Below are 59,041 nucleotides of genomic sequence, written 5' to 3' on the forward strand. Positions count from 1 at the left end.
CAGCTGATGGGAATCCAATTGCTCTAAATAATGAAATAATGAGCAAACTGGTGATTTTTCAGTGAGAGCTGCTACTTCGTGTTGAGGAAAATAACCTTTTTACATTGTAACATTCATATAGTGTGTGTTGTAAGGTGAGGTGCAGGATAGAATGATGGAAGATAAAACGTCATGCTGGCAGGGAGTTGTGCAGAAAAAATAGGCAGACTTTTATTTGTAGTCAAAAAAAAACATGATACAAAGAAAAATATTCTTCACACAGCTCAAGACAGATCAGGTGCTGCTCTTCAAAAAACCACCTGCCCATTCTCTCCCCTTCTACTCACATATATAGCAGGAGAGTCCGCCTTTCCAGTTCAAACTGGCCTATCAGGGCAGATCTCTATAATGGAGGGTTGACAAGGTTAATAACAATGTCCACCTTTCAGTGTCAGTGGGGGTCATGGGCCTCATTAATGAGGCAAGTTGCATATGGGAAGAAACTGTTCTTATGGTGAGAGGTTCTGGTCCTGATGGACCGCAGCCTCCTGCCAGAGGGGAGAGTCTCAAAAAGTTTGTGTCCAGGATGGGAGGGGTTGGCAGCAATTTTACCTGCACATCTCAGGGTCCTTGAGGCGTGCAGGTCCTGGAGGGATGGCAGATTGCAGCCGATCACCTTCTCAGCAGAGCGAATGATACACTGCAGTCTGCCCTTGACCTTGGCATTGGCAGCAGCGTACCAGATGGTGATGGAGGAAGTGCACCATCATCGTCTTTGGCAGGCTGAATTTCTTCAATTGAGCTCCAAATGCTAAACCCTTCAGTTGTCATTATCTGTCGCTTGGAGTTGGATTTCCATGTTTTGCTGTGAAGCTGGAATATGTTGTTATTTGAGAATACACAGTCAGATTTGCCCAAAACTTCATACGGCTGATGAGAGTCCCGAACAGACGACATGTGATAGGATTTTTTGGATTGGGTGTGTCAATATGCACCCTACAAAATTTAAATGAAGTAGCCCTCGTGCTATATGTGTCTTAAATCAAGACCTCCAAAAAAGCCTCCTGGTGTCATGACCTGAATCCAAAAGGAAGTCGGCCATTTTGGATTTAGTGTTATCTTTTTGCTTATGTACAGGTGCTGTATTTTCGACTTCAAATTGGGTCAGTGAAATCTAGATATCCTTGTGATGCTAAACTGCAAAAGACCTTGTTTAACGACAAGTACACAGTACTTGTACATTTCACCTAGATTTTCAAAAACTGGAAGGCACGTGTATCACTTCTAGATCTTAAAAAAGCCTCTTGGGGCGATAAGCTAAACAAAACAGTAAGTCTCAAGTACAGCACCTGCAAATGACAATACATTAACACTCAATTCAAAATGACAAACTCCTCCAAGAGAGTAAACAAGATCAACTTCAAAATGAGTTTGTGCAATAGAAAGACCTTTGCAATGCTAAATTGAGAAACTTTTGGGGTTGTCTTTAACTGTCAGTGGCGATGCGGCAGATTTCAGTGTTTCACCATGAAACAGAGTCGTTGTGATTTGGGTGGACACCGTCCAATCTGCCCCAATTTTCACATGTTTAACAAGGATCCTGGCCTGAACACATCTACATGCTATTGTCATGGAATAACTTTTAAGAAGAAGAGGAGTCTTCTTGTCCTTAATTCTTTTAATAAACAAACAATGAGCACCACAGTCTGTAGAGTATGGAACAAGAGAACAGAACAAAATGCAGTATAATTTATGTATTTAATTTTTTTGGCTTATCCTTCCACAGTGTTTTCCACCAATGGGGTCTTTTCTCCTGCTTTAGACATCTGTCAATTTACATCAGACAAATCATAACTGACCAATAACTTGAGTAACCCTATCTCTGACATTTGGCATTAAAAAGGCATTTTATTAATACTTTAGTTCAATGACTCTGTGTATGTAATTAACTAGCGGACACATAAAACATCTGCTAGGGTCACTCTGCCCTGTGACTCGAGGACAGACTGACTGTTGTCAGGCCTTGGTCAATGTCCGAGGCCGTGTAAGGACATACAATAAGAGTGTTGTGTGTGTGAAATTCAATTGTGTGTGTGGCTTCATCAGTAACAAACATTATAGGAATATGCATGTAATATAATGTGATCTGTGATCAATAAGACTTTAACATAGAAAGAGAAATTATACACTCCACTAATATACAGTCAGGTGCGAGGGCCTGTTCAATACTGCTTGCAGCGTTAATATTATTTCTGTGTATTTATATGTTGAGATCCCCTTTAGCTCTGCCAGAAAGCACAGTGACTCTTCATCTGGCCCACACTAATTTAATGACATTAATTGTGGCAGTGTCAGTCCTCTACAGTGTGCATGTGTCAATGTCAATGTGCTGTGCGATCCAACAGGGGCATGCAGAGGATGTAAGAGGGGCAGAGGCAATTCCCAAAAGACGACTAAATGTCTGCTATTGATAACTCATTAAACGTCAACATTTTAAAAGTAACCTATACTCTGAGTAGCACTTGAGAAGAATACTTTGTACTTTTACTTAAGTATTATTTTGATACCAGTAGTTTTGCTTGTAATTGAGTATTATTTCAGTAATGTAACCATACTTGTACTTGGTTTTCAGTACTCTTTCTACCACTGAAAATAACAAATATAATATAATTTTACCTTTAAATTCTCCTCACATTTCGCAGCTCAACTCTTTCCGGTGTCTCTGACTGACCTCTCACTTGCAGAAGCTTAATACTGCTGACAAAGACACACTTCCTCTAGTTATATGGCTGCCTCTCTTGCCTCCTTATTTATCTCTTACCACCTCTACATAGGAGGCATAACTGCCTCAGTATGTTGGGGGAGATTCTCAGTCACGCAGGTCATGGTATATCTAAATGCTGAAATAAACTGCCTCAGTAATAATGGGCTATATGAAGATGCTGATATTGTCTGTGCCAACAAATTGTTTTAATATAATTCATATATTACATCATGAGGCAGAGACTTGGAAGTGCATCATGCATTTTAGCCACAATTCTAAAAAGCAAGACATAAGGATACAACACATATATAAGGATAAATTAGACACTGGTTTATGTTTTTAATTGGTTTAAGATAAAGATTTCAACAATTAACATTCCTTTATCTCTTCCTCCCTCCATGCAAAAAAAATACCCCAAAAAATAAATTTAAAAAAAACTGAAAAAAGTGCTTAAAATTGAAAATGATTTGACAGTCTTGTTAATGACCTCTTGTGTTACTGTTTTCCTCCCCTTTAACTAGCTTGTCACTTTGTTTACATAACTTTCCTAGTTAAGTAAAGTTGGAAAGATATTCACAGATTCGAACTTCCGGGATCAATAAATCTAAAGCGAAACGTTTTCCAAACACAAATGATGCCTCTATACCACCGTAATAGCATAAACTACGAGCTACAAGGACCAAACCCTCGATTTTTACAAAAAATAAGCTGTCCTCCGAGCTGGACGGAGAACATTGATCTCTATGCGCAGCCCGCAGCCGGGCGAGTGCGCAGGGACCGTCTGCAAATTGCAATACAAGAGCAAGACGCTGCAAACAAAAATCAATAACTCCACTGTTATACAGTACAGAGACTCCAAAATCACTACACACATCAAGGGTCTCCTCATGGTCATACTACAACAGCTGTTTTGGATAAATGTGCCTTTTATTAAAAATATAATTTTGGTGATTTTTTATTGGTATTAATCATTAATATCTACCAATATTAATCAATAGCTTCACTGTTATATAGTATTGAGACTCCAAAATCACCACACACATCAAGGGTCTCCTCAAGGTCATACTACAACAGCTGATTTGTGCAATGCAGACTGAAAGATCATAGGAACAAACCCAAAAGCTTAATAATATAGGAATAATAATAATATAGAATAATAGAATAATATAGGAAGTTCTTAATGGTTAATACCAATAAAAAATCACCAAAATTATATTTTTAATAAAAGGCACATTCATCCAAAACAGCTGTTGTAGTATGACCATGAGGAGACCCTTGATGTGTGTAGTGATTTTGGAGTCTCTGTACTGTATAACAGTGGAGTTATTAATTTTTGTTTGCAGCGTCTTGCTCTTGTATTGCAATTTGCAGACGGTCCCTGCGCACTCGCCCGGCTGCCGGCTGCGCATAGAGATCAATGTTCTCCGTCCAGCTCGGAGGACAGCTTATTTTTTTGTAAAAATCGAGGGTTTGGTCCTTGTAGCTCGTAGTCTATGCTATTACGGTGGTATAGAGGCATCATTTGTGTCTGGAAAACGTTTCGCTTCAGATTTATTGATCCCAGAAGTTTGAATCTGTGAATATCTTTCCAACTTTACTTAACTACATTAGTTAAACATGACGCGCAGCAATATAAAAACTGGGTGGACGGTAGCCTTTTTTAAAATAGTTTGTTTGGCCACATAGGCTACCTGATCTGATCTGCCTCTGCCCATTCCCTGACCGACTCCAGTATGCATGCGTGTATGCGCTTTCCAGTGCTCCTATTTGAAACTCGATATCATTTTTAAAAGGCCTATCAACGGTTTTAAGAAATGTTCCACTCGAAGAAGTTATCAGATTCAAAATAATATGTTAGCGTATGTCTCTTTTATGTACAGAAGACTTCCATGTTTCTAGATAAGTCGACTGAATGGCGTTATCACATGTTTTAGGCTTACTCCTCTCAGAAAGCTCTAATAATAGATGTCGAGGCTTGAGGTCTTAACCGAGTAGGAGGACGAAGAAAGTTTGGCCACTAGGTGTCATGATGAGTTCAAGTGGATGGTGACGCAACGCTCGGTAAAGCAGAGGAAGAGACGGCAGCTACCGCACCTTCGACCAAGGTAAGCGAACAAAGACCAACTATAAAAATACAGAATGAAAGACCTAGAAGGAAATATACTGAACATTTTCTTTAGGTAATTGTCCTACTAAGTGAATCGTGAGCATCCTCTGCCTTACGATGTTCTATTTCAAAACAGGCGACTTAACCAATTTAGCAGATAAGTAGCTAACGTTTACTAGCTAACTTTCCCTTAGCTATTCGCTTTGGGTAACTTCGAGTTGTTAAGTGCTGGGAAAGGAAGTGGGTATTTTCCGGTGAAAACCTTCAGAATAAAATTCAGAATGACGAACAGGGTATGAAACTGTGATTGTATAAACGCGACAGCTTTATTTTAAAGGACGTATGCAATGTCGCGCATGCTTTCGCTGGCTGACTTGACGAAGGCAGGAACTTTAATGGCTATCTTGCTAGCTAACTAATGTTAGCAGGTTAAAGCATTTGTTTATGAGGCTATTGGCTAACTTACCACGCCATCGCAATTTACACCAAGGTTACATTAAATTACACTGATTCAAATTACTCTGTTTTAATCCTTTACTCATTACTTTAGGTAGTTTGTGGCACGTATGGTGCGTTGTAGCCGAAACTAACAACTTTGGTAGCTAAGCTACGTGTTGTTGATTCAGGCTGGGTCAGTCTGTTTATTCCAGGAGTGAACTAAACTGGGTTAGCTAAATTTCACCATTCACGTTTTATGAATCGCCAACGTTACTGTATAAAATGTTACTTTTTAATGGAAGGCGTCAGATGAGCTCTCGTTTAAATTCTGTAACAGCTACAAATGTAGCGTAGGCATGCGAGTGTTATACAAAGGTTATTTTTTTTAAATGTGTATCTTATGTTTAAATGTACACTGAGAAAGATGAAAAGCTCTTAAACTCTTAATAGGACATAATTTACAATACACTGCCCACAATAATGACAGTATGACAATACAGCCATTCTGTGATAACTGATACATTGCAAGACAATCATCTAAAGATGCATCAGGATATCTGTCAAACTGAAGTACAAAATTCCCCCTGAAAAGGCAAAGTCTAGAAATGATTTATTTGTGGCATTGTGTTGCCATTTTCACAGATTCTGGCATGAACTGAGATGAAACAATATATAAAAAGTGCATAGTGGCTTAGTAGTGTAGAGGTTGACTGATTAATTGGTTTGGCCGATTGATCGGCGGCAATAGGACCTTTTTTATCGGCTGAACTTGGCTCCGATCATTGCAGATGGCTGCGCAGTTTCCACCAACCACCTGGGGGAGTACTTCACCATTTTACATGGAGGTTACGTTACGTCAGAGATATTTTTTTCATAAAGTATTTCTCCACTCCATGACATACCTTCCACACATTACTCTGGCGATAGCGTAAGAAAATATGGACTAATGTTTAATCTTTGTGGTCCTGTCGTAACGTTGGAACAGCTGATTTTATCGGAGACTGACAAGTGTGGCATTCAAGTCATATTTAGTCTCCCATAGCCAGACCTCTCATCTGACCTGTTTTCAGTTTATCTAGTCTCGATTATATAATGCAGCACCATCACCTTGTCCACGGTAGGGACAGGACACTGAAGGCAGCCAGGCAGGCAGGAACAGAAACCATTCTGCTAATGTTATGTTACTTCATACTGTTCTTACCAATGTGGCGTTCTCTCTTCCAAATAATCCAGCCACGTAACTATCCATCCATTCATGAATTTAACTTGCACACTTTAGGATCCTCCTTGCCCCAGGAATATGCACTAACATCAATGGTTGTAATACTGCTTTTCCACCAAAATTAGTGCGTCTTCATGGGTTTTTAAACGCGGGTCAACCCGCTAAAAATCGCCTATTGACCCCATTCCCACTTCCCGCAGGCAAGGCAGCCCATCTGTGATTTTTATCTGAAGTATTATGTTGTACGTCACGTTTCATGTCACAAATGCGCCAGAAACAGCTGTAACAAAAGAGAAAACAACAATAAACCCAGTGTGAAAGAAGCATCTGTAAAACGGTGGATACATTATTTTGAGTGTCACAACCCCTGCAAAATGACTTGTTTGACTGTCAAAATCTGAGTCTTTTGGTCCAGTAACACCTTGAAAGTCTAGAAGACCCACACGATCAAATTATTTTATCTGACTGCATCCCAAACCCCTTCCTTATTTACGCGCTACCACCCGATGTTGATAACGCATCATCACTTTGCGCAGGGGAATTTAGCGTGTTCACCCAGGTCTTACATTTAGATCAAAGCTGAGCCGAGGTGATTTAAAAACCTGTGTCTACTGCAGAGTCAATTGACCCGGGTGTAAATGTAGAGTTTACACATTCCCATTGCACACAAAAGCCTGATCTTAGCGGGTTTAAGTGGGATTTTTGACCAGTAAAAAGGGGTATTAAAGAGAGATGTCACTGAAAACTTTGTTTCTTTTGGCAGTTACAACAACCAAATATGTGATTGTAATCCTCGCACTTTTGATCAGTCTTGTGTGCCTTCAAAGGCAGGTGGCTCTGGGGCAACACTGTAACCAAAAAATCTCCCTATTCCCCAACGATGTTAATCAGGCTGTAGGACTTGAGGTATACCATCCTCCCCTATTTGGATCCGAGCTGGAGGAGAGGGCCACAGAGCTGGAAGAACAAGGGCACTGTCTAAGCCACTGGGTTGTTGAGGCAATCAAACAGGCTTATGAGAGGGCATGTCATTTGCCATTCTATCAGGGGTGTGGTCACATCCTGGGCACACTGGCATCAGCCACTCTGCCATTAGCTTCTACAAGTGACCAGTAGGTGGGTGTCGGTTGCTCAAGACACTGCTGGTATGAGTTATCCACGGGCAGTTGGGAAGGAATGAAACAGAAGTTACGAAGGTAACTATGGTTCTGTGAATTCCTGGATGACTGCCAATCATGCTGGTCACACGGAACCTTTCAGGGTGAGAAGATTCTGAGAGGCCGGATGTAGGTTACCACATGGTATTTTTATAGTAGGGATGGAGCACAAGACATATCCTCTTATGCTGCGTTCAGACCAAACACGAAGAAAACATTCACGTCGCGTTATTAACACAAGTTTGATCACAAGGTTATTAATTTTTAATTGCATCGACTCATTTAGAATAACGCGAACATGCAGCACATTGGTATGAACCCAAAACAAAGAGATTTCTCTGTGACCTGACTGCAATAAATGGATCAGAAGGACACTGAAATAAAAACATCATAATGCCATCTTTTAAAAAGCCTGAATTCATGCTTCGTCAGGTCTGTCAGCCAGATGACAAGCAAACAACTTCTAAAATGCTTGTTCCCTGAATGGAGTTCGGCTCGATCAGAGCTATGCTGTGCTGACATATTTCCAAGACTAACCAGTTAGTCTGTCTATCTTACTCATTTCCCTCCATGGCAGCTCCTTATTTGTCCTGTCCCGGTACGAGTAGATGTATTATCGTACAGCTCTGGGTGTCCATAAATGGCCATGATTAGTGATTCAAGATGGCCAAGGTATCCTCTCCTCCATTGTTGTTCATGTTCAATGTCCGGACATCATCAGTGTGAACGTCAACGGCGATAGGCTTTCACGACACAGCGTCATGTTAAAATTTCTCTTGAGTTCAATATTTTCAAGCGCGATTGTTGCTTGGAGCGATTAGACGTGATATCGCATCTTATCATTGATTTGTATGTAATGTAGTCGTGCAAATAATTTGCGTTGCGTTCGGTTTGAACACAGCATTAGTTTATCCAGGAATTCACAGAGCCATACTTGCCATCATAACTTCTGTTACCTCTCTTCACAGCCCTGTGTTCGAATTGTTCTGCGGTACCAGTACATGTATCCCCACTGTCAGACGGCTTGCTTGGTAGGACATTGCAAATATGTCGCGCTTTTTAAACCAAGTAGGCATTTAAATTCCGTATAGATGTTGACAGGCGGGGAGCTAGGTAGCTGTTAGCAGCCAGTGAACAACAGATGTCCTTTCAGTGTGGCCTTTCAGCAGCGCTGTTTCATGTTTATCTGATCGGCTCTTCTAATCTGGCTTTATACTATGTATATCAGCTAATAACAGTCGGTGCCTGATCAGTCAGAGCAACCTCACATATTAAACAGGCTATGTCGCAATCTTTGAAAACATAAACAATTAAAAATGACGGGTAATACCTTACTTTTTACGACACTGTCTGTCAAAATGACAATGAGAAAATCTAAGGCAACAGATACATTTCATGTTTAATCTTTATTTCAGTAAATGATTCAGAACAAGGATACAGTGTGTCATGGATACAAGCAACAAACATTCTTGCATATTGAAAATGTTAACTCCTGTTTCCAGTCAGTACTGTGCATTTGCAACTGTCAACAGAGATGACAGGGAAGTGAGATGGCTCACTCCTTGGGCACTGCCATCATCACCTCAAGAAAAACAGTGGCATTAATAAAATGATTCTTTTTTACCACTTACCTGATAGGAAAATGAGGTGCTAGATTTACTAGCTGGCTGTAGATCGGGCAATATATCAATATTATGATATGAGACTATATATCGTCTTAGATTTTAGATGTTGTTATGGTGATATGACATAAGTGTTGTCTCTTCCTGGTTTTAAAGGCTGCATTAAAGGAATAGTTCACTCTAGAACGAAATTCAGTCATCGACTCACCCTCATGCTGATGAGAAGTCCGGTGTAGTTTCTTATTCCTCAAAGTGCAGCTGGAGACCTGTGGGGGTACCCTCCGGCAAGTATAATCAATATAACGAGCGTCAATTGTGCCAGAGAGGAAAAGGTCCATAAAACTACACAAAAACTTTGTTATATTCCTCCATACTGCTCGTCCGCTGCAATCCAAGTGTCCTGAAGTGGCGACATCCAGAGTTTACTCAAAACGACGTCATTTAGTACATTTTTGTAGCCTAAACAGTCACTATATTATATTTGCCTGGAGGCACGCTCCCGCGAGTCTCCCTCACAGCATTTGCATTACGGAAGCTGCGCCAGACAAGATCAACGAGACTCGCAATAGATACACACCGGTATTTACATCCAGCTGTGAGTGTCAAAGTTTCAAATCACTTGTGCAGGCAGATCCCTCTTGTGTTTGTGTGTCGCTCGGTCGCTCATAGCAGGAAGTAAATACCGGTGTGTATCTATCACGAGTCTCGTTCATCTTGTCTGGCGCGGCTTCCGTAGTGCAATTGGCTGTGAGGGAGACTCGCGTGAACGCAGGAGCGTGCCTCCAGGCAGATATAGCAGGCCCTTTTTCTACTTCTTCTTCTCTATGTTTATCACAAACCGACTTTCAAGGAACTAACAGCCACCTACTGTATCAGAGTTCGTAAATTAAAGCAATTTAGCCTCGTATTATTGGCCCGATTTATCAGCTAGAATTATACGACAAATACCTAATAAATTTCCCAATATCAGATGATAATTTAGCGGTCTGATGTTGTGCAACCCTATTTGATTCTGTCGCCCAGTACCAGCATTTTGAGGAGATTTCCACTAGCCCAATGCCTGACTTGCCTGAGACAACTGGGACATTGCAACTGTTGAGCACTGGTACTAATTGATAAAGTGAGACAATCCATTTGTCTGAAGGACTTTGTGTCATGACTATGTTGTTTCACTACCCTTAAGTAAGCATTAAATCTAGAAACTTGGAATTCAAACCCATCCATCTCAAATGGATTTGTGCTTGCACAAATGAGATTTCTTCATCATTTCTTCATAACTTCACTTACACAATGTTATCAACATTGCTCTGAAGACAGCAGGGCTTGCAGCTTTCCTTCCTCCTTTTCTAGGCCAACAGTCATCTTCGTTCATAGTTTCAATTTTTAAGAGCTCATCTCAGTGTTCTTACATCGAACCTTATCATAACAACAAGGTATGCTCTGTTATGTGACTGTGTCTTTCCAGGTAAAGCATGGCAATGACTGGCCAGAGCTCGTGCTCCTCCATGAGTAACCACACCAAGGAGCGGGTCACCATGGCTAAAGTGACCCTGGAAAACTTTTATAGTAATCTCATTGCCCAGCATGAGGAAAGAGAGATGAGGTAACATCCAAATGTTTGAGTAGCTGCACACTGATTTTTGATGACCACCATGTTTTCATTCCAGACTATTTAATTCTTAGTAAAACTTAAAATTGATTAGTGCTTCTGCTTGTAACTTGATACACACATTTAAACATTATGAACATTTTACTTTTTTCATTGTGTGGCTTATGTCAAAATTAAGCTGAGGCAAGGACACTTCCTGTTGTGACAAATTACATCAGTGTACTCCTGTTTGGTTTAGTATGGAGGATAGGAGATTGGCTTTCTTTCTTTCTTTTTTTCTTTCTACAAAAAATGGTTCAGCACATGTGTTGGTCACAGTAAGGAAAACATAAAAGGTAACATTACTGTTTATTTTATTTTGAAAAACATTAACTGCTTGTGTATATCTTCAACTCTTAACCCCCAGCTTGCAACACTGACTTTCTCTTTTTAATGTGCAGTCACTAAGCCAAAGTATAGGCTAAGTCTAGTAATTCAAGTATTTGATTTGATCCTTTTGCTTGATATGTAGCTGATATCTGAGTTTGATGCATGCCATCAACATTGTAAATAATTTGATGGATACATGTTTATTTAACTGATGGTAGGGCTGTCCTGGATGAAGACGTAATATAAAGTGTACAAGTGCCTTTTTCTTGATCATGTTTTTCCCTTCTTGCCAACATAATTGTCATGGTGGAATGTGCATCCACTACTTTGTTACTATAAGACAGTGGTAACAGCCATATTGTCTTTTCAGGCAGCAGAAGCTGGAGAAAGTGATGGATCAGGAAGGCTTGGCTGATGAAGAGGTGAGTGACAAACACAAACCTACAGTGTTTTCCCAGGATGCTTTGTGATAGTAAGGGAGAATTCACTCAGTGGGTTCAATAGTCACATCCTATGTCCTTTCCTAACCACATTTCCTTGACCTCAAAACAATGAGAGAGACAGAGAAGTGTGGACAAACGACAGAGAGGGAGTGTGAATGTGAACAGAAGGTGCAAACAAACATGCCTAAAAATACTTAAAAGACATTATAATAGTATATAAACACAGTGTGACCGATTTTAAAGTAGGTGAAGAATGTCCAGATTTATCCAGTAGTGCAAAAACTTTGACCTGGATTGTGCAAGGTTGCAGTAGATACGGATATTGCAATGTGCAAAATAAGAGCGTCTGGTGACTAAAACTTATATTAATGTAATGTAAGTGAACGGAGAGGTCACTTATCAGTGTCAGTGGGGGTCATGGGCCTCATTAATGAGGCAAGTTGCATATGGGAAGAAACTGTTCTTATGGTAAGAGGTTCTGGTCCTGATGGACCGCAGCCTCCTGCCAGAGGGGAGAGTCTCAAAAAGTTTGTGTCCAGGATGGGAGGGGGTTGGCAGCAATTTTACCTGCACATCTCAGGGTCCTTGAGGCGTGCAGGTCCTGGAGGGATGGCAGATTGCAGCCGATCACCTTCTCAGCAGAGCGAATGATACACTGGGCAAAAAGGTAAAATGTAGGGGGTCCAACAGTGGGTGGTGATGGTTTTGAGGTGGGACAGAACAAGGCGATCAAAGGACTTCATCACCACAGAGGTCAGGGTCTGTAGTCATTAAGTCATTAAGTCCTGTGGTCCTTGGTTTTTTGGGGACGGGGATGATGGTAGAGGACTTGACTTGACTTGGCTGGCATGCGGCATGTCTTCAGTGAGGTCCTGGGCTGGGGCTCATGAAGGGTGTCACGGGGGATAGTGTCAGGTCTGCTCCATTGTCTTTCAAATTGGCAGTAGAACTCATTCAATTCGTTGGCCAGTTGCAGGTCATTTATGGAGTGGGGGGCTGTAGGTTTATAGTTTGTAATCTTCCTGAGCCCACTCCAGACAGTAGTAGCAGAGTCATTGGCTGAGAACTGATGTTGGAGTTTGTACTTTGAGTCTTTAAAACTGTCCCTGTTCCCTGCTTCCTCCTTCTTCAACCTTAGCTGTCTGAGTTTGGCTGTGAGCCAAGGCCTGTCATTGTTCTGACTCACCCTGGTGCGTAATGGTACACAAAATTGACAGAAGCTGATGTATGACATCACAGCCTCTGTGTACTCATCCAGACTGTTTATGCAGACCTGAAAGCATCCAAGTCAGTACAGTCCAAGCATGCCTGAAGATCCTTCACGACCTCGCTGGTCCACTTCTTAGATGTCCTCACAATGGCTCTGCAGAGCTTTAATTTCTGCCTGTATGCAGGAATCAGATGGACCATGACGTGGTCAGAGTGGCCCAGTGCAGCGTGGGGGATGGCATGATATGCACCACTGACTGTGGTGTAACAGTGATCCAAAACATTCCTCTCTCTGGTCAGACATTTAATAAACTGTTTGTATTTGGGAAGTTTGTGGTTGAGGTGTCCTTTTGTTAAAGTTACTGAGGACAATAACAAAAGAGTCCAGGTATGTCCACTCCAGTATCTGGTCGGCGAGCACGCGCTATGTGTCCTGCACGTTGGCTTGCAGTGGAATGTAAACACGACCAGAATGAACGAAGCGAACTCGCGGGGGAAGAAGAAGGGTTCGCAGTGGATGAAAAATGATTCCAGAACAGGAGAACAGTGCTGTACGATCACTGTCACATCATTGCACAAGCCACTGTTGATATAAAAAGAGATTCCCCAAACTTTTGCTTTGTCCAGTTTATTGCACTGAGAGCATACGTTGGATATAATTATTCCAGGCAGTGAAATCCGGTGTCCGAGCTTGCGTAGACGTACAAGCACTCCAGCAAGTCTTCCTCTCCTACGGTGTTTAACTGCATGAACAAAGGTGAGCGCATCTTTGACCAGAATGTCCAATAATTCCACTGTTGAACAGAAAAAATTGGGAAACAAGTCTGCTGAAGTTGTTCCCCTGATGTTCATGAGCTCCTCTCTGGTGAAAGAGCTCCAGATATCACAGCAGAAGACAGAGTTTGTAAACATTTGTAATCATGAAGCCTAATGTTACTTTACAATTCTATGGTTTATCAGTGAAGTGAATGAATGTACTGAAGACTGGAGTTAACAGTGACAGATCATCATGATTGTTTGACCATAATTGTTACATTTATGCAAGATAGGCATAATTTGTAAGACTGGAACCTACGGCTGCACATCATGTTGAAGTAAAAATGTGGATAAAAACTTTTATTATTGTTTTTTCTTTTTGATAATGATCTGATAGTAAGGCTATGCATATAATAGATCAAGAAACCCCCAACAACTAAACACCTTGAAGAATGTGACATCTCAATTATTTGTTTTTGTGAATGGTGTGCAGCTTTACAGAGACCGGTGTATCCTATGCTAAAAGAGATACAAAGCGAATCATTGACGCACCTTTTCCTTAGCATTCACAATATTTGAACAGCTCTTATCATGGCTGCCGCTAAGATACTTTCTGGTAATTTCACTCAGTCAAGAACTTTCTTAAGGAAAAAAAGACTATACGACGTCTTTAGATCTGCTGGAAAAGTGCTGTAAAGAACTTAATGTTAATTTGCTTTGAGTGAACAGTAAGCATTTTTAATGATTGTCTTCACAGGTGTTTGATCCAATGTCACTGACACATGGGACAGAACTCTTATTGCTCTGCTGTCACATGATCATAAAATCTTGAAGGGAACTATATAGTTGTGGCTTAGAGTTATTTATTTAGAAATACACAGTTATGAATTATTAGTGGCAGATGTGAATCACACAGAATGGAAAAGAAATGAAAAAGTCATCTCCTTGTCTGTGCTCTGCAGAAACGTATGCGCCGTTCTCAGCATGCAAGGAAAGAGACAGAGTTTCTGCGCCTGAAGCGCACTCGACTGGGCCTGGAGGACTTTGAGTCCCTGAAGGTGATTGGCAGAGGAGCTTTTGGAGAGGTAAAAACCTTACAAATAAATATTTGGAACGTGATTCCTACATGCTTTTTTGTTATAGAATTTATATGACTGTTTTTCAGTAGTATTTAAAAAGTTGTTTGTCCCCATTGATCGAGACTCTGTCAGGTTGGTATGAGCGTTGCTGTGTTTGCCTTTAGGTTCGTCTGGTTCAGAAGAAAGACACCGGTCATGTCTATGCTATGAAGATCCTCCGCAAAGCTGACATGCTGGAGAAAGAACAGGTTAGACAGCAAAACATACACACACTGAAATGTTGCCGTTGCATCTGTTGGACATCTTTCAAACTATTTGTGTTGGCTGGTGTGTCTGCCTGCCTGTCTGCCTGCCTGCCTGCCTGCCTTTTAGGTTGGTCATATCCGTGCTGAGCGGGACATTCTGGTAGAGGCAGATAGCCTGTGGGTGGTCAAAATGTTCTACAGCTTCCAGGACAAGATGAACCTCTACCTCATCATGGAGTTCCTGCCTGGAGGTATGACCCTCTAACCCTACAACACAATACTGAGGGGAAAGTTGAAGCAGCTAGGGCTTCTGTGTTTGACCAGTCAGTGATGGTCAGCCCTGCAAAACTTCCCCTAAACTTCCTGAGCTATCAGGCAGATTTTACCCCAGAGCAGGGGTTTTTTTCTACAACGTATTGAGTGCCAGTGTGACTGTGGTTTCTGCTCTTGTGGCACAGGAGATATGATGACTCTGCTGATGAAGAAGGACACTCTGACAGAAGAGGCTACTCAGTTCTACATAGCAGAGACAGTGCTGGCCATTGACTCCATCCACCAGCTGGGCTTCATTCACAGAGACATCAAACCAGACAACCTGCTGCTGGACTCCAGGGTGAGTCATGGTTAACGACCTTATCCATCGTGATTGTGTCTTTTATCATTGAACTTAGTATAGAGCAGTTTCTCACCCTTGGAATTGTGACCCCAGATGGGGAGTGGACTTCTGAGAGCGCTAGGAGGGTACCATCCCTACTAAGTGAGGTCCCTGTCAGGTAGTCCTTGTTCAAACCTGGTATTACCATCGGAAGTGAGCAGCTCTAAGTAGAGGTGTGAATGCACCCTGACACATTGAGGATGCATTTGACCACATTCAAAGGTGGTCTGGGCCACTTATGAACACAATCTTTTAGCAGAGTGTTCATGAATATTACCTCATTTCCATGTGGCTCACTGAAATGTAAATTACATAGATGACCCCCAGTAGGACAATGTGTCCTGCTACACCACAAAAACTGATCAGGAATGTGACAAAGTGCCCAATATGTTGATCTGTCCCCAAATTCCCCAGATCCTAATCTTACAAGCATCTGTGGGGATGTGCAGGAACAAGTCAGATCCATGGACAATTGGACAACCCCAGAGGTCTTTTGTCTCTGCCTCAATGTGTCTGTGAGCTGTTTTGGCGACATTAGGGGAACCTGCACAATATAAAGCAGGTGGTTTTAATGTTGTGGCTGATCGGCGTATACGCTACACAGGAGCTTGGCACACAATGTCCTTTAACCCTCCCATACATGCTACATACTTTATGATGTCCATAATGTGCCCACCTGAAGACTGATGTCATGGGAAACTTGGCTTCCAGCACTTGAATTGTTAATTTGACTATAAGATAATATTTTTTAAAATTGTCACTGTGTGCAGTGGTTATAATAGTATGTTTGATGTTTCCAGGGTCATGTGAAGCTGTCTGACTTTGGTCTGTGCACGGGGCTGAAGAGGGCGCACCGTACTGAGTTTTACAAGAACCTGAACCACAGCCTGCCCAGTGACCTCAGTAAGCAAAGTCAGGCAACCCTTTAATTTATTTACACTGTAGCTTGCATGTTACCTCGGTTACCTGAATGTTCATGTTTTATCACGTGTTTCATTAAAACACCACTCTCACCATATTAAATCTCTGTAAAGAAAGCAATGATGATTTCAAATGATTTTATACTGGTTAAGATGTTAGCCATTATAAAACGTTTAGGTGTTTAATGCATCAGTAAAGTCACAGCTTGCTCTTTATACTGAGCTGTCATTTCTCCACAGCCTTCCAGAACATGAACTCCAAGAGGAAAGCAGAGACCTGGAAAAGAAACAGGAGACAGCTGGTAGGTCTGAACACAGATGTGATGACCCTCTGACATTTCACACAAGCTGGCTCATTCATGATTATGGAGATTATGTATCCAACATATGAATGCATACAGCTCAATTAAAAAGAAAAACTGTGTATTACAGACGCCTAAGTACTTTTCTAGTGTGAACTGAAATGGTTCTGTAGAAAAACAAAAACAACATCTGGTCTGATTTCATAGTGTTGTTTACCTGTTATTTGCTTAGATTGTTCCTCACATGAAATTCCTAATTTTGCAAGTGTTGAAGGTACTTTATTAAGGCAAAGTATTTGTACTGCTAATTTTGTTTAGACAGCCTTTAGCATTGGGAAAGTTTGGCTTCTTTTGTTCAGTGAAAAAAGAGTCATGCTTGTTTCTCAAAGTAAGGCTTTATAAAAGTATAGTTTTGGTGTTAGTGCCAAGGCTTATCATATTGACAGCGATATTGAACATATTGAACCCCATAAAAAGTAAGATCAGAAATGAATCATGGTCTAAAAATATCATCGAACAACCTCTAAACTACAAGCCCCCATGAACAGCACGAGCTGTGCAATTTTGGCATATTTGCTAAACAGGGTACTGCAATTTTCGTGTTCATCACGTGACAATCGACTGATGACAAGTTAGCCTCTGTGGGCAAAGGCCAATGTTCCAGGGATTCCACTGTAGCCAGTGGATATCTAGATAACAGATATCTGGGCCGAGACATCCTCTTCCGCGCATCGGCCATTGTTTATAGTTTGATTAGCAACTTGAGAAAGTGGATGTGAGACAACATTTCAGCTAATCTCTTTTAACAGATATCTGCAAATGAATGAAGATGCACTTTTAGGAGAACTAATAAAAAGCTTAATTGTTGTCAAACAATAGCCAGTTTCAAGATTGCATTTCAGCCAACATGACCCACCTCTTTTGCTCTTCACAAAGCCCGCTCAAACTTGATTGGTCAATAATACTCAAACAGCAAAACAATCAGTTTGGCTCAGATGGAAAAGATCTCTAGGCTCTGGGCCAGAAAGTGCAACTTTCATATGAATGAAATCTAAGCATCATCTTTGAACGTGGTATCCAGTTCTCCTTTATACATCCTGTAGCTGTCTTCAAATTATGACTCAGATGTAGCCAAAGCCTGTTGGTGCACAGAAATACATGACATTATCTTTTCCCAACTGAGTCCCACCAATATTAAACCAGTGAACAATAACACAATCCAGAAATCTCATGTTTTAAATTGGTGTGCTTATATAAAACCTCACTGCTCATAGTTGGAAGCGTATTGACAAAATTGGTTTGGGGCTCTTTTTCACTTGTGTTTTATTGTCACCTCAAAGCAAACAGCCTCCAACTTGCTTTCTGTTGTTCCCCACTCTTCTTCCTCCACATCTCGTCCCTGTCAGGCTTTCTCCACAGTGGGAACCCCGGACTACATCGCTCCAGAGGTCTTCATGCAAAATGGGTATAACAAGCTCTGCGACTGGTGGAGCCTGGGTGTCATCATGTATGAGATGCTGATAGGTAAAGACGCAGACCTGATGGAACATCTTATTTACCTTCAGCGGTTTTAGGCCAGGCCAGGCCAGATGTGGTCTAAATGATGGTTTGCCTTTTGCTGTCCACACTGTCTGCAGGTTACCCTCCGTTCTGCTCAGAGACGCCTCAGGAGACATACAGGAAAGTGATGAACTGGCGAGAGACATTGATCTTTCCTCCAGAAGTGCCTATATCAGAGAAGGCCAAAGACCTCATCCTCAGGTATGAACCACCTTTGTTCATCTAAAATCCCTCTCACTTGTACCATAATACTGACACAACAGTTACAGTATCAGTTGTTCTTGTTTTGTGTATTGATCATGGATGCACTGTTTTGTTCTTAACATGTCAAAGTTATCTAATAGCACACCTAACGTCCAAATGATCTGCACTGAGTGGTTGAATGTGTATAGTATTAAGTAAACACACTTTTGTGAGCAGGTTCTGCTGTGAGGAGGAGCACAGGATTGGTGCTGCAGGTGTAGAAGAGATCAAGTCCAATGCTTTCTTTGAGGGGGTGGACTATGACCATATCAGGTGGGGACTGTCTCGTGGTCATGTTAAAGGATGGTTATTACAGCAAGACATTTGAAATCTTGTCTGGATAAAGATTGTTGTTGTTTTAAAACCCTGTATCCAAAAATACCTGTGTACATGTAGACTAGACCTTAGAGACATTCTTACTGTCATCAGTGGTGAATTGATCACAAAGAAATTAAGAACCAGATACAGAAAGCTGATAACTGATTATACTACAGAGCATTAGCTGTGCACCACTTCCAGTGTGGCTGCCCATCCAAATGACTTGTCCTTTCTCCAGAGAGAGACCGGCTGCCATTCCCATAGAGATCAAGAGCATCGATGACACCTCAAACTTTGATGAATTCCCTGATTCAGATATCCTCACTCCAACAGGCAAGCTACCTGTTACTCTTAAGCACATTTCAAATGTTGTGCCTGTGTTGTCATGTCTTGAAATGATTCAAACCCCTCTTCTTCTTTTCCTTCTCCTCGTCCTCTTCCTTGTACAGCCACCCCTGTGTCTAACCAGACCGAGGCAGACCTGAAGAACAAGGACTGGGTCTTCATCAACTACACCTACAAACGCTTCGAAGGTCTGACTGCTCGAGGAGCTATACCGTCCTACATGAAGTCAGGAAAGAGATGAAAACCTTCAGACACCGCCATGAAACCTGAATGAGTCGTCCAAACCCCTGCTGTCTGAGGAACTTCAGCCTGAAAAGGAGAACTCTGTCTGTTCTCTGTTACCTAAGTGTTGAGGATTCTCGTCACACAGGACTCTACAAATAATAAAGGGGATCAATTTCGTCCGTTGCTTTCCACCATAGGAACTGCTGCCTTCATTTCTGCAGGTCTTTACTGTCTCTGACGCTTCCAAAGTGGGATTACAGTGATTGTGTCTTCCATTTGCCTTTTCCACCAGTGGATGCAGTGGGATGTCTTTACTCCTGACACCAGCATCATTTACATTCCCTCTCTATAAACCAGCATCAGTCTGTTGGACCTACCAAGGGCTTTTCTCTTTCCAAACCAGGACATCCACTCCATTTACCCTGTTATGTTGACTTATCAACTGAAACATTGCATTAAGTGGCAACTTGAAGTGAATCAAGTGCTCTTCAGGGATTCTGTCCTAATGTTTCGTCATTTCCGGCAAGAGCTCACTATGAGGCTGCTGGCTTATTAAGATGACCCAACCAAAGACTGAGCTGAATGATGTTTCTGCTTGATCTATCTGTCATGTCACTTCTTGTAAACTTAGAATTGTAGTTTTATAGATTGATATTTGCAAGATTTGCTTGTTGAAATTTGGAATATATGAGAATGGTGCATTTTGTTGCGTCTTGTTACATTTTCACAATGACCCACTTGTGTTCAAATAGCTTTTTTGCACCTTATATGATGCTTGATCCAACTTCAGTGCTGTCAGGCCTACAGATCATTAGTTTGTGTGTTTGGGAATTTTTATTTGATTGGAAAAGTACACATCTGGCCACACTGTGCTTGACAAGACGGTATCTCAAAACTGTAGTCACCATTTTCCCACAAATGTCTCCATTTTACTGTTTTCATGCCATGAACATGTGGCAAACTCAGACTTTTAGTGTGTGTGAGAAAGCCACAGTGGGAGTTACAGTGGGGTCCACTAGTCAACATTATTTTAATTCACATTCATTTTGGATCGAATAATATTTTCTTAATTATAAGTGAAGTGTAATACAAGCTTATCAGTTCCAGTGAAAAGTTAAAGCTTTGAAAAATGTCCATGAATTTCAGAACATCTTAGTATTTTGTATATCCTCCTTTGCTTTAATGACAGCATGCACTCAAGCTGGCATGGACTCCACAAGTCTGACAGTAAAACCTGCTGACTCATGTTATCCCAACATTATTTGGAAGGTTTCCACAAAGCTTCTTGTGATGTCACAGAGTGCTTGGCTTTCTCAGTCTTCAAGTCCCCCAATAAATATTCAGTGGGGTTGTGGTCCTGTGACTGTGGAGGACAGTCCATGACAGTGAGGACTCCTTGGGCTTCTTTGGACTTAAAGTTGTTCTGCCAGAGCTTTGAGTTGTGTTTGGGCTCATTATCCTGCTGCACTATGAATCATTCTCCATAGAGATGCAAAGCAGAGAGTGTCTACCTTCTTTTGACAGGACTTTTGCTGATTTAAGTCTTGTGTTCTTTTTGTTTTTTAACAAACTATCTGATTAAGTTGCTTTTCTATCTGTCAGTGAACTAAGCTTGATGTATTGATCTTTTGATGGTGTGGTCACTTTGGGTCTGCCCTATTGTACTTGGGATGCAACTGATCAAGGTTCTGCAAAGAATTTAGAGTTCCATGCACTGCCCCTTTTATAAAACATTAAGACTAGCCATGAATTGATGTTGAGAAATCCCCTCTCTGCTTAGAATAACAAATTGTCTTAAGACACTTTCACTTATTTTATGAATCCTCAAACTTTCTGATGATTTCTAGGTTTACGTGACAATACTAGTTTTTAAATATGGTTTTAAACTTCTGGACCCCACTGTAATGGCTACATTTACACAGCATTTTTATCCAGAGTGCTTTACAAGCTTGTTGTTGCTCATGTATGAATTACACACATACACACACACTTGCACGGTGATGGCAGTGAGCTGCCATGCTGGGTTTTGGCCTGACCATCGGGAGCACTTTGGGATCTAGTGTCTTCCCCAAGGACACTTTAACATGTGGATGACCTGCTCTACCTCCTGAGCTACAGCCACCCTATGATCATAATGGAACAATATCCCCCTTCAAACTTAAATGAATACAATTATTATATTATATTGTATACTAAAAATGGGTAAATGAGTGGTGCAGACATGTACCAACCTACAAGTCAAATTCAACACATTGGCTTTCAGTATCTCAGTGTTGTTTTCTGCTGGCCTGATTAGCTTGCTGTATTATTGTAAGGCAGCAGTAATCAGAGAGGCAAAACTTTTAACCGTTTTTATTAGGAACAATTTTCTACTCAGTGTGTTGTGTGAATTGTCTAACTGTCTAAATTACCACCTCAGCTGTGGGTGTTGCATTCACAAGACATTGGATTCATTTGGTTGGTGAACTTTTGTTTTAACTATATTTTGATGTGTAATAGCATGGTGGTTGTTTCCTGAGGTCAGGATGGTTGAAGTTCATATCAGCTAGATGGAAGTTTGTAGGATCGCGTCTGTGTCTGTCTGTCTTTTTTTTGCTTCCAAGAGACACTTAAGATCTTAGAGTAATGCCACAATGAAGCAGTTTTTTGAAGCACAGGGCTAAAAATTTTCCAGTGAACACAATATCCAAAATGCTGTCATTTAAAATGAATGTAAATGGATCATGGAGAAAATAATTTTTGCCACAATAATTCCAAAATGCTGTTTGTGTGAATGTAGCCTGGAAGTTTTTTTTATTATTCTTATTGTTCCGGCACATAATATAACTATGGAAGCCCATATCCCCTAGAAATGGAAATGAAGAGACAGAAAGTTAGGAATGACATTTGTATAAGAGATCTTAAGTAAAAACTTATGACTTTTGAGTAAAATATTGAAATAATAAATTCCATCATTTAGATTTTGTTGAAAAATGTGTCTTGTATCATAATGTTGCAAAGCTGGTCAAAATTAAAGTTTTGACTCAAATTCAGTGAGTCAGAATTTTGATTCATCAAGTAGTTTTTACTTTAAAAAGTATGACCTATGTCACAAATTTTGACCAGCCAACTCAAATTGTATGTTAAAACCATATTTTAAGATTTTAAAAAGACAATCGGACATTATCATACAATATTGACTTAAATACGTTTTACCTTAAAGATGACATATTTTAGAATTGCAACTACTTAAAAAAATGGATCTCTCATAACTCAAACTTTTTGTCATTCCCAACATTTCATCTTTTTTCCCCCCTTTTCTCGGCAGAAATGGGCTTCCATCTGTAACAATTCAGTCTGAAGGGTTTTCTTATTATGTTTAACATAAAACTTAGTTCATTCAGGTGGTGTGTAGATACATTTTAGAAAAGTACGCAGTGGAGCGTGGCGGGGGGAGGGTCACTATTTTAAACAAACTGTCTGTTATAAGAATGCTTCTGCTCTGCATGCTTTTACGAAACAGCAAATGGGTCCGCTTAAAGCAATAGAGCACGTTGATAATGCCACTTTGTGTGTGTGAGTGTGAGCGAGAGATGATTCAGACTGTTGTTGAAGATGTGATGTTGGACTGCATGAAGACCTGTATGTTTTCTACATGTGAGGCTCAGATGTGTGTGTATGCTCTGCTCTTGTCATGTACCACATGTGACCTGAGAGTCAGAAGTGAGGGGTTTTGGGAAGGTGGGTGTACAATATTTAAACCACTGTTCTCTTTGTAGCGTGTTGCTGTTGAATTGTTTTCTGCTATTTGACAATGAATTACTCTGCACTTACTGTGTTGTGTCCTCCTTCAGCGTTTGAATGGGTGGTGGGGCATGCCTTTGCTCAGAAGAATGCTGCCCTGCAGTACGCAGATGTCTTAAGATGGCAAAATAAACAGAACAGTCTGAGGCATTGTCTCAACTTGTGACTTATTCCTAAATCAGACCTAAGTTCATATGAAACTTAAAATAAAAAATAATCAAGTCTCACATTTTTACTACATGTTAAATTCTAGGGACAGGAACAAATAGAAAATGAAAGGTAAGCCATACACGGCGTATCTGTTTGTTAATAATCCTTGTTTTGAACTGACTCAAATATTGGGGAAAATGTCTAATTAATGGTTAGAATGTCTTAATTAGAATGTTGTTAATCTTAATTTGAACTGTTTATTTAAGTTTAAGAACTGGGCCCATATTCATAAAGCGTCCTAGTACTAACAGTTGCTCCAACTGACAAAATTCTATGAAAACTCTTCAAAATGAAGCTAGTTCACAAAGCATCTTAGCTCTTAAGAGGAAGAGAAGAATTCACAAAAACACTGAATGACAGTGAGTTAATGAAATGCTACAGTTCATACAGATCATGCAGGGATAATGTTTGTGGTTGATCTCATAAGAGATCCAGTCACATCTCAGACCCAACACAACTGAGATAGTTGGCAACTATGGCAAAATAAATAAATACATTTAAAACAGTGATTTCTGATATCTTTCCATCAATACAGTGTACAGTCAAACAATTGAAGCCTTTACGTAGTCTCCCACTTGTTATAACACTCCTCACTGGTGTACTTCCTTTAACATGGTTTTACACTTACATTTGTTATCAAATAGGCTCAGTAGGCCTCCTAAAATTATCTGCATATTAAACACATGTAAGCAAACAACTATCAGCATGTCAATAGGCTACTACACAAGTAGTCCTATGTTTTCAAACATTTTTTAAAGTAATATTCATTATTAAACCATGTCTGAATAGAGACTAAATTCTGATTAGGCCTGTCGATTTCACTGTCCATTCTCTGCCCATTATCACCAAGAATTAATTTGTATTTCATTTATTTGATTGCCTTGTTATGTAATGATTACTGCAGAATCACTCTCTTTATCTGGGCATCATATTGTGAATAGTATCGTGAGTTACTGATTCCCACCCTTAGTCATGAGTCTGTGTCCATCAAGAAAAAGGTAGGCTCTGTGAAGCCTCTTTGCCTCGGAGGCCTAGGCACAATTTGTAGAATTTAACAATACTTAGTAGTATAATTCAGTGTAATTAGTGTCGGTAGCAAACCGTGGATCAATAATTGTTAAGCACATTCAGGAACAATGTAGTACATTACAAGTGCAGCTGAGTACCACTGCGTTGGGGTGCAGATCATGTAGATCACTGTAGGTCCACACTCATCACCAGCATCACAGAGAATTACAATAAGAGCTGTTTCTCAAGTCTGTAAGGCATCTTTATTTAAGCTGGTACCATATATACAACAATTCTTTGCTGATGGCGCTCGACAACCTTCATATGCCATTCACTCAACATGTACAATTCAAAATAAATCAGACACCAAACTGCTACTGTCTGAAAATGGCAGAATGATTCCTGTAATAAAAATTGAAAAAAAGTCAAAGATTTTATTTTAATCAACATATCTTATGAAAATATGTTATACATCAGTGTGAATGAGTTTACATTTGAAGAGAAAAGCGCTGACAGCACCTTCTGCTGTTGAGTGTTGTTTCATGTGGGCACAAAGCAATCAAACCAGTGCACGGACTCTCAGAGAGCACATCTGGCCGTAAAAATCAGTTTGAAATGAAAAAATAATTCTCATCTTCATCCATCCACAGGTTGTGCATTAAAATGTCAGGTTAGTTCCAGAGTACAAAAATCTGCTTGCTTTCTGAAGAAAAGCAGGTCTCCAATGGCAACAGAGGGCGGTGTTAATGAACATCAGTGTCTTCGGTGAGAAATCTGGAGTTCTGTTCCCATCTACAGCTCCAGCTCCAGGTTTGTACCACAGCTTCAGCCTCAGCAGGCAGAGTGGAGCAGGCCAGGGCCTCCTTCAGCCTTCTCTCACTTTGGCAGCAAGTGCAGAGTTCTCCTGTCGAATAGCCTTGTAGTCGTCCAGGATCCTCTCCAGGTTAGCCACTGTTTTGTTGCCGTTTTCTGTCTCAATCTGTAGATGTTTTAAGATGTAAGTGAAAAATGTATTAAGCTGTGCTGTAGATCTCTGAACATGAGCTGCTGCATTTTAAAAAGAATTGCTTGGAGATTTGGAGAAATACACATGTTCGCTGTCACACTTAAAGACAATGATTATACATTAACATCCCTAAAGGGGACAGTTGTACCTTGGTGGAGGTATGCGCTCAACTGAGTGTCATTCTAGTTATTAGGGCCCGAGCAGGAAACCTGTGAAGGCCCTATTGTATCTGTAAGAATTTTTTTTATTTTATTTTTATTTTTCCTTCCATTCGACTGCATATTTGGCGGCCTGAACATACCCCAAAACTCTCTTTGCACAGACGTCGCATCTGGCGAAAAATAATATAATCTATGGTTGCCGTGAATTTCCACCACTAGGTGGCGCTATAATCAAGGAAAGTGCATTTTGACTTACAACTCCCATATAGTTTATCGCACATTCAAAAACCTTATATACACGCGTTCCCTGAATTGTGTTGAATCTCGTGATATAGGCCACGCCCATTTCCGCCTACCGTTTTTTTCTGCAAACTCGCCAAATGTCGCAAACCCACTTTTTCAAACTCCTCCCGGGCAATTTCACCGGCTTGCGCCAAACTTTGCACACAGCATCTGTGGACCCTCCTGACAAAAAGTTATCAACAGAATTTTGATATTCCAAAGAATACTCAACTTATTAAATAACAACTTGCCCTCTTGAGGATAGCTGACGGAGTTGTTACCGATCCGACACTAGGTGGTGCTGTGGTGGCAGTCTAATTTTATATTTGGCACTGTGCCCACACCGTAACAATTATGTCAACAAATTTCATAGGGGTGGTATAGACTGGCCCCTGTAACTCACACACCAAAAATGACCAGCAGGTGGCGCTATTATCAAGACAAAAACATTTTTGCTCAATAACTCCCACATAATATGTCGCACAGTTTTAAACCTTACATCTACGTCATCCCTGAATTCAGCTGAATTGTGTGATGTAGGCCACGCTACATTTCCTTTTGCAAAATCGCGAGAAATTAAAAACATACTTTTTCTATCCCTAACCCTTCATTTTTGATTCCTCAACGGAAGTTGTTGCATGAACAAGCCCGGACAGCAGCATGCCCTGACAGCAGCATGCCCTGACAGCAGCATGTCGCGACAGCAGCATGCCGCGGCTTGACTGCCTTCACTTTTGAGAACAAGCCCGCATGAAACACAGTGCAAAACACATAGTCCAGATTCCCATCTGGACCAAACTTGACACATGTTTGATAAGAGTCCAGCCCTGAACACATAGGCAAACATACAGTCATAGTCAACGCGCCACATGTTGGACACAGGAAATGACATTTAACCCCTCCCTGCACTGTCCGAAACACGGACAGTTAAGACACGCGTACACAATAATCGGGCAATGGGGGCCGGTTGAGCGGCATGCCCCGACACATGTGGACCGTGAGGGCCCGTTCATCACTGCTTGCAGTTTTAATTATATTTATTATTGATTGATTAATACTATTATTAGAGTAATTTAGACCCTGCGAGTGACCTGTAGTTAGCATGTTGTTGCTCATTACCAGGTGATTAATGAAATAATCTTGAATACCTAAACAAAAAAAGGGAAAAAAAAGCATGAATTCGTGGGCTGTGTTCCAATTTATTTAGAACACATTTAGAACATTATTATTCTGTAATAATTACATACAGTTCTTGATTAATTATGCTAGCTAGTACATACGGTAACGTCAGTGTACACTACTCAAAATTAGTTAGGGATATTGGATGTTTTAGATATTTCCCAGAATAAACAATCAAGTGAAACACTAAATTTGTATTTTGTGTTTTGTTAATATTTCTGGTCCCCAAAAATAATACAACACATTTCATTTGACTTTAATTGTATATCCATGCACATGCAATATGCACCCATTATACAGTACTTCATCCAGGAATTGTAGAGGATGGTCAAGTTTTTTCTCTGATATAAAGTTTATATTTTAAGTTTCTCACAAGCAATACCTCAGTTTTGCTGGCACACCTGAGGGTTTGCTCAGCTATTAACTAGAAAGCTAATGTTATGCTCGCAAGATTCAAAATCAAGTGTACAGTTGAGAAACATCATAAAACATGATATGGAGCTAGGCTGCTCCCGGTCTTTATGCTAAGCTAGGCTAACCACCTCCTGTACTTGTAACAGATGAAACTGATATTGATCTTCTCATCTGATTCTGTGTAACACAGCAAACAGGTATTTCACAGACTGTTGGCGTGTGTGAAGTGATGATGTAACAATAAAAACTGTCAATTCTACCTGCTCCTCTAGATCTCGAATCTCTCTCAAAATTGTACCGGTGTCCTCAATGGTTTGGATCAGCTGATTGCAGTTCTACAGAAGAAGAAAGATGGCACGTAACAAATTCTCTGATAAGAGCGACACATAGGATCAAACAGAAGAAACACGAACATGATGACATACCTCATGCAGGGCAGCGAGGTACTTATAGGATTTGCGGACAGATTCATCTTTTTTGGCGTCCTATGAATGACAGCGAAAAAGCAGTTTTCATTTATAATCCTTGCTTTGTTATTTGCACACACACATTTACACATAATGTGTAGCAGCTGACGAAACACCGGTGTGAATTAATTTGCTTTTGGATTGATGCTGGTTATGAAATTCACATTTCTAAGTCTGTTTAAGTCAGACAACTAAAACATGAATGGTTGTTAAGCTGTCTCGGGAGGGAACTCAGTACTGCATTGTAGGTGGGTGATAAGCTGTCTGGGGAAGCGACATTACTTAACACCCATTCACACCTGGGCTCACCTAGCCCTAGCAACCCACATGAAGGCCGGTCAAGTCAACGACCAACACTAACAACTCTGTAAGGACACTCCCACACAGAGTTCAAAAGCCTGCAGCTCCCCTCCAGTTAGTTAGAACTGAAGAAGCCTCTTGGATGAGAGGTGAAACGTCTTCAACAAACTGAAACAAGTCCAGTTGACTACGATATAGCACTTAGAAGTACCATGACCTGGATGACTGAGAACCTTCATCAACATCTAAAACAGAATGTTACATGTTTGGTAAAGAAGCCCTCCAATACCTTAAAGACCAGCTCATCAGTAACAGCAAAGGTCCTGTCCAGCTTTCCTGTCAGGCTGTTGATCTCTTTCTGGAGCTCCTTAGTGTCTGACAAAATCTGCAACAAAGTGAACACAGTGTTGATGACGAGGGACACTTCAGATGATACACAGCACATGCTGAAAGCTTAAAAGTACAGTTCACCCAAAAATGAAAATTCAGTCATTATCTCCTGCGTCCATGCTGATGAAAGTCAGGTGAAGTTTTGTACTCCACAAAACATTTCTAAAGCTTCCCAGCAAAACAGAATTGCAGCATTCCCCTAAACAACTGAAGTAAATTAAAATGTTAGAAAACAACTGGTGTAATCCAAGTCTCCAGAAGCCCTGAGATCCCAAATTGATTTGAAAAGATGTCATTTTTACCCTGATGCATGTGCACACACTTCAGACGGGGTCCAGGCTAATGCTTTCTGAGCTGAGCAGCTATGGTGAACATTTCAGCCTTAAAAAGGGTGTAAATAACTATTTTCTAAATCTCAGGGCTTCTGTGCAACACTTTGATTACACTGGAGGAGCTGTATGAAGACTTTTTTTTATGTTGTCAGAATGTCACCTGTGTCTACAGTTCAGCTAATCAAACTTGCCCTGTATTTCTTTGCTTTCTTCATGTATGAATTGTGTGCATCATTTGCTTTCAGCTGTACCTTTGTAATTTCCTCCTTCTGTTTTTTGATGTTGCTGACGATCTCCAGAATCCTCTGTGTGTATGCTGACCGAGACGCATCCTGAGGAAGATTTTCTAACTCTGTTACCTGCGTTGGAAGAGAACAAGCACAAAACATTGTACATTCAGCCAAAAGATAACCAATTGTGCAACTCCTAACTGTAATGTAGCATTTCAAACAACCCTACAACAACATAATCCTTCCTACTGTAACCTGTGAGTAGAACTGTACTAATAAGAATCAGCTAAAACTTATTTGCTTGCTTTCAAAAGAAATGCATAAATCCAGTCCATACCAGTTGTTTGTATACGTCTTCCTTCTTCTTGGCCTCCTCTGTAGACAGGCGTATTTTGTCATGTAAAGACTTGATTTCAGACAGCTTTCTGGAAGACTCCAGCTGAGGAGAATGAGCAGAATCATAATGGATTTTCACTGGAACAAATTAAGCCAGAAACATATTTCAAGGCACCACTAACCTCTTGGTTGCTACAGATTTCTTTGAGTCTGCGGTGTTCGTCAATGAGTGGAGCACGGTGTTTCTCCCACTGAGAGGCCAGGTTCACCACCCGCTTGGCACTGGCCTCCACCAGAGCCTGGAGCAGGAAACACACAGGTTTGTACTAAATCTGAGCACCCTACTTGCTTTGATGACATGTCCCTCAGCCCTCCTACCTGAAGCTTCAGCAGGTTGTTGTCTGCATCTGGCAAAAGGTTGATTGTTTTCTTTTTCACCTGCATCCTCTCCTCTTTTTCAGAGTTTCCCAGCTCTCTCTGCTTCAGCTCATCTAACACCTGCACCGGAACACATCACACATGTACATTGTGCTCATTTTGCTCCTTTTGGACATTGTGCCTGCTGTAATAGATGCTCAAATCCACAATTACTAAAAATGACCCATTTCAAGAGGGTGCATGAACAAACAGGTCTGATACTGTGGACCCCCAGACAGAATCCAGACAACTGTATCTCCTACCCCCACGCCCCCAATCAATGGATCAATGGTGTGATTTTGTCAAACCTATTGTTATTCTCTATCTTGCCTTTATTTTGGGGAGAATCAAGCTCTAATGACTGAAACTACAGTGCCCATAATTTGGGAAATGACACAAAGTAAAATGTTACTTCAAGATGTGATCAAAATCAGAATCGGCCTTATTGGCCACGTATGTGAACACATACAAGGAACTTGACTTACACAGAAGGCCATAACAGCTAAGAACAAGGACAACAAGGTCATGATTCTCAGGCAGTTAGACCTATAAGGAAGGAGCATCTTTTTTTTCATGACTTCTAAGAGGTTGATGATAACCTTTATTTGACTGAGTGATGAGTCAGAGAGCCGTTGTCTTTAGAGCACCAGCATGTATTGTCCCTCACTGTGTCTCCACTTACACTCTAACCCCTGGTTTCATCGGTCGTTTGTCTGTCTGACACGTCCATGACGTTACGTATGCAATGCTATTTTGCTCTGTCCTCCACGCGACTGCATATCCCACCAAAAGCGGAGCCTACTGCCAGCTGGTACAGTAGGCCTCCTGAGATTGACATTCTCCTTGATTTTTGCGCTTCTAAAATGGGTGAGTAGGCTACGTACTTAAATCCTTCGATGACGTAATGTTGATGTAGTGAAGTGAAACGTGATCCCGAAACAGTACAGGGTGTTTAATTTTTTTTAATTGACTGGATGCATGATCTGCTCTGTTCAGCTTGACACGACTGCAGTCTGCCTGTGTCAAAAATAGACCCGCCGCATATTCTCTGTGTAGCAGAGCGGAGAGCTGCTTCTGGGATGCTACTGAGACATGCCGTGGCGCAACTGGTGGAAACATGAGCATTGACTAGAACGGCCATGATCAGCTCCGGCAAACCATATTGTGGCCGCGACAGTCCCGGTGGAATCTAGGGGTAAAGCTCCACTGGGGAGGCGCCTAACAGTTCAAAAACCTCTAAATGTTAGTTATCCATCAGGAATGGTTTATTACTGGTGTTTGAACAACCATACAGGTGAGGAGGATAAAAACAGAATTTCAATTCTAAATTGAAATAGAAAAAAATTAGCTTATTTTTTCACTCAGAAGTCAGAAGGAAAAAAAACAAAAAACTTCAAAGGCAACACAGTTAGGTTTGGTTATCATTAGACTGCAGCTGCACTTCCAGACACTTATCCAGTGTGCATGAAGACAATGAACTGACAGGTAGCAGAGGTTACTCCGACAGTTGGAATTGTTGGGCTTATTTTCTTTTTGGCTGGACCACTACTGCGGCCTTTCATAATTAATTTTGAAACAGTTATTGCATCACTGAAGGGTGTTTCCCACTCAGCTGCATCAACCCATACAGAGCATCCTCTGTATGGAGGATATTTTTTAGTCATAATTAAAATTAAAATTCCAAATAGAAATTAAAGGTAAAATAAAACAATTAAAAAGATTATTATTTTACTACACAACTAGGAATAATCAGGTCATAAATAAACTTAAAAAGTAAATTGAAAAAAAAAACATAGTCAAATATATAAATAAAATTAAAATTAAAATGCAAAAGCTGAAATGGAAATGCTGAGGTGTGTGCGTGTTACCTGTGTATGAGTGACACACATGTGCTTCATGTCTGCTGCCAGCTGGTCAACATCACTGCAGAGCTGCTGGAACTGCCGCTGGACTGCCGTCAGCTCCTCCTGCTGACGAAGCTGGATATCACTCTCTGACTGGTGCCTAGTGGGGGTGGAGCTGGTTACTGCCGCCGCCTCCTGAAAAACACACACACACACACACACACACACACACACACACTTAAACTCTTCCTGCAGGGACATTTGTTTTCAACCACGTTGTATTTTTGCGATGTGCTCCTCACCTGTGTGAAGGTGAACTTCTGGGTGTGGGTGAAATGGGAGCCCTTGGTCAGAATGTGGTCAGAGGGGGCAGTGCATCTAAAGGCCTGAAGTAGCTCCGACAAGTCAGAGGTGGAGGAAGGACCGCCAAAGGCACTTTCAGCAGAGGGCAGCACAGCAGAGCGCAGTTGCTCCACGATGCGTTTGCGCAGCCGGGTCTGTTTCCTGCAGCGATACTCCTGTTCAACAACACGGACACTCATTCAACAAGGGAAGATTTAACCTTGGATGCACTAGACTCACAGAAACAACTATGTCACTTCTTTGGAGTGACTGAGCCCACAAAGACACATTTGAACATTTTACTGCGGTTCTAATTGATATTTTACGGAAGCTATTACAGGTAATTGCACCCTGCTAATTGTTTTCACAACATTTTCAGAGATCACGGTACAGCAGTAATAAACCACTTTTTATTTGCCTGTGGTGTGAGGCGAGACAGAAGTCCCTGACTGTTCCACTCGTTGTCCCACTCCTGAGCAGCACTCAGTTCAGCTGTGTGCTGCTCCAGTATGGACGTCACCACAGAGGCATGATGGGAAGGCTGAGCGGTCACAGGAGGAAGAATGTCCTGCTGGTAGTCCTTCACCTCTGCAATACACACAGCATACACAGAAACTTATTTGATGGAACTTCGTCCTCTCGTGCATCATTCCATAAAAACAGATGGGTTAGCTTCTAGTCTGGCCATAAGCTCACATTTAGCCTCCATAAGAGAACATTCTGACACATTTTCCACCAACTGAAACTAAAATTATGTCAATATAATAAATAAGGAAGAGTTTTTTAAACATCCACAGATGGCCAATTAAAAATAATTATTCACAAATTACATCAGAATGTTAAGGAAAGTTGCTGCAAATTTTTGAACGTTAGACCAAAATAATGAGAAAACTCTGAAGGACGATGTTAAACATCACACAGCAGTATGAGGCCTACCCTTCAGTTGCTTCTTTCCTAGGCCTTGAGTGCACTGGGGTAAACTGAGAGGCTGCACATGGAAGCAGTGCAATGATGCTGGACTCTAAACAGGAAAAAAGTTCAACTGTTAGAAATAACAGTCTCTGTCTGAGTGAAATAGTCTTGGTCAAAAGTTTCCATACACCTGCAAAGGACGTGTATCATGGCAGTCTCGACATCCAATGATTTCTACAGCTTTCATGTTTCTGTGATGAATGAGTGGAACACAAACTACTTTGTCACAAAAAACATACAATATACATACAACATCTTCTGAGTGATTTTGATTGATAACAGCTGGTGACTTTATTGGGACCATTTTAATAGGGCTTGTTTGATACAGCCATTAGACTCAGCCACAAACACTACAATGGGAAAGTCTAAGGAGCTCAGCATTGACCTGAAAGAGCACATTATTGATTTGAACAAGTCAGTAATGTCACTTGGAGCTAAGCAGAGCAAAGCAGTTACAGGTCCCAAGATCAACTGTACAAACAACAGTTTGTAAGTATAAAGTGCATGGCACAGTTGTGTCACTGCCACCATCAGGAAGAAAACACAAACTATCCCCTGCTGCTGAGAGAAAACTGGTCAGGATGGTCAAGAGTCAACCAAAAACCACCAAAAAGGAAGTCTGCAATGAATTAGAAGCTGCTGGAAGACCAGTGTCAGTGTCCACAGTCAGGTGTGTTTTACACCAACATGAGCTGAGAGGCTGCTGTGAAAGAAAAAAGCTCTTGATCCAGACACAGCACCTTAAAGCTGGACTGAAGTTTGCTGCTGATCACATGGACAAAGAAAAAAACCTTCTGGAGGAAAACTCTGTGGTCACATGAAACAAAAACAGTTGTTTGGCCATAATGAGCAGCAATATGTTTGGAGGAGAGAAGGTGAGGCCTTTAACCCCAACAACACCAGACTTACTGTCAAGCATGGTGCTGGTAGTATTATGCTGTGGGGCTGTTTTGCAGCCAGTGGATCTGCTGCTCTAAAGAAAGTAAATGGAATAATGAAGAAGGAGTATTATCTCCAAATTCTTCAGGAAAACCTAAAATCATCAGCAGAAGATTGGCTCTTGGGTGCAGTTGGGTGTTCAGGAAAATGATTCCAAACACACATCAGAAGTGGTAAAGGAATGGATCTATCAGGCTAGAATTGAGGTTTTGGAATGGTCTTCCCAAAGTCCTGACTTGAACTCCATTGAGAACATGTGGAAAAAATCTAACAAATTTAGTTGAGCTTCAACAATTATGTCAAGTGGTTGGCATGTGGTTAAAAATTCAGCCAAAAGACTACCAGAAGCTTGTGGATGGATATCAAAAGTGCCTTATTAAAGTGAAAATGGCCGAGGGACTTTTATCCAAATATTAGAATTACTGTATGTATATTTTTGACCAGGCAGATTTGGTCACATTTGGTCACATTTTCAGAAGACCCATAATACACAGAGTTAAACACGGAGTGACCAAAGAGATGGTGGTGACCTTTTCCAGCAAGCAGAGGGAGCTGGCTGCAGCTGCCATCAGCACAATCCACGGGACTAATGTAGAGCTTGTGGAGGACTACAAATACCTGGGCACAATTTTTGACAGTATGTTTAAATTTGCCTCCAACACTGAGGAGATCCTTGGGAGATGCGAGCAGCGGCAGTATCTCCTGAGGAAGCTCAACACTTTTGGGGTCAATAAGAACATTCTACGGACATTTTATTACTCCTTCATAAAGAGTGTCATCACTTTCTCCATCACCTGCTGGTTCCACTCCATAAGCCTGCAAAACTGGACACGCCTGCAGAGCACAGTCAAAGTCTGCTCTAAAATCATTGGACTGCCAGTCAGAGCACTTTCCACCGTGTGCGAGCAGCAAACACTGAGGACAGCTCAGTATCCTTCAGGTCTCCTCCCACGCTCTGTTCCCAGCGCTTGAGCGGCTCCTCTCGGGACGCCGGCTGCCCAGGCTGCAGTAGGGCTTTGACAACGAACTTCGATATTCGAATATAATTCGAATATTAAAAAAATAACCATATTCGAACGAATATTAGGGCAGCTCTAAATATTCGAACCTGTAATAAGCATTATTTTTGGTAAATGTGTTTGCCTGAAAACATAATTTCAATCCAGATTCGAGGCTTTTTTCAGCCTGTTTTATGAAACGCGAGCTCAGGAGCATTGATCACCTGGGGCTTCTGTACTGATGACGTTATCACGTCGTTAGCGCCTGACGCCTGTTCACGCTTTTTCACAGAAAAACAATGGCGGAGCAAATGGCTGCGAGTGCGGAGGGAGAACTATACACACCGGACAATTTAAGGAGTAATGTGTGGCGCTTCTTTGGTTTCCTGAAACAAGGAAAAATAACGAGAAAGGACAAAGTTATTTGTAAAATATGTAAGACTGAACTTATCTACCACTCCACGACCAGCAACATGAGAGCTCACCTGTCAACACTGCATCCCAGGTCTGACTCAATAAAAAAAACTGTTTGACTGTTTTTCGGTCTATTGATTGATATACTGCCCTCTGGTGGACAGAACATAGAACAACAGAAAAACGACTTTTTTATACCAATATAGATATTACTGGAGGCATTTAATGATCAAAATATTATCAATAAATATTCGAATATATTCGAATATTAATATTAATAAACAAACGAAGTTCGAATATGATTTTTTTGGCAAATGTCAAAGCCCTAGGCTGCAGTACACAGAGGAGGAGAGCAACCTTTGTTCCCAATGGCTGTTCAGCTCCTAAACTCCCATCTGTCCCCGGGACAAATAAAGTTTTGAATTGAACTGAATACAGACAATTTGTATTTGAACCAAACTTCATAAACTTTTCTTAGTATCAAAGCAGTATGTATTCCACTCATTCCATCACAGAAAGGGGTTGAAGTTACTGAAGAAATCTGTTTTCACTTTGACATTAAAGAGATTTTTTTTTGTAAAAATGTTGGTCAAAAAAGCCAAATTATATTGACCATGATTCCATTTATGAAAGCAATAAAAGGGGAAAACTTCCAAGGTGGAGTACACTTTTTATAGGTACTGTCTGTGTTTGTGTGTTCTTTTCTGCATTGGAAAGAAAATGACATTTCAACTTTCAGTTGTTTCAGTATAGATAAAAGTATTTTCCTACAGTTTTTAGTTTTTGAACAATCAAGATAATTCCGCAGATACAACAGATTGAGGTATTAAGGTAATTTCTTCTTTTTGTTTCAATAACATGTCTGAAAAATCACATTTTTTTAGTTTCATTTGGAATCTTCATAATACAATATGAGCCTCAGCTCCACAAGCAGATATTTTCTAACAAACAGTTTATAACATGCAGACCTCCATCAAAGCCAATAGCCTCAACAGAATCTTTTATGATATGCAAATCTGAAAGAATAACCACTTTATATTTCAAGATATCTTTCCATACTATTGTATCAAAATGTGTTTTTAGCTAGCTGTAAAGTTTGAAGATTTCCTTGGTATCTCTGTTGGTATTCAGTGCAAAAAATTCTCAATTGGGTGTTAGTAGAAGTGTAATTAGTTGCATGACAAACTGACAAACAGAAGAATAAACTGGAAACATTATTTATGTAGTTAGTCTAATAAGCCTGGATCACTCACTCTCCTAGTCCTGCTGATTGACTTGAGACATTCCCACATATCAAAGCGTTTTCAAGACATCAAAATGCAATTCTAAAGAGTTTACTTGTGTTTCACCATGCAGTGGCAGTCTGCAGTTTGAGGGCAGCCAGGGTACAGCCAGCTGGGCTTTGATAGCAGCAGCGATGGCTCTCTGGAGGACCACCGATTTACCTACAGGAAGAGAAGATGGCTCGGGATGACTCATCAAATAAGCGGCACATGATAACAACATGCCTTGTCATGCCAACATCATCAACAAAAACAGCACATCCTCATTTCTGTAGGACTGTGTAATGACAGCCTTGCTCAACAGACGTAGGTCATCAGGCAACAACTTAAACTTTAGACAACTCGCCGAAACAGTTAACTTGTAGTTATTTTTGATTAAACAGAGCTTGATTTTTTTTTCCTCTGGTATCTTTGTATGTATGCATATATACATCACTTGGACCCAAAAATAGAACTAATTGTAATAGAATTTTTTTCATCATACATCATTTCAATGAGGTGTCCAGAACAACATACTAAAAGTCCTAAGAAATCCTAGTTGGGGAAATATGTTTAATTCTCATCAATCCAAGATGTGTGCCAATAAGGCCGGACAACAGTACACCCCAATGGGGCTAATTTTCTCCTTTATTCCTATCACAATGAAACTTTACACAATGAAAGTATCCATGAAAAGTAAAATTTTTTGTATTACAAGTTTCATTGAAAATGAATTTAAATATGCAAATGAGCTATACACTAATCGAAATATGCCCAAAATACACCCGAATAGGCTTAATTTTTTCCTTTACTTCTACCACAATGAAACTTTACACAATGAAGGATACATGAAAAGTAACTTTTTTGTATTACAAGTTTCTTTGAAAATGAATTTGAATATGCAAATGAGCAATACACTAGTGGAATATGCCCAATTTTCAGAGAACATCAGAAGAAAGTCAGAATACATCACAGTCGTTAGTAACGTGGTGAGATTACATTTTGTGCTGGTAAATTTACAAATTGTTGGTGAGATTGACACTAGCTTTCTCGAACAAGCTAAGGTATTCAGTCAGTCAAAGGAAAAGGTGGGAAAAGGCATTATCATTGCAGCAGGTGAAAAGGCTCTAGTATCACTGTATGGGGGTTGCAAAGATGAATCGCTGGATATGCTGAGACACAGGCGATTCTGTGAGAAAGTATCTAACACCACATCTACAGTGGAACCTCAAACTCTACCACCAACATCAACAGCTGCAAAGTTCCATAGTCTTCGTGTGTTTTACCAAATGATGGAGTGGAAAGGTAGAAGTGAAAGCATGAGCCCAAAAGACTGGGGATGGCATGTTATGGATGGTAGATTTATGCCAATAATGACTGATCAGCCTGCTGCACCACCAGAATTACTGGATGTAGTCCGCTGTAGTTGCAAGCAAGACTGCAGCACAAAGAGATGTACATGCAAGAAATATGGACTCCCTTGCACTGCCATATGCGGAGAATGCCGTGGTACTAGCTGTACAAACTCCCAGTTGCCTGATTTATCAGATGGAGATATAAAATACTTCAATTTAAAGAGCGCCACCTAGTGGTCATCCACAAAAATTTTGCACAGAGCCTTAAGAGCTCATGGGGAACTAGGAACCTGAGTTTCATGTCATTCGGACACACCAATGTGGAGATATGCAACACTTCCTGTTTGGAACAAAATGTACAGGAAGTTGTTATTTAATAACTTAAGTAATCTTTGGAATATCAAAATTCTTTTAATAACTTTTTGTCAGGAGTGTCGACAGATGCTGTGTGCAAAGTTTGGTCCAAATTGGTGAAATTGCCTGGGAGGAGTTCGAAAAAGTAGGTTTGCAACATTTTGCGATTTTGCAGAAATGGGCGTGGCCTATATCAGGAGATTCAGCACAATTCACTGAACGTGTGGACATAAGGTTTTTGAATGTGCGACAAAGTATATGGGCGTTATAAGCCAAATCACACTTTCCTTGATTATAGCGCCACCTAGTGGTGAAAATTCACAACAACAACAGATTATGAAATTTTTCGCCAAGCCTAAAGACTTTGCCAAACACAGGCTGTTGAAGATATGAGGATGCTACTGAGTGAATGTGAACTCTGTAGTGTTAAATCTGTAAAAGGAGTTAGTTAAAGAGGCATGGAAAGAAACGAGGCATAGAAAGCAGGTCCGTACAGAATGGGAAAAGCCATAAGGGGGTCATCGAAATTGACCGCACTGCCACACCCACCAGATATATTGGAGGCGAAAGCTCTTTACAACTTTTCATCATCAAGGTCTGACGATGATATTTAGTGAGTGTGAAGTCTGTGGCGTAAAATCTGTAGGCCAAGTTAAACAATGTACAAGGCATAGAAATGGGTTCCTACAGAATGGGAAAAGCTATAAGGGGGTCATCGAAATTGACCACACTGTCACGCCCACCAGGAATAACGTAGGCGAAAGCTTTTTACAACTTTTTATCATCAAGGCATGAGGATGATACTTAGTGACTGTGAAGTCTGTGGTGTTAAATCTGTAGGACAAGTTAGTTAACGTACAAGGCTTAGAAATGAAAAAAAATGAATGGGAAAACCCATAAGGGGGCGTTAGGGGGCGCTACTGAGCTGCCGGGCTGCGCATGAGGGCAGTTGTGGTATTGAATTAACGTACTCATGGGTAAGACACTACGGGCCAAATTTGGTGAGTTTACGACCATCCTAAAGTCCCGAAAACAGCGTCGGAAAAATGAAAATCGCCACACGCCATTCAAGATGGCCGAATTCCTGTTGCAGCAAAAATTCCGAAAAAAATAATTCCTGGCTAAATCCTTGAGACCCACGAGTCCTGCGAATTTCAAGACAACCTGAGAAAATTGTCGTGGGGAAAAACGACGTTAGGTGGCGCTATGGAGTCCCCTGGCCACACCCACCCCCAATCATTTTGAATTCTAATAGCAGCACACCAATGAGACGTATGTTCCGAGTTTGGAGAGTTTTGGGGTATGTTCAGGTCGCCAAATATGCAGGCGAATGGAAGGAAAAAGAAAAAGAAAAAGAAAAAGAAAAACATTCGTGCTCGGGCCCTAATAATCTGAGCAAATTCAATTGGGCCTGGCACGAGATTCGTGCTCGGGCCCTAAAAACAAAACCCTAAAAAAAAACCTCCCCTGTTGTTGCTACCTTGTCGTGGTGGGGAGGCTTGTGTGCTTCCATGACCCTGAGGGCTATACCGGTAGGTTCAACCAAGCCAGGCAGGTTTCAGGTTAGAGGCCAGTCCAAAAGCAACACTGCCATCAGCCATTGGCAGTAGGATGGTTGGGTGAAGATTTGACGGAAATATGCATCCGTCATGTATGAATGGTGTTTTTGACATAATTCCATAAAACAACAATATTTCATGTTCATGAAAATCTGATCAATGTGTTTGATATCACACAACAAAAACATTTTAATTACAATACATTTTGTGGAAAGACAGTTTTCGTGTTATGAAATTTGGGCATATTCATTCAATTAGTTTTGAGCTAATTTGCTTATTAAAATTCATTTTCAAAGAAACTTGTAATACAAAAAAGTTACCTTTCATGTATACTCTCATTGTGTAAAGTTTCACATATACACACACATATATATACATATATACAACATCTATGTCAAATTTAATCAACAGTGCAAAAGTCTCAAATGTGTAATAATATTTAGATGACAGCTACAAACAAAGATTATAGTAGCTTACATAATGGCACAAATGACAACACATGACAGTGTAAAAGTACAGTATTTCTTTCCGTCTGTTCGGTGTACCTGTCGGCTGGTCTGAGGCATCTGCATGTTCTCTGGGCAGCTTCTCCACCAGAAACATGAGCAGGGAGCGGATCTCTGGCTCGTTGCTGTACAGAAACGTCTGGTAGCCAATCTCTCCTTTATAACCAATGTCCTGGAAACCAACAATTTGACATATTAGTAAAACTACTTAGGGACTTCAGGCAAAGCTTCCGTAGAACAGGTACTTTGTCCACAATTATTTTTCTTCTAAATTAGCATCATGAGTGTTTTGAAAGCCCTCTGTAAATAAAATGTGTTGATGCTACTTCCTGGTGAATGTCAGTGTGCACAGGTCTCTGAGTAAAAAAGTACCAAACAGAAATGGGGCTGGAAATGTTTTATTATTATATCTTCGGGTCAGAAAGTTTGGCCCTTAACTCCTTCAACATTTTTCAACGTATTCACTCCATTCAAACACCAAATATTCATCTCAAATGGGAATCTACCGCGTCTATTTTTCTCGTTCATATCATTCATAATTTCAGAGATATTCAACGTTTTTCGGCCATTTTTTCCCCATTCAAGCAGATGACGGAATGTTCAAAAAGTCCCACAGTTCACACTTTTTCAAGCATTTTCAAAGCTCATCTAGTCATTCACACTTCCAGATAGAAACTCCATTCAAACGCTGAAATATTCCACAATTTGTCTCCATTCAAGCTTGTATTCATCTTTCTCACAGCATTCATACTTTTTGCACAGTCGCAGTTCAAACATTGGTAACTTTTCAGCCACTTTCAGATTTTTGCATTGGTGTGTATGGGGTGGAATGTTGACAGCCAGAGTGCAGGAGCCAACTGACAGAGTGGGGAGGAGCTCAAAAAATTTCAGAAAACCTCGTCTTCAACTCGCGCTTGTTTCCACAATTTTCACTCCAGCATAAAAATGACGACATCAGCTTATAGGAAAACTCGTGCTGGTCGCTAGAGTGGTTCTCTGGAGGCAATCGGACAAAAAAATGTTGGCTCGGTGGGCATTTAACTGACAGGAACACCGACCAACTGCCGCATTAACTCCCATGAAACTGAGAGGAAAAATATCTGGAGGCAGGCAAACACATCCACTTTTCTGAACTGCTCCACAAGACACATTTTTGACCACACACACAAAAAAAATTCATAAAATGTTTACAAGACTCTCATAGTTTCAACCATATCATTATTTGAGTGATAGCAGTTACTGTTTTGGATGGAGAAGCATGTTAATGTGAGGTGAGCCTCAGCTAAAATCACTATTAAATCAACTCTCACAGTCCGTTACCATGACCACCCTGGTTACCATCACTGTGGCAACCGAGATCAATTGGGCCAACACAGAGAGAGACAGATTTATCAATGAGTCAGTTTAATACACCCAGTGATATACAAAGTATATTTCCCAACATTTTAACTATATTTAACTATTATCTTTTCATTCAAGCCAGAATCTCCATCTAAATATTTAAATGTTCCCAATCAATGATACATTGACATTTATTTCACTTTTCAGTCCCATTCAGAGTATTTGATTCATTCTCACTGTAACATCTCTTCATACTCCTGTTTGGCTCACAGCTTATATTCTATTTTTAATCCTTCATTCTCACCCAACTATTAGGAAGCTTCATTGTCTTCAGACGAGACTTCAAATAAATTCAAGCCACCAATTCAGTTTGACCTTAGTTTTTTTGGAAAAAAATCTAAATTATTTCACAGTTTTTAGATATTCTGGACATTATTCAAAGTTTCCAAAACCAGCAATCCGCATTTGGCGTCAGCTCTTCAAAAACCTTAAAATATTCAACATATTTCATACATTCTTGACATTTGGCGTCAGCTTCTCAACAGGGAGAATTCACAACCGCAAGTTCTTCAGAACTTGCCTTCTCTAGTTTAAAGTGTAACTCTCGCCAAAATGCAACCTAGGCTTTTTTTGTGAATGTACCCGAGTCAAACCTTCGTGTAAAAGCATAATTACGACGAAAAGCCACTTTTAAGATTTATCGTAGTTTCGTTTTCGGATCAAAATCATGTTCAATGGCGTGCTAGGGACAGCTGTATGGTAGCATCAAAATCGCTATTTTTAAAACACTAAGAAGACTCGACACAACATGAAACTTTGCTCGTTGTATCACCAGGGTCTCTACACATGAACACGAGCATTGAGAACATTGTTTGTGTACACAGAGTTTACTAAAAAGAAGGTTTTTGAACAACTCACGTTAGCAGTAGCAGTCCTGACAGTCGAGATGCGTCAATCCCTGAGTGCGGCGTAACATGGAGCTTTCTCCTCCATGTTACGCCGGGAATCGGGTATCGACTCTTCTATGAAAATTCAACTAGTTTTCCACTGGCATAGGGGTGAGTAGATTTTCATTTTTGCCTGAACTCTTCCTTTAAGGTTACAAGTGTTAAGGAAATGATGTTATTGTTCACCAGGGTGCTGGCGCCTTCATTCATCCAATTCAAAGACTGACAAGAGGTCAGAGGAAGTGTGGGTCATAACTCAGAAGGGTCTCACCTGACAGGCCTGTGCCAGGCTCATGCCCACTCTGAAGCGTGCAGACATCCCTGGAGGAAGGGCGGTGGGCAGCACACTGCCCTGGCCTGGATCGATCACCCGGACACATCTGACCACTGCCTCCACTATCAGCTCACTGCTAAATTGTTTCACGCTGTCAATTTCCTCCCCCACCTCTCTGTGGGTCACAAAACAAGTATTTTTAATTACCAGTTACACAATTTGTTGTGTTTTATTCCATGCAAGTTCACAAATGTGAATAAATTATTCCACATAGGGAATACTGTACGTCTGTGATCATATGATGACGGGCTGACTTGTAGGGTTTCTGACAGACGGCCATGTTGCTAACCACAAAATGCACATTAGTCAGCTAACATGTCATTTTAATAACGTATAGTTAAGTTGGTATTATACACAACAGTACATTTGCTAAACGCGCTTGTTACTTACGTGCCGACTTGTTTGAGGGCGTGAATCAAAATGTTGTCAACTTCTTCCATCGTTCTTCCAAGTTCCTCTGACAGAACAACTACTAGCTAACAGACAGGATTATAGCAGAGTCATCTAATAACATCGATTTAGCTTTAATTAGTGAGGGTTTTCCATGGATGAAGGCAGGCAAGAGAACTAGCTTCCATCTTGTTAGCTAGCGTTAACTTAAGAACCAAGCTAGCTACTAAGAGCTGAACAAACAGCAATATCCATTGCAATGCCCCGGTGCACTTAAACGCCTTGCTCCGAATAAGCTTCAGGTAGAACGAAAGATTTGTTTTCCCTACAAATTGAACCTAACCGTGACTACCTCTTACAAATGTAACAAATGTGACATTCGTCTGTCTTGTTCGGTGTGGAAATGAAGTACTAAGGGAACAGAGGGGCAGTGTTTCTGGGAGGTAGAGTTTCATCTCGATTACTCGTCGTCGAGAATAAATAGGAGCTGAGCAACCTAGAAATACACTTCCCAGCATGCACCAAAAGAGACAATCTCATGACCGGAAACGTGCTGGATTGTTAACTGTCAGACGTGTATAAAAACAAAACAAAACAAAAAAAACTGTCAGACGTGTAAACTGAGAATCTGTAAGTAAGCTGCTTGTTGTTGACAACAGTCTTTCCTATATATAAAGACTGTTGTCAACAACAAGCAGCTTACACATATATGTGTAACACTTCACACTCAAATCAACACGTCTGCCGTTTTTCAGACATGAGGAAGGTACATTTATTTAACATTAATACAATGTTCGCCTGCTCATGCACATCTTTCTCTGTCATAAGTCTGCATCACTTTTTTCAAGTCGTCAAATACTGACAATCTGGGAATCTGACTCAACAATCTTTCTTTCAGAAGTGTGTAAAGTTAGAGTGTGTGCAAGTGAGTATAGAAAAAAAAGCTGTTCACATCTTTTATTAACATTTGTCCTTAGTGTTAACATGTGTGAATATTATATGCCCTCAATTGTTTAAATTGCACAGGTAACTTTTATTTTGTATTATGAGAGGAGCCAATAACGTGCATTGTTAAGGTCACGTGGTATGAAGGTATAAAACTGTGTGTGCGCAGCAATAAACTCTCTTTTGCCTGGACTCCGACACTGAGCAGTTATGCGTGTTTCCTTCATATAGTGAAGTTCAGTTATTCCTGAGTATGCACGAGTCTCCGTGCGATAGGCTACTCTGGTAACAGGTTATGGGCCCAGAAGTGCTCAGTGAGATAACGAAGAACTTTGTTGAAAAGTTTTGCATGCAAGTTGCTAGCTATTAGCCAGCTAAGCGAGCCAAGATGGCTAACAGAAACAAAAGGAGGGTCATGGACAGATCGAGCAGCAGCCGCTGGTCTCGACTAGTTTTCGATGGAGATGAAAAGAATTACGAGTTGTGGGAAACGAAATTCTTAGGGCATCTCAGACTTCAAGGGCTAAGAGATACGATCCTCGAGGAACCTGATGAAGAAGCGGATGCGGCAGAAGAAGAGACGAAAAACGCAGAGGCGTATGCTGAGTTAATACAGTTTCTGGATGACAAGAGCTTATCGCTTGTTATGCGAGATGCAGCTGATGATGGTCGGGCAGCATTACGGATTTTAAGGGACTATTATGCTGGCACAGCACAGCCGCGAATAGTTAGCCTTTACACAGAGCTGACTTCATTACAGAAGTTGAGCAGCGAAAGCGTCACCGAATACATTATTCGCGCAGAGACTGTGATGACTGCTTTGAAGAATGCTGGTGAAGAGTTGAGTGATGGGCTACTTGTGGCGATGGTCTTGAAAGGATTGCCTGAATCGTTCAAACCATTTACCATTCACGTAACCCAGCGAGATGACACCATGCCTTTTGTCGAGTTTAAAACAAAGTTGAGAAGCTACGAGGACACCGAGAAAATGCGCACTACAGCCACCGAGGACAACGTCATGAAGGCGCGAGTACAGCCAGGCGGGAGATCCAGAGCAGATGCAAGTGATCGGGGAGCTGATGCGGATATAGTGTGCTTCAAGTGTGGACAGAAAGGACACAGGGCAAAGGGCTGTTCACGCAAACAGTGGTGCAATCACTGTAGAAGCAACACACACCGAGATGGCAACTGCAGAAAGAAACAGCGTGGAGATGTCACGCGACAAGCTTCAGATGGACCAGAGAACAAGGCGTATGCGTTCCTGATGAGCGACAGAGAAGATGAACAAGCGACAGCCTACCAGTCCGGTCGTGGTGTAAAAGAGAAAGGCCTGATGGTGGACACGGGGGCGACCTCACATATCATTACGGATATAGCCAAATTCAAGAAGTTCGACCAGAGTTTCCAGCCTGCAACGCATTGTGTGGAGTTGGCTGACGGCACTCGGAGCAACGGAATCGCGGAGAGTAGAGGAGATGCGGAGGTGTGCTTGATCGACAGCGGGGGCCGCTGCCATAACGCGACGCTGAGACAGGCACTCTACATCCCTTCATATCCGCAGGACATCTTTTCCGTTAAGGCAGCTACAGCGAGTGGAGCAACAGTCATCTTCAAGGAGAAGAACAGCCTGTTACAGGACAGAGACGGTACCAAATTCCAGATTCACGAACTGAACAAACTCTACTACTTGCAGACTGTGAATGGTGAGTGTGATGATGATCAGTGTAACGGGTGTTATGACATGCAAACGTGGCACGAAATTCTAGGCCATTGTAACTACAATGATGTACAGAAATTGCAGAATGTAGTTGATGGTATGACAATCAGGGGGAAAGTAGACAAGTCTACATTGCGATGTGATGTGTGTACCCAGGGGAAATTTACCCAAAGTAGGAGCAGAGAGCCTGATACTAGGGCTACAGCAGTTCTGCAATTAGTGCACACAGATTTAGCCGGTCCAATTGACCCGGAGTCCCGTGATGGATATAGGTGGGCAGTTTCATTCACTGATGATTATTCCAGTGCTGTGTTCGTGTATTTTCTGCGACATAAGAGTGACACTGTACAAGCAACTGAGAAATTCCTAGCTGACATGTCCCCATATGGGAAAGTAAAATGTATCAGATCTGACAATGGTACAGAGTTCATGGGGAAAGATTATCAGGCATTGCTTAGCAGGAATGGGATTAAGCACGAGACGTCAGCACCCTATTCGCCCCACCAGAATGGTACAGCAGAGCGAACTTGGAGGACATTGTTTGATATGGCCAGGTGTATGCTTATTGAGAGCGAGTTACCTAAGAACTTGTGGACCTATGCAGTACAGACTGCAGCTGTAGTGAGGAACAGGTGCTTTAGCAACCGCACAAAGCAGACACCGTACTTCATGCTCACAGGGAAACAGCCTGATATCTCAAGAATGCAGAAATTTGGGGCTGAGTGTTATGTTTATAAACAAGACAAGAAAAAGCTTGATGCCAGATCTGAGAAGGGAGTTTTTGTTGGATACGACAAAAATAGTCCAGCCTACATGGTTTATTACCCAGAAAGTAGGAAAGTGCAGAAGCATAGGCTGGTGAAGTTTGTTCCCAAGACGAGAGTAGAGCAGCAGACACAGACTGACATGACACCAGATGACGATGACTTGGAGGTGCCGATTAGGCTTAACAGAACCAGACAGAATTCTGATGAGAGAGTCGGACAGACTGAGACCCAAAATCCAGTAACAGAACCTGAGACCAGTAGCCAAGCGCAGCCAGTTCAGACTGAGGAGAGGCGTAACCCTCCCAGAGAGAGGAAGAAGCCAGGTTATCTAAGTGAGTATGTTACTGATGGCAAGGAGGACAAGCTACTGATGAACATAGACTACTGTTACAGATTGGTGTGTAATGTGCCCCTGACATTCAGGGAAGCAGTAGCCTCCAATGAATCTAAAGAGTGGATTGACGCGATGGAGGATGAGATGCAGTCATTAAGAGAAAATGAAACGTTTACCCTAACCAGCTTACCTGAGGGAAAGGAGGCAGTGGGGGGTAGATGGGTCTACGCCATTAAGAATGATGTTGATGGGTCAAATAAATACAAGGCACGTTATGTAGCAAAAGGATACAGTCAGAAGATGGGGGTGGACTATGAGGAGACATTTTCTCCTACTGCAAACCTGACTAGCATCCGGGTGTTAATGCAGAAGGCGGCCCAAGATAACTTGATTTTGCATCAGATGGATGTCAAAACGGCGTATCTGCATGCACCTATAGACTGCGAGATATTCATGGAACAGCCTGAGGGGTTCGAGGTCGAAACCAGAAAGAACCTAGTGTACAAGTTGAACAAGTCCCTATATGGATTAAAACAGTCAGGCAGAAATTGGAATAGGATGTTTGATGAGCATCTGTGTGAAAATGGGTTCAAGCAGAATGCAGCTGATCACTGTGTTTATGTAAGAGAGGGCACAAACGAAAAGGTGATCATAATCATATGGGTGGATGATGTCATCATTGCTGCCAGTGATGACAATGCACTGAAGGTGGTAAAAGAAATGCTCATGGAAAAGTTCAAGATGAAAGACTTAGGCCAATTGAAACACTTCCTAGGCATTGATTTTAACCAGTGTGATGGATGCATAACAATGACACAGAAAGGGTATGTTGGCAAACTGTTGGAAAGATTCAATATGCAGGATTGTAAACCAAGAGCCACACCTTGCGAGCAGAAGCTCAATTACAGTCATGATGCTGAGAAAATGACAGATACAAGAAAATACAGAGAAGTGGTGGGTAGTTTACTTTATCTAACTACATGCACCAGACCAGATCTTAGTTACACAGTCAGTAAACTGTCACAGTACTTCAGTGAGCCTACTGAAGAGCAATGGGCAACGGTGAAACACGTGCTGAGGTACCTTAAGGGTTCGAGTGACAAAGAGTTGTGTTACAGAAAATCTGATGACATGGAACTGCGGATACAACTGACAGTGATGCAGACTGGGCAGCTGATCAGACAGACAGACGGAGCACTACAGGTTATTGTGTAAGTCTTAGTGAGAGTGGACCTCTAATTTCATGGAGAACCAAAAAGCAGCCCACTGTTGCACTGTCGACTTGCGAAGCAGAATATATGGCATTGGCCGCAACTGTACAAGAATGTATGCATCTGGTACAATTGTTGGAAGGGATTGATGGATGTCAATGCGCGCCACCAAAGGTGTATGAGGATAATCAAGGCGCAATTGCTTTAGCGAGAAATCCTGTAAGCAGACAAAGATGCAAACATGTTGACATAAAATATCATTTCGTGAGGTCAACAGTAAATGATGGGAAAGTGAGCCTGGAATATTGCCCAACCGACGAGATGGTGGCAGATGTAATGACAAAGCCTGCAACCAAATTTAAGTTGTTGAAATTTGGAAAGTTTTTGTTTGGAGAGTAACTGCATACATAATATACCACACGGTGGTAAATTGTTTTTGATTTATTAAAGTAACAATATGAGTGCAAGTGGGGGTGTTAACATGTGTGAATATTATATGCCCTCAATTGTTTAAATTGCACAGGTAACTTTTATTTTGTATTATGAGAGGAGCCAATAACGTGCATTGTTAAGGTCACGTGGTATGAAGGTATAAAACTGTGTGTGCGCAGCAATAAACTCTCTTTTGCCTGGACTCCGACACTGAGCAGTTATGCGTGTTTCCTTCATATAGTGAAGTTCAGTTATTCCTGAGTATGCACGAGTCTCCGTGCGATAGGCTACTCTGGTAACACTTAGTGATTCAATCACAAGTGGACAGCTCTGCTGGCAGTTCACACCTGGCATTAAAGTGAAACTCTCGCCAAAATGCAACCTAGGCTTTTTTGTAAATGTGTTTGAGTCAAACCTTCATGTAAAAGCATAATTACGACGAAAAAGCCACTTTTAAAGGGGACATATTATGCAAAACTCACTTTTTCCTTGCTTTAGTATGTATATTTGCGTATCCGGAGTGCATCCCCACCCCTTAAGCATGATTTTTCGACAACTAAGTCAATATTTCGTAAACTACCGGAGTCAGGGATTGGGTCTCTAAACGAGCCGTTTGGATTTCGACCGGATTGTGACGTCACAATCCGGTCTTTTGCATACTCCAGTCCTGGCGCTGGCTATCTCCTCCCACACTTGGCCAGCTACCTGGACGAGGATCCGCCATTTTTCTCGTTCTCGCTTAACTTGTACACGACAGCCTGACCGCTACCATGTACAACCCGAAAGCCGAGCACTGCTGCTCTGTCGTCGGATGCACGGATCCTCCTGTTTCGCTACATGGCCTCCCTACCAAAGAGGATATCAGAGCGAAGCGGCTACATTTTATTTATCAGGGAAACGTCCCAGCTTCAGTGAGCAAAGCGTTACGTCTGTGCCAGTCACTTCACGTCGAACTGCTTCAGCAACCAGGGTCAGGACTGGACGCTGGACTGGCAACAAGATTGTCCCTTAAAAGATGGATCCATACCCACTGTCAATGATGGAACTGTAAGTATTTAAAAAACAGTGTAGTTTGTGTTACTTTGGCCGTTTAGCACATGAGCTAACGCTAATGCTAACGCTAACCGTCGACGTAAATATGAAGCTGAACTAACGCGAAGTTATCGACGTTGGGCTTACTGGCCGTAGTATTCACAATAATGTTAATGTTACCAAACGTTAATTTGTCATATCAGCACTCTTTTAAAACATGACAGTGAATTGAGAAAATGAATTAGGATAGAGATTTTATCGCTTCTAACCGGCCGGTGAACCACTGCTCGGCCGTGAACAAGCAGAGGAGACGGGGTGAAATGTCTCGGTTGTTAGCGGACGGTGAGCTACTGTTCCTCCGTGAACAAGCAGAGGAGACGGGGTGAAATGTCTCGGTTGTTAGCGGACGGTGAGCTACTGTTCCTCCGTGAACACGCAGAGGAGACGGGGTGAAATGTCTCGGTTGTTAGCGGACGGTGAGCTACGTTAATTCATTAGCATGTTGTGCTAAAGGACAGTGACCTGCACGTTACCTGCAGTAAAGCGATCACTACTTTGTCTTGGAGCCGGAGACAGGGGTTAGCTGCTACATGTCTGCTGTGCTACTATCAGTTATATGCAAGCATGGACACAGAAAAGTTGCTTCGCAAATGTGTATAGCTCGTTGCCATGGTCACGCGATGCCGTCCTCACGTCTTCCGCCCGGCAGGAAGAGGTGGGCGGCGCACACAGTAGCTCATTAGCATAAAAGGGAAAGGCACTCAAACCAGCCGCTTAAAACAGGGCTGTGAAACTGGTGTGTAAACACCCCTGCTGTGCTCAATCCTTCGGTTTTTTCGACCAAAGCATGTTACTATCATTCCATTTAGACATCAAGGAACCATGTCAACAAGCAGAAATGAGCATAATATGTCACCTTTAAGATTCACCGTAGTTTCGTTTCCGGGTCAAACTCATTTTCATTGGTGTGCAGGGGCAACTCTACGGTAGCATTAAAATAGCTATTTTTAAAACACTAAGAAGACTCGACACAACATGAAACTTTGCTCATAGCATCACCAGGGTCTCTACACATGAACACGAGCATTGAGAACATTGTTTGTGTACACAAAGTTTGCTAAAAAGAAGGTTTTTGAACAACTCACGTCTGCATCTGATTTCTGCATCTGATTTTATCGATAAAGCTCTAATGGGAATTTTTTTTCTAGATTGCCGCAAAAAACAAAGTTTGTGGCCAAGGGAGGGAACGCATGTACATGTGCAGGAGCACTACCTGTGAGCACTGAGGTGGGATACGGACACGAGGAGAGGCAATAGGACTGAGATGGAGTGTCTCACACATCCTTGTTGCTTCTCATTTACCCATTCACACACGTACGAATATATCTGGGAAACAGACAGGTACCAAAAACAACGTCTGTAACGTTCTCTGATGATTATAAACGTTAACTACTCCTTATATGTTTAGTAAACAGGTAGGCACCAAACCCACGTATGTATTTTTCTAATGTTTTTATGAGTGTTTACAGCCATAGACATATATACATATGTTCTTCAATGTGCTTCCTTGTACATACAGCTGTATAGATATAAGTATGTATATATGTTCTTCAGTGACCTGCTCTATGTAAAAGCCAGCCAGCCAATTCCAGTGTCTTATTTTTTGATTTTTGATTTGCAGACTTTGTTATTTTTTTGTCTCCATGATTGTCATTCTTAGTAGTTAAAATCACTGGATATAAAAATGATTCATCAAAATCAGTTAAATGTAAAATGTAATGTAAACATCAGTGCTTTTTATTCCCACAGACATCACATTTACATGTCAGGATCTGGTTATTATAGACACAGATTCAATATTTATCATCACAGTAACAGAGTTACATTCATTGGCAGCTGTAAACACATTAGAAAAATACATACGTGGGTTTGGTGCCTACCTGTTTACTAAACATATAAGGAGTAGTTAAGGTTTATAATCATCAGAGAACGTTACATACTTTGTTTTTGGTACCTGTCTGTTTCCCAGATATATTCGTACGTATGTGAATGGGTAAATGAGAGGCATTAACTTAAAGCACTTTGTAGAAGGAGCTTTATAAAGTTCACTCCATTGACTTCGACATACGATTCAACGCTCAGTGAAGCGTCTATGTATATGTATATCTATGGCTAGTTCCCGCCTCCTCAGCACGAGCTGAACGATAAATCTAACACAGCAAGAGAGGCGGGACTTAAGGCAGAACAGCCAATCATTAGCCGGTCACACTGAAAGCCGGTGTCATGTTTGAAGCAACAACAGGAGAGGGAGGGGGAGAGGAGGCATCCGCAGCTAGTGCAGACAGAGAGCGGCCAGAGAAACTGAGCGACTGTAGTAAGGCGTTTGTGCAAAACTGCGGAAAAACTGCAGAAAAAGTGTGGGTGTTGAACCCTCTAACCGGGAAAAGTGTGAGTGTTAAAACACCCACATCCCCCACGGGTGCGCCGCCCCTGCATGCGGGCCAACAGGACTAACAGCGGGCTAGCAAGGGTTGAAAGTTGAAAAGCCTGCCCTTGTGAGGCTTCCCATGTTGCGGAGCGGGACAGAGACAAACTCTGCAGCAGCTGCCGATGGGATTATGCTACTACTAGCAGTTGCTAGCAGGCATGCCTGTGATGCTAACCGAGAGAAGCTGCTACTGACTGTATGCATGGCGCAAGAGAGAGAGAGACCCCGGCTCTGTTGGCAGAAGAGCCATGGACTGTGATTACTCTGAGCAGCATTTACGGGAATAAATTACAATATAATATATTTGAATATACTTTTCTTTTCTCTTTTTTGATTTTCGGAATGAAGCGGGGTCGATTTGGTAGTGGGGCAGTCGAAGCATGTCATTCCCGTGCCCATGCCTAGAACCGGGCCCGGTTGGCAAAGCCAGTCATTAGGTGCCTATTCCAGGCTGCATTCTCCTCTTCCTTCCACGATCTGTGTGTGGGTCTTATAGACAGAATGTAACAATGGCTCACTGTGTCCTGAAAGGCATTATTTTCAATGACACGTCACCAAGCACACTGTTCAGTGTGCAGCGCTGCATTGACCCCAGTAGCGAGTGAAGCTCAAATCACGTTACATTTGAAAGGCCTGTTATTGTTTTCAAAATCCCCTTTCTATGTGAAACCATGGCACTAGTCAGCAGAATCTGGAAACAGCGTTTGGGATGGAACCCCCTTTATTGAAAGCTGCTCAGTGGCATAGGATGCCAAAGAAGTTCGACTTCCTGGGTGTGAATTTCCCTGGATCTTCCACATAGCTTCTGCTTTGTAAGTAAGTAAGTAAGCTTTATTTATACAGCGCCCTTCACAGACCAGGGTCACAAAGCGCTTTACAGTTTCAACAAAACAATACACAGTTAAAAGTACATACAAAATTTAAGTTTAAAAGGCCAAGACAACTCAGTGACAATCATAGCAGCCCCAAGACGATTAAGCAAAAACCTTAACAAATAAATAGGTCTTAAGTTGCCTTTTTGAAGGAGTCAACAGACTCCATCGAACGCAGAGAGAGCGGAAGATCGTTCCACAGCCTGGGAGCAACAGCCTGGAAGGATCGGTCTCCTCTGGTCCGAAAACGAGTGCGTGGCACCATCAGTAGATTCTGATCCACAGACCTCAGATCCCGAGCTGGGGTGTAAGGCTGGATCAGATCACTGATGTAAGGTGGAGCCTGACCATGCAATGCTCTGAAAGTTAAAACCAGAATTTTAAAATTGATCCTAGAGGAAACTGGCAGCCAATGAAGAGCTTTAAGAATAGGGGTTATGTGAGTCCTCCTATTAGAGCGGGTCAGAATTCTCGCTGCAGAGTTTTGCACTAACTGCAGGCGAGACAGCTCCTTCTTGTTTAGACATGAAAACAAACTATTACAATAGTCTAAACGTGAAGACACAAAAGCATGAATGATCAGCTCCAAATCATTTTGTGACACCATTTTCCTGAGTTTGGAGATTTTCCTCAGTTGAAAAAAGCAATTTTTGGTCAGCTGTTTGCAGTGTTGCACTAATGACATGTCTTTGTCAAACACAACACCCAGGTTTCTTAGGCTCGGTTTAACAGACTGGCCCAAGTCACCCAAGTACTGGTTAATCCCTGGGATGGAGTCATCAGGGGCAATAACCAGTGTTTCTGTTTTGTCCACATTTAGCTGCAAGGTGTTATCACTTAGCCACTGTTTTATCTCCACCAAGCAATGAACTAAGGAATTTAGCCTCTGGAGCTCAGTTGGCTTGAAAGAGCAGTAAAGCTGGATATCATCAGCAAATATGTGGTACGAAACATCAGAAAATCTCCGGATGATTTTTCCCAAAGGGACCAGATACAACAGAAATAATACAGGACCCAAAACAGAACCTTGAGGGACTCCACACAACAGATCTGCTGACTCAGACCTTATTTGGTTAGCTGTGACACTAAAGCTACGCCCAGAAAGGTAAGACGAGAACCAATGAAGAACTAAACCTGACAGTCCTACTTCATCCCTCAGTCTTCTCAGCAGGATTTGGTGGTCGACGGTGTCAAAGGCTGAGGACAGATCTAAAAGAACTAGAACAGTGCACTTTCCCGAATCAGCAGACATCATAATGTCACTGGACACTTTCAGCAAGGCTGTCTCCGTAGAGTGATGTCTGCGGAAACCAGACTGAAACGTCTCATGGATGTTACTTTGATCCAGGAATAATGACAGCTGTTCAGAGACCACCTTCTCTAGGATCTTTGACAAGAATGGTAGCTTTGAAATAGGCCTGAAATTACTGAGGACAGTCGGGTCTAAGCCTGTCTTCTTAAGTAAAGGCTCCACTATGGCATGCTTAAATGTATTGGGAAACACACCTGAAGAAAGAGAGAGGTTAACCATTTTGGTAACCCAGGGACCAATTACATCAAACACTTTCACAAAGAGCCTACACGGAAGGACGTCCGATGAGCAAGAGGAGGGTTTCATCTTGGTCACCAGTGCCGAGATATCAGGAAGAGTCACAGACTTAAATGAGGACCACAAGCTGGAGACAGGCTCAATGACAGCAGGGGTTCCACACAAAAGGGGAGGGATTTTCTCCTTGATCATCTTAATTTTGTCAGTAAAAAATCTCAACAATGCATTGCTGTCAGCTTCACAAAAAACAGGGGTAACTGGCGCAGCAGGACATACAAGAGAATTAATCGTGTCAAACAACACTTTGGGGTTTTTCTTGTTTACTGTTACCAGTTGACGAATATAGTCAGATCTGGCATTTTCCACCATCTCATTGTATGAGGACACAAGATCCCTGAGATACAGTCTGTGCACCTCAAGGTTAGTGGATTTCCACAGACGTTCAGTCTTTCGACATAGTCTCTTCAGACTCAGGGTATCTTCATTTGTCCAAGGGCACACTTTTTTCTGTATTGACAAGTTTGATTTAACAGGTGCCACCTCATCCAGAATTTTAACACAATGATTGGTAAAACAGTGCATAAAATTGTCCACATCGAGGCAATCCATGAACAAAAGAGGGTCAAACATAGCAGAAAAACTGTCTGCAGTATTAGCAGAGATAACACGCCTCTGAGACCTAACTTCTAAGGGCTTGGGCTCAGGGCTGAAGTGCAGATCAAACAAAACAAGACAGTGATCGCTCAGATGGACGTCCTGTAAAGACACATTTGAAATGTCTAGGCCAAGGGTAAAAACTAAGTCTAAAATGTGGCCTTTTTGGTGTGTGGGCTCAGAAACATGTTGCTCAAAATTAAAAGCTTCAGTCAATGTTAAAAGTTCCTTTGCGGAGCAAGATGAGCTGTCATCAACATGAAGGTTAAAATCTCCAAGGATTAGAACAGATTCCAACTTTATTATGGAGGATAGAAAGTCACTAAAATCCTTCAAAAACACAGCAGCAGGACCAGGAGGACGGTAGATTAACACACAGTGAAATGGATTTGAAGAACCCACCTTGACCATCTGAGACTCAAATGAAGTGAATTTCAGGGTCTGAGTCACTGTGCATGTGCAACTGACCCTGTATACAACGGCCAGACCCCCCCCCACGACGACAGGGACGGGGCTTCCCGACAGCAGAGCAGCCAGCTGGACAAAGCTCATTAAGATGAATAAACTCTTCCTGTTAAGGCAATCTAAAGAAATTCTGCATTTGTGTTTATGTAATGGGTTGAATTTATTTTGCAGTAATTTGTCTTTCCCACTAGAGCAGGGCCGCCCCTGGCCAAATTGGGGCCCTAAGCAGAATTTTATTTTGAGCCCCCCCCCCCATTACAAAATGACTGTATCATGAAAGGCCATTTAGGTTTACAACCTTTATTAGTAGGAACAAATCAAATGAACAGCCTCTTTCAACAATGGAACAAGCCTTTTACAGATGCAGGCTGCTTCAGTAGACATGGTGCTTGATGGCCCTTGTGACGTACTGGGCGCTGGCTCCGTGTCACCCTTAGTAACAAACTTAAGCATTGACCCTGTTATGACAAGAAATCCATCATACAAGCAGATTATTAAGATTTGTTTTGGTCTTAATGGTAAATTACACAATGAAATTAATGTAAACACTAGCCTCACAAAGATTAAAATTAATGCAAATAATAATTATATTCATTATGATTTGATTTTATTATACTATTTTAATCCCACAAGGCGGCGCCCAATGAGCATTGTTAGGGGTCTGTGCCTTGCTCAAGGGTACCTCGGCAATGCCCAGGATGTGAACTAGTATTCTCCATTACTAGTTCACATTATACTTTTTTTTTTTTTTTTGTCCGAGCGGGACTTGAACCGGCCACATCTGAGCCCCCAAGCCAAGTCCCTACGGACTGAGCTATTGCCGCTATTTGATACCTCTATATTTAAATATTTTTATATACTTATTTTTACATTTTGTACTTAGGTTCTATATTCCTATACTGCTGTTTGCTGCTGCAACGCTTTAAATTTCTCCATTGTGGGTCAAATAAAGGATTATCTTAAATTCACCAAGAGATGGCGACATTTTACCTCCATAAAAATAGCCCAAAACTTCTATTGATAGCATAGATTGATAGGCTATAAACCTGAGCCAACATACGACCACCAACTGGTCAATTAACCACTCCTTTTTCAACAGAGGTGAATGTATATGCAGTTAACAAGACATTCAATAAATGATAATCAGGGCCGCTGGAAAATTTAATCTCCAGTCCAGAATTATCCTCTCTTCTGTCTCATGATTAGCAGGCTAGCAGCTGGGGTGTTCCTCCTCTTGTTTTGACTTTGTCTTTCTTTTGCTTTCTCCCGATTCATATTGCCGTTTGGAGGCCATCTCTCCACCTGCATCCAACTGCCTGTCGGCGCATCTGACCGCTGATTGGTCAGATGCTGCGTGCTGTCAATCATTGCGCCAACGTGTGCGGTGTCAGATTACTCGTTTTTTTTTTTTCTCTCCTGCCTCGGGCTGACTTGGTGCTCTACGCGCGCCTCACGGCAGCGATGCGCATCCTTTGCGCATTTGCAGAGAATGTGTCCCCTTGCGCAAAATGGGGCCCCCCATGGATCGTGGGGCCCTACGCACAGCGCGTGTTCTGCGTGTAGGGAGGGGCGGCGCTGTGTAGAGGGGCTCACCCTGAATACATCTCTGCATCAATACTGCGTCATATCTGTAGCGCCACCCACTGGACACAAGAAGTCACTGAAGATGTCACTGTTGTGTTTTGTGTGACACGTATCCCATTTAGGTAGGAAATTTCCAAAGGCAATGGGCGAGCACACATCTGGGTGCACAGCCTCCGACGGCGCCACAGCCCGACGTACGTGGGGCGAGGGCCCGTTCATCACTGCTTGCAGTTTTTATTTTATTTTATTTTTCTACGCATTTATATTTTCTGTCTTATTTAAATCCTTTTTAGTATTTTAAGTCTACTTGTTTTATGTCCGCTGTACGTATTGGATGTCTGTCTACCTGCTCGTGTATTTATTGTATGTCTGTCTACCTGCTGCTGTAACGAGTAAATTTCCCCGATGTGGGATAAATAAAAGTCTAAAGTCTAAAGTCATGTGGGGAGGCATGCACTGTCGCTCCAACCTGGGTTTAGCGTTGCCTATGAAGCTTGTGATTGGTTTGAGTTTGGTTTAAGTGTTTTCCTCCCTATACCGTGTGTGTGTGTGTGTTTGTGTGTTTGCTGAGGAATAAAATACATAAAACAATCACAAACAGTAGTGACACTATTTCTAATAGCTTTTAAGGCTTCTTATCAGATTTGCTCACACCATGTGGAGGAAATGAAACACATGCCAAAATGATCGCTGCAGATTGAGGGCCAGCTGCGGAGTGATTGGTCATCTGCAATGATTGCTCTGGAGCAGGGCTGTCACGATATCAGATTTTCATCAGACGATTATCGTGCCCAAAAGAATTCCCAATAATTGTATTATCGCTATATATATATAGAAATTCTGAACAAAACAAAACAAAAACTAGTCAAATTCATCTTAACTCTGTTTATTGTGTTTTGTCTGTTTATGCAAAATGAATAACATTCATTATACCAGGGTAGGGAGGTGGAGAGAGTCTATGTAACCATACATTTTCGTTTGTCATCATGTCGTTTCAGCGTGAGTTTGCAAAGAAGTAGTAAATCAATGAGTAGCAGCCACACACTAGCTAGCTAAAAGTTAACTGGAACTGCAGCTTTTTCCTCTTCTTTTTCCTCTGTATGACGCTTGGCAACCAGTGTTTAGGTACATTATCGCCAGCTACTATAACAAAGCGTGAACAGAAAGAAACAAAAACAATTTAAGAGGCGCTTATTTACAAGATATCAATATTTACTCTTTTGAATATCACAGTTACTGTCAATACTGGTCAGCGAGTCCTCTTCTCTGGAGCAACATAATTGTAATGTTCCAGGAACAACAACAACTGGTACTGTGTACATGTCAGTACTGGCCCACTCCAAGAACTGGCC

The 59,041-nt window shown here is 41.5% G+C and overlaps 2 protein-coding genes across 3 annotated transcripts; one reads left to right on the forward strand and one right to left on the reverse strand.

Annotated features, from left to right (window-relative positions):
* The first annotated feature begins 4,681 nt into the window (after nt 1-4,681).
* On the forward strand, nt 4,682-23,498 carry stk38a (serine/threonine kinase 38a). 2 transcript variants are annotated; one of them, XM_073470136.1, is made up of 14 exons: nt 4,682-4,848; nt 10,755-10,892; nt 11,638-11,689; nt 14,638-14,760; nt 14,919-15,002; nt 15,127-15,250; nt 15,458-15,612; nt 16,455-16,557; nt 16,815-16,876; nt 18,283-18,400; nt 18,514-18,637; nt 18,857-18,952; nt 19,236-19,330; nt 19,447-23,498. In XM_073470136.1, the coding sequence occupies exons 2-14, from the start codon at nt 10,762-10,764 to the stop codon at nt 19,581-19,583; spliced, it is 1,404 nt and encodes a 467-aa protein (XP_073326237.1). In that variant the 5' UTR covers nt 4,682-4,848; nt 10,755-10,761; the 3' UTR covers nt 19,584-23,498. The 2 variants fall into 2 exon arrangements, with proteins under 2 accessions (XP_073326237.1, XP_073326236.1); XM_073470135.1 differs by having other exon boundaries at nt 4,683-4,848; nt 16,455-16,566.
* Nucleotides 23,499-24,808: 1,310 nt separating this feature from the next.
* On the reverse strand, nt 24,809-44,077 carry ccdc22 (CCC complex scaffolding subunit CCDC22). Its single transcript, XM_073470047.1, has 16 exons — nt 43,640-44,077; nt 43,187-43,364; nt 40,667-40,799; nt 36,930-37,036; nt 33,205-33,289; nt 32,687-32,856; nt 32,229-32,444; nt 31,951-32,121; nt 30,044-30,163; nt 29,848-29,964; nt 29,667-29,768; nt 29,351-29,458; nt 28,667-28,762; nt 28,036-28,095; nt 27,871-27,945; nt 24,809-25,547 (listed from the first exon to the last, which is right to left on the reverse strand). The coding sequence occupies exons 1-16, from the start codon at nt 43,687-43,689 to the stop codon at nt 25,434-25,436; spliced, it is 1,902 nt and encodes a 633-aa protein (XP_073326148.1). The 5' UTR covers nt 43,690-44,077; the 3' UTR covers nt 24,809-25,433.
* Between the last annotated feature and the right edge of the window lie 14,964 nt (nt 44,078-59,041).

Source organism: Pagrus major, chromosome 7 (assembly GCF_040436345.1).
Source record: "Pagrus major chromosome 7, Pma_NU_1.0".
Lineage (NCBI taxonomy): Eukaryota > Metazoa > Chordata > Actinopteri > Spariformes > Sparidae > Pagrus > Pagrus major.

Bases quoted from the DNA above. Each gene is read 5' to 3' on its own strand.
- ccdc22 (XM_073470047.1), bottom strand. From the start codon at position 43,689: ATGGAAGAAGTTGACAACATTTTGATTCACGCCCTCAAACAAGTCGGC. The intron at 37,037-40,666 runs GTACACCGAACA...CTCTTCCTGTAG, and splicing joins TGCCTCAGACCAGCCGACAG to GTAAATCGGTGGTCCTCCAG. The intron at 29,459-29,666 runs GTATGGACTGGA...CTTCCAACGCAG, and splicing joins AAGACGTATACAAACAACTG to GTAACAGAGTTAGAAAATCT.
- stk38a (XM_073470135.1), top strand. From the start codon at position 10,762: ATGGCAATGACTGGCCAGAGCTCGTGCTCCTCCATGAGTAACCACACC. The intron at 10,893-11,637 runs GTAACATCCAAA...TTGTCTTTTCAG, and splicing joins CATGAGGAAAGAGAGATGAG to GCAGCAGAAGCTGGAGAAAG. The intron at 18,401-18,513 runs GTAAAGACGCAG...CACTGTCTGCAG, and splicing joins CATGTATGAGATGCTGATAG to GTTACCCTCCGTTCTGCTCA.